This window comes from Hemibagrus wyckioides, linkage group LG15 (assembly GCF_019097595.1).
Source record: "Hemibagrus wyckioides isolate EC202008001 linkage group LG15, SWU_Hwy_1.0, whole genome shotgun sequence".
NCBI classification, from domain to species: Eukaryota; Metazoa; Chordata; class Actinopteri; order Siluriformes; family Bagridae; genus Hemibagrus; species Hemibagrus wyckioides.
The window spans coordinates 18,252,259-18,313,819 of NC_080724.1; the positions used below are offsets into that span (position 1 = coordinate 18,252,259).

A 61,561-nucleotide genomic window follows, 5' to 3' on the forward strand; every position below is an offset into this window, starting at 1 on the left:
GTTACTTTTTTAGGGAGTAACACAATATTGTAACACATTACTTTTAAAAGTAACTTTCCCCAACACTGGCTATGACTGTGAAAAGTTTTCTGTTTGAACCCCACAAATATTTTGATTCTTGTTACAGCTGTGCTGATAGGTAGTGTGACGATGGCGCATGCTCCATTGCAGGATGTGTCCAGAAAACTGCTCATTGCACCTCCAAACCGGCCTAACAAAGGTGGCAGCGGACATCTGTTTCCCACCCTCAGACTGATGGACTCATGGAACGGTTGTAATGAAGCGCCGGAGGCAGCAGGAGTAGAATCCATTCGCGGATTTATTTGAAGATACACACAGGCAGAAATCGTGGTCAAAAAACAAAGCGTGAGTCAAAGCCGGGAAAACACTACAACGAGGAAAACAAAACCAAAAGCACAAAACAAACTCACAGCTCACATTGATGCCCAGTTGGGAACAGAAAGCCCACCAGACATGTGATGTGAACTGGGAGCCCCTGTCCAATACAATGTCCTCCGGGAGTCCGTAGTGACAGAACACCTGGTGGAAGAGCGTGGTAGCCATTTCCATAGCTGTGGGTAATCCTTGAGCGGCACCAACTTTCAAGCTTTCGAGAACTGGTTGATGACCACTAGGATCGTGGTAAACCCCTCCGAAGCTGGGAGATCTGTCAAGAAGTCTACTGTGATGTGTGACCAGGGACAGCACAGGATCGGCAGTAGTTCGAGCAGGCCCTCAGGAAGCTGATGGCTGGTGCGTGACTGGGTGCAGACGGCACATGACCTCACGTAGTCCATCACATCGTGGCTGAGAGAGGGCCACCAGAAACAGTGCTGGGTTAGTTCATTAGTGCACTGAATACCCGGATGGCCATTACCAGGCATTTCGTGAACCCACTGCAGTACTCTGGGATGAAGCATGGCGGGAACATAAAGCTTGGTCGCAGGGCATGCTGCTGGTGGGGCGTCCTCCACATGAGCTCTCCTTATTTCCTCCATCAGATTCCACTGTATGGGGGCCAGGATGACAGAGGATGGCAGGATGGGGTCAGACAGAGGCTGTGGAGTCTTGGCTTCCATCTGGCGGGACAGTGCGTCAGCTTTACCGTTCTTGGAGCCTGGACGATAGGTCATAAAGAAGTTAAAACACGTGAAAAAGAGGGCCCAGTGGGCCTGACAGGGGTTGAGACATTTGGCTCCACACAGATATTTGAGGTTGTGATGGTCAGTGAGAACCAGAAAGGGGTGTCGTGCTCCCTCCAGCCAGTGACGCCATTCCTCTAGAGCGGCTTTAATTGAGAGGAGTTCATGGTTGCCTACGTCATAGTTTGTCTCTGCTGGGGTTAGCTTTCTGAAGAAGTACACATATGGATGAAGTTTCCCTGAATCCTGCTGGCATTGAGACAGGACCGTCCCAATACCTGAGATGGAGGCGCCGACTTCCACGATGAAAGCATCGTTTAGATCGGGGTGACGTAGGATGGGGGCTGTGGTGAGGCTAGTGCTTCTTCAATGTAATCATCCATAGCTTGACTTTCTGGCAGAGATAGAGGGTAAACATGGCTTTTTGGCAGCATGGCGTTGGCTCTATGGTGCAGTCCCATGGGTGATGAGGTGGAAGATGTGAGGCCTTTTCTTTACTGAACACCTCGTTTAGGTCCTTGTATTCCTTGGGCAGCTTAACAGTATGGTGGGATTCGGGGCTTTCAACGGACGTGGTGAGACATGGGCAAGGCACGGTGAGGGAGAAACAGTGTTGCTGACAGTGAAGAGACAGTCAGTTCCCCCTCTCTCCATGAAATGCATGGTGCATGTTGTTGAAGCCGGGGCAGACCCAAAACGATGGGACTGGCAGTCGAGGAAATGAAGAAAAATGTGGTCCTCTCATGATGAAACAGTCCAATTTGGAGATCGAGGGGTTGAGTCTGCCGGTAGAGATATCCTCTCCAATAGGTTGCTTATTGATGGCCGTCACTCGTAGAAGGGGTATGCATGGTGATGTGGGGAGGCGTAATTCCTCTATGAGTGTAAGGACTCACCGGATGCGACGGGGTCTGAATCCATAAGCGGATATTTATTTAGAAAACAGTAAGCAGAAATTGTAGTCGGGAATATAGGCAGAGAAGTCAAAAACCGGAAAAGCAAACACAGTACGATCAAAACCAGGACTGAAACCAAGAATCAAAGAGAAACGAGAAAACAGGCAAGGGTCATACACATCAAGGCAAAATAGCATATAGGAACAAGGCTTGGCACGAGACACTATGAAACGATGCTTTGCAATGGGCCAGAGGGAGAGAACTGCTTAAAAGAGCTGAAAACCGGAAACAGCATGAGCACCGTCAATATTCGGGCGAGGGCTCCCTCTGGCGGTTAGGACCTGTGTGAGCTGTGACAACAAGTCCGCTGTTGATAATGTTGACGGCCGCTCCCAAGTCTAGTAGTGCTGAGACAGGAAAGGCATGATTAGCATAGTGCAGTATAGCCGATAATGCTACCTTAGAAGGCAGTTTAGCTTCCCCCACCTGAGACGTGGCAGATTGACACTTGGTGACCTGGTTGACCGCAGTAGTAGCACAGACGTAGATCAGTCCGGCATTGGCGTTCTCTTTCCGACACGCGAGCGCCCTAGTTGCATGGGCTCGGGTGCGTCTTCAGGGGTAATGAAGTGCCGGAGGAAGCAGGAGTAGAATCCATTCGCGGATTTATTTGAAGATACACACAGGCAGAAATCGTGGTCAAAAAACAAAACGCAAGTCAAAGCAAGGAAAACACTACAACAAGGAAAATAAAACCGAAAGCGCAAAACGAAACCGGAAATCAGAACAGCAAGCAGGGTCATACACGTAAATCAGTATCAGAGGCTAGGCAGGATCAGAAACAGGTAAACAGGCAATAATAATACACTTAATGAGGCAAGGCAAATCAGAACGCTTAGCATGTCATGTGGGGATGATACTTCGCGTCAAACAATGCAAGCGTGGGGTATATACAGTATGTCTGTGATGAAACAGGTAGCGTGTCACATGACTAATTAGTATTTCGGGGAAGGCTCGCGTTCGTGCTGGGATGTGACAGCAGTTCAATCAGACCCTCAAGAGATGCTGGGTGGGGTGGTAGACGAGGAAGGGTTGAACTGGGACCTCCCCCTTCCTTGTCATCTTCACTGTCCAAGAAACTCCCCAAGCTTCTGTCGGCTTAACCTTGTTCAAGCTCCTCTTCGGACGTTGACTTCGAGGCCCAAGCAGCTTGAGAGGGACAACACTCTCCCTTCCGTTCGGTCACCAAGTACATCCAGGAAATGCAGGCCACCTGCACCTGCCCTGCAGCTCTGGCAACCTGCCCTGCCACTTCACCAGGCCTGGGAGGCCTCTGCTGACTAATAAAGATTGCAGTGTTCTATCTTCTCCCTGCCTTAGTGCTGTACTATGTTCACCCACTGTGAGAAGTACAGTAGTTGTCTGTCTACCCGCCCACACCACCAATCTGATACCACTGTGCTGGGACCTTGAGCTAGGCCCTTAACATTCAACTGCTGAAATATATAAATGAGATGTATGTAAGCTGTATATATATAATTCCCCCCCGCCCCTCAACATGAGCACATTAAGAAAATACAGATAGAACAGCATCACTAATCACATTAGACAAAGTGTTAGACAGGGTGTTGAATTTCTTCTTCACCCTACATTGGCCCAGGCTAGCTCATTAAATTCCCAATCAAATCTTAAAAGAATAAACAGCCAAACTCACAAAGACTGGATTCAGATGAGATCAAACAAGACAGCAAACAAACCAGCTGGTACCAGGGGTACAAGTGGCATTATCACCCAACAAACACCTCCTTTGATTTCTATTATTTGCCTCAGGTGTGTCCTCTCTATTACTTTCAACCAAAAAATGACCCCATTGATTCCTTAGTGGTTTTAGGCTTTTTCCATTGCCTATGCTCTGACTTAAATGAACTTCCTTTTTTTTTTGCAGTCCATCTTGGGTAACTTCTTTAAAATCCCTCACTTTTTGCATTTAGTCTGAGAGTCTAATAGCTTTTGTTCAATGATTTTTCTACTTATTTTATATAAATTCTTGTTTTCTAAAATTTCCTACAGTGTTGAGAAAGTGTCATGGAAACACCATGTGGAGGCCCAAAGAAGGAAATTGCTAAAAACAAACAAACAAACTCAGAAATAAATCGAAAAGAGAAAGTAAGTAGAACACTTCTCAGTGTGATAAATAAACAAGAACCTTTATCATCCTGTTTCTGATCTTTGGTCAGATCTTATCTTATATTAACCATTCATTTATTATTATTATTATTATTATTATTATTATTATTATTATTATTATTTATTAATTATAAAATTACCATGTTTAATTTGTTGCCAGATGTGAATAGAGATTAACTAACTAATGTTTTGATTTGAAAGCTACTTGCCTTTCAACATTTTCATACCAAATATGAAAAAGAAAAACTTCAGTAGCATGACACATTAAATGCATTAAATGTTCAAAGATTTCTACCCAAATGTTTATAAACTTCTCTCTGGAGAGACTTGTGCAACTCCATTAAAATACAATTAAAATTCTAAGATTCTTAAATTGATCAGCGGAACCATTACAAACATAAATATTAAATTAATGTTATTAATATGGTAGGATCAGTAGACAGATAAGTACTGATAGAAAGTATACATTTTAGATAAGAAAGTATACAGATATTAGTGAACAGACTCAGAAAGGGTATAAAACCACCACAAATACAAATCACATTTAATAATATAGAGGAAGTGCAGTGTTCTGCAGAGGGTGTTGAGTAAGTATACACTTACGACACCAATACACACATCTTGTTAAAAGCAGAAATACCCAGTGACATCCAGACATGTGGGAAACAACAGCTAACAGAAGTCCACTAAAACATTTCTCCATGTGCTGGAAAGAGCAAAAGAAAAGTAGAATTGAAGTGAAGCTTCAATAGACATTAGTACAATTTCCTTTTGAAAGAAAGAAAGCATATCATGAGCTGATATAATACGTACTGACACCACAAAGAATTCTGTTCTACAGGGAAGATTCATGCTGTATAAAAACCTAGCAGGATTTGTGACAGTGTTAATCAGGAGGCTGGAGCCACAGGATGCTGGAACATACATAATGGGAATAGGGAGTCGGATGAGTACTGATGTGAATCCTGACAGTTATTAATGGTGAGGAAATGTTTAACCTCATTGTTTTAAAAAACAAATTGGAAAATCATCACCTCAGTATTTTATACTTAACAAATTGTTTTTATGTTATCAATGTAACCTTTAAAATGTTATGTAATGTAAAAAAAAAAAAATGCTGTACACATCATCTATATGTGAATAAAATTTTAGTGACATGGTGAAATGTGTAACTGTCCCCATAGCTGGTGAAGATGAGTGAGGGTTTTTATGGTGTAAATATCAGTATTATAAGTGTATTTGCATTTGGAGTGAAATTTGATTGCAAATTAAAATAATTTAAAAATTTTTGAATCATTGTTTAGTTCAGTAATCAAGGATCATGTGAACAGTTCTGCAGCCAAATTATTACTTTTTACTTTTACTTATTAATGCTTCATCATATGACAGTGTTGTATCAATTACTCTGTAAAACAGCAGAATGGATTTCATCATTTCCTTGCCACAGCCACCTCAGTCGCCTCAGGCTTGCTTACTTGGGATAACATCTAGGATTGTTTGTCTGTTTGTATGCTTGTTGTTATGTTGTTGCGTATGTAAAGCTGCTTTGAGACAATGTTCTTTGTTAAAAGTGCTATACAAATAAAATTGAATTGAAAAAAATTGAACCATACAGACTTTATTGTTTAAGGATAGATTCAGCTGCATAATCAGCATGTTTTACAAACAAATAAATGAATAAATAAATAAATAAATTGCCAGTAGAAGGAGCTCTAAGATTAACTTGGGTACAGTATTTCATGTATACACAAGTTTTCTAACTAGTACATCTATTAGTTATATTACAGAAGCTACACTGTCAACTTGCATAGTGAATAATAATAATAATAATAATACACTTAATAATAATAATAATAATAATGTCTCTGTAAGTTCAACTCTACTGGAGTGAGTGACACTAGTAAAAAAGAATCATTTCAGAAAGTGAGAGATGCCAAGCAATAAACAGAATGAATAAATGAACAGAACTGAAAATTAAAGATAAGCTTCAATGCCATATGCTGTAGATGGTCTACTTGACATCTTCATCACACAGCTATCTGTGAATAGCTAAGGATTATAGGTGTAGACTGGACCCAAAACAGCTTGTTTATATGTTCCATTTGTGATTTTAGTAATAAATACATGGAAGATCACTTCGACTGTAATACAGTTTTACAGACATTGATCATAATAAATGACTCACTGCAGTGTCCTAGAATAGGATTTAGAGAACAAAATACTTTTTATTAGACAATATCAGAGGTGGACAGTAAAGAAGTACATTTACTTGAGTACTGTACTTAAGTACACTTTTTGAGTATCTGTACTTTACTTGAGTATTATTTTTTCTGGATACTTTTTACTTTAACTTCACTACATTTGAAAGACAAATACTCTACTTTTTACTCCACTACATTTCTGTCAATGTCATTGAGTAGAAAGTAGTTACATTTATCATAGGATGATTTTTTTTTTCACTCTTGTAGCGTCTCGTGTTGTAAAGTTCAGTGGTTTTCCATCATTTTTTGAACTCAATTGCTGACAAAATGGACGAATATATGCTTTGTATATTATACACCACCAACGCATTGGTAATGATGTTAGTTAACACACAAAAACGTATGCTGTGTCCAAATCCTCATACTATGTGTCCTAAATGGTATTCAAAAATAGAATTAGTATGCCCCAAATCGTAGTATACTGAAAAGAGTATTCCAAAAATTCCTGGATGGTCTACTACTTCTGTTAGAAATTCAAAGTGCAGAACAATGTACACACTAATGGGTAATATTGCCCACAACACATTGCACACAGGAGGAAGGATCCTGGACAATGGTGTAAATGCATATTAAAACATTGTCAATGAATTGTGGAAATATATATAACTCTTTGTTAAAGCAGTGTTGCTGTTGGCTGGTTGTACAGCTACAGTTGTGTAGCTGGGTTTTATTTTTTTTTCTGACCAGTCTTCATTTACAGACCATTTGATTGAAATGTGCATGAGTGGATACACATAGATGTGTACAGGTACATCTCAAAATTTAGAATATAATGAAAAAGGTCAATATTTTTTGTCACTCAGTTCAGAAAGTGAAACCCATATATTATATAGATTCATTACACATAGAGTGAAATATTTCAAGCATTTATTTCTTGAAATTGTGATGATTATGGCTTACAGATAAGGAAAACCCAAAATTCTGTCTCTCAGAGAATTAGAAGTTCAATATTGGAAAGTCATGGTGTCGCACCCTAATCAGCTAATTACCTCAAAACACCTGCAAAGGTTTCCTGAGCTTTTAAATAGTCTCTCAGTCTGGGTCAGTAGGCTACACAATCATGGGGAAGACTGCTGACTCGACAGTTATCCAGAAGACAGTCAATGACACCCTCCACAAGGAGGGTAAGCCACAAAAGGTAATTGCTAAAGAAGCTGGTTGTTCACAGAGTGCTGTATCCAAGCATATTCATAGAAAGTTGAGTGGAAGGAAAAAGTGTGGTAGGAGAAGGTGCACCAGCAAAAGGGATAACCGCAGCCTTGAGAGGATTGTCAGGCAAAATCCATTCAAGAATTTGGGGGAGCTTAAGACGAATCCTAGACATGGCCTACAAATGTCGCATTCCTCGTGTCAAGCCACTCCTGAACCAGAGACAACATCAGAAGCATCTTACCTGGGCTGTGGAGAAAAAGAACTGGACTGTTGCTCAGTGGTCCAAACTCCTCTTTTCAGATGAAAGTAAGTTTTGCATTTCATTTGGAAATCAAGGTCCCAGAGTCTGGAGTAAGAGGGGAGAGGCACAGAATCCATGTTGCTTGAAGTCCAGTGATGAAGTGATGAAGTGTCCACAGTCAGTGATGATTTGGGCTGCCATGTTATCTGCTGGTGTTGGTCCACTGTTTTTTCTGAAGTCCACAGTCAACGCAGCCATCTACCAGGAAATCTTAGAGCACTTCATGCTTCCTTCTGCTGACAAGCTTTATGGAGATGCTGAGTTCATTTTCCAGCAGGACTTGGCACCTGCCCACACTGCTAAAGGTGTTTAATGTGTTTAATAAGCTGGTTCAATGACCATGGTGTTACTGTGCTTGATTGGCCAGCAAATTCGCCTGACCTGAACCGCATAGAGAGTTTATAGGGTATTGTCAAGAGGAAGATGAGAGACACCAGACCCAACAATGCAGATGACCTGAAGGCCGCTATCAAAGCAACCTGGGCTTCCATTACACCTGAGCAGTGCCACAGGCTGATTGCCTCCATGCCATGCCGCATTCATGCAAAAGGAGGCCCAACCAAGTGTTGAGTGCATAGAAACGAACATACTTTTCAGAAGTCTGACATTTCTCTTTGAAATATCCTTTTTTTATTGATCTTATGTAATATTCTAATTTTCTGAGACAGAATTTTGGGTTTTCCTTATCTGTAAGCCATAATCATCACAATTTCAAGAAATAAAGGCTTGAAATATTTCACTATGTGTGAGGAATCTATAGAATATATGGGTTTCACTTTCTGAACTGAGTGACAAAATATTGACCTTTTTCATGATATTCTAATTCTTGAGATGTACCTGTACTTTTTTGTTGGGGGTGGTAGGAGTGTTAAATAAAAAAATGAAAATGATTATACCTGTCTTTTTTGTCAACTCAGTTGTTTAATTTCTATAGGTTTTGTAACATTCTAAAAGCTCTTAATTCCACAGAAAGTATTGCATACAACAATGCAATAATAAAACAATGCGTTGACATTTACTTTTGATACTTAAGTACTTTTAAAAACAAGTACTTCTGTACTTTTACTTAAGTAAAAATCTGTCTTTACAACTTTTACTTGTAATGGAGTAATGTTTGACCAGTAGTATTTGTACTTTCACTCAAGTAAGGAAGTTGTGTACTTCGTCCACCTCTGGACAATATAGAGGCTATAAATGAGCTACTAGCTCGTAAAAACTAAAATGCAGCTGAATTCGGCATTTCCTGAGCAGCAGGTCAAGCACAGCTATATTTCCAAACATCACAGCAGCCACGTCATCAAAGCTGCTAAAGACATCAGTGTCTTACTGCTAACCACCAACATCAGTGAGAGGAAGTGAGGGAGTCTGGTGCAAGTACAAATGGTCTCTTAATGTCAGCAAGACTAAAGTGACTGGTGACTTCAGAAAAATCAGAGTATTTCTTAACAATCTAACTGTTGGAATAATCTGGTAGATTACCAGAATGGAATCATGACCATAGGCTGAAGTTCAGCAGTAAAAACAGAGAGCAACTTCAGTATCCTGGTTCTGCACATCATATGCAACAGCAAATGCTTCCTGAACATTATTGATGAAGCCACATCAGCACCTATACTTCCTAATGAATGGAGAGGATTGACCTGTACACACCCATCCTCAACTGTTTCTCCAGACATGTTATTATTACTTTTTCATTAATACAAATCATTACTTTTCGGCAGCTAACATAAAATACATACTGTACAGGTGATTTTACGCATATGTGTCAAATAACATCATTTTGCTGAGTAACTGAGCTTGGTCTGTTTCATTGTTGCCAGATGTTATGGTGTGAAACAAGATTAACCAGGGTCAGGTTTTATTTGTTTATTTCTGTTTGAAAGCTACTGGTCCTCTAGTGAAAAAGATTATTATTTGCCACATTAAATCCATTAAAAAAATAAACCACCATTACAAATCACTTTCAGTAATATAGAGGAAGTGAGCAGTGTGCTCCAGAGGGTGTTGTGACAGTATACATTTAAAACACCTACACACAATATCCTGTCTAAAGAGGAAATTACTAATGATATGCAGCCATTTGGGCAGTAACAGCTAAGAGAAGTCCACTAAAACATTTCCCTGTGCGCTGGAAAGAGCAAAAGAAGAGTAGAATTGAAGTGAAGTTTCATTCCATGATGAAGAGCCTCCTCATCTTCACCCTCTCACTAATATCAGGTCAGCTGCTTGTTTCTTTCAAACAAATACATAAAGTTACATAAAATTGTTTTGTATTATGTTTGTATTAAGGTTATTATGTTATGTTATAGACATTAGTAAGATTTCCTTTTGACTGACAGGTCCAGTGGGCTGTGTTGTGACTGGATACACAGGAGGAAGCATCATTATAATCTCTGATCTAAAATGGGATTTCAGATATATTAGATATATTTGTAAGAAAGAAAGAACATCATGCACTGATATAATACGTACTGACACCACAAAGAATTCTGTTCAAGAGGGAAGATTCATGCTGTATGAAAATACAAGAGGATTTGTGACAGTTTTAATCAGGGGTCTGGAGCCACAGGATGCTGGAACATACAGAATGGGAGTAGGAAGTTGGTTGAGTACTGATGTGACACTGACAGCTACTAATGGTGAAGGAATGTTTAACCTCATTCTATTAATAAAACTAAAACATTTTGTCCTTCCAAAACAAAGATAAGTTATCATTAAGACATTCCACAGCTTTTGAGCTTTGTTTTCTCGTTTCTATAATTGACAGATTCTTGTTGTCCTGGGCCAAAAACAATGCATGCTTTTCCTGGACAGAATATCAGCATCATCTCTAACTATCCTGTGGTATACGACAGACACTACAAGTATATCATGAAACTTGACAATGGCAGTGTTTTAAATGACATTGTAGATACTCACACCCAATCCCAGAACAACAGATTCTCCATTTCTGATGACAGAAATGCTAAAGTTCTCGGTCTGAGCATCAGTAATGTGACAGAAGCTGATGATGGAGTTTATTTATGTGGAGTCTTCAACAGAATGAACTCAGTACAGTATTTTTCCTTCTTCACAGAGATTCAGCTGCATGTTAGAGGTGAAACTTTTACTCATGTTGTTTTAAATATGTGTGAATATTTACAATAACATATGTAGTTAACACTAAATATGACTGATTTACAGGACAGTATTAAATTCATGTCTAAAGATTTAAGATTTACTGTGTAATTGTTTCTTTCATTTTTCACACAACAGCCAAATCATGGACAGAAATCTCATCTGATAGAAAGAATTTCAGTAAGATCTCACTCATTATTCATACTGTAACACTCACACTTTTATTCTGGGAGTTCTGTGAGATTTACTGTGTAATTGTCTCTTTGTGTTTCACACGACAGCCGAAGCACCGATAGAAATCTCATCTGAGAGTGCATATTTCAGTATGAACTTATTTTTTATTCATATTACTTCATACAACACTCACACTTTCATTCTCTGTTCATGTTCAATGTATACATTCAGAGGATCAGTGTATTACATTCAGATTATCAATCTGTTCCTGTCTGAATAGCAGTGTTTTAAGCCTCCACAAGAGGAACTGGAACATGATTAAAGCTGGAATGTTTTAGTCTGATTTATTTTTGGTATCATGATAATGCAAGCTTTAACGTTTTTCTAACATGACATCATCACATCAGGAAAGTGATCAGGGAGTGACTAGCAACATACTGTACACACATACACACTACAAAATACATGTTTATGCTCATGTATGAAGTGTTTGTTCTGTTCCTCTTCTGTATTGTCTCTGTTTCTGTCTCCAGGTCACTCTAATATCATCATCATCATCATTATCATCAGTGTGTGTGTCTGTGTGACTCTGCTGCTGACTGGAGGATTTACACTGCTGATGATCTACAAACTGAGACAGAAAGGAACACAAGGTACACACACACACACACACACACACACAAACAAACTTACACACTTACACAATTTATCATGCGTAACATTTTTATCATTGCTGTCAACTGGAAGAAATTGAGACTTTTCTATAATTACAGGTTCAAGACCTTCATCCCAAGACAATGGACATGTGAGTATTTATGTTTAATTGTGTTAGACCTATATGTTTGTGTCACTTTTTATTTAGGCTGTTGGGGCTGCAGTCCCAATAAATCTCTATGCTATAAACCCTATAATATCACACTTTTACCTACATCTAGCTGCCTGTCTATTTACTGTCAAGCATTTACTTGTGTGCTTGTGAGAGAATGTTGTTCTTCATCACATATAAATTGCTAGAAATAATTTGCAGGTAAACAGCTGTTGTATGAGACGGGGTTGGCAATCTTCCTCAAATAAGTGGCTCTACTAATGGATAAAAACAGGACTGTGCAGAGCCATACAATAGAGAATATGCTGAAAACTGTACAAATGCTAATGTTGTGTGTCTGAGATTGAGGTATATTCTACCATCCTGCTACAATAAACACTAACAGTAATGTATTCCTTATTTTAGGCTTCTTCTGTTTATGAGAATGACCTGCCTAATTTACCACCATATGAAAACTTGAACATGAAAATGAGATCCAATCATCAGAATCTGGATTCATCTACAAACCAGTCAGATTCAACATACCAGACACTGGACCCACTCACCAACCAATCAGATTCAGGCTACATGTCTCTGAGTAACACCACCGACCAATCACATTCACACTACCAGTGCCTGAATCCAAGAACTCAGGTGAACTCAGTTTACCAGACCCTTCAGTCTTAATGCTTTACTTTTATATTCTTTTTATTATGGTGTAAGGTTATTAATTGACATGTAGTTGTTGGCAAATTGCTATGATATAGGTTTGAGCATGTTGTTAATGGGAAGTCATCACCTCAGGGTGGTAATAGTTACACCCTATAATTCATTATTTTTCAATAACAGCACCCTTCATTGTTTTTTATTTTATACTTAACAAACTGTTTTTATGTTATCAGTGTAACCTGTAAAATGTTATGTAATGCAAAAAAAAAAAAAAAAAATGCTGTACGCATCATCTATATGTGAATAAAATTTTAGTGACATACATTTTAGCTCAGTAATCAAGGTTCATGTGAACAGTTCTACATCCAAATCATTGCTTTTAATGCTTCATCATATGACAGTGTTCTTGTATCAATTAATCTATAAAACAGCAGAAGGAATTTCATACAGACTTAATTGTTTAAGGATAGATGTAGCTGCATGTTTTACAAAATAAAATAAAACAAATAAATGAACGAATAAATGAATAAATAAATAAACTGGCAGTAGAAGGAGCTCTAAGATTAACTTGGGTACAGTATTTCATGTATACCCAATTTTTTTTTACTAGCACATCTATTAGTTATATTACACAAACTACACTGTCAACTTATATAGTGAATAATAATAATAATAATAATAATAATAATAATAATAATAATAATAATAATAATAATAATAATAATAATAATGTCTCTGTAAGTTCAACTTTACTGGAGTCAGTGACACTAGAAAAACCAATCATTTCAGAAAGTTAGAGATGCCAAGCAATAAACAGAATGAATAAATGAGCACACTGTTTTAATTACAATATTCTTAAATTATTATGGATATAATTGGATAATTGGAGTAGTCAGAGACAGCGAACCGTACATATACATTATTTCTATATTTGCTGCGTCTCATTTCAGATGCTGCGTCCTCCGGAGATTGCAGTTTGCTGCATATGTCATCAAGAATGTCTTTTTTGAGAAAAGTAACCGTAATAAATTGACTATTCAAATTCAAATTCAAATTCAAATTCAAATTCAAATTCAAATTCAAATTCAAATTTTATTTGTCACATACGAAATCATACATAGTACGACATGTAGTGAAATGCTTTTTACTGTCTTACATAAAAGAGGAAAGAATAGAAAGAAAAAGTGTAACAGATATAAAAGTGTAAAAATATAAAAATATATATACGTATATATATATATATATATATATATATATATATATATATATATATATATATATATATAGTACAATATAGTATATGTATAGTATATGTGAAAAATAAAACAATATAAAATAAATATATGTGTAGACTCTATATGTACAGAAGATACAGTGTATGAATATGAATATATGTAGATAAAAGGTCTGCTAAAGTCAACATTGAAATGGTGATGCAAAAGAGTGTAGTATGTACAGTGTGCATATGTAAGATAAATATATAAATATATTGTAGAAGTGTATATAAGGCATAATATAATGTCTAATTTTACAGGGAGCAAAGTGACAAAATATAATGTCCAGTTTTACAGGGAGCAAAGTGACAGTGCAAAGTGACAAAATATAATGTCCAGTTTTACAGGGAGCACAGTGACAGTGCAAAGTGACAAAATATAATGTCCAGTTTTACAGGGAGCAAAGTGACAGTGCAAAGTGACAAAATATAATGTCCAGTTTTACAGGGAGCAAAGTGACAGTGCAAAGTGACAAAATATAATGTCCAGTTTTACAGGGAGCAAAGTGACAGTGCAAAGTGACAAAATATAATGTCCAGTTTTACAGGGAGCAAAGTGACAGTGCAAAGTGACAAAATATAATGTCCAGTTTTACAGGGAGCAAAGTGACAGTGCAAAGTGACAAAATATAATGTCCAGTTTTACAGGGAGCAAAGTGACAGTGCAGTGCACACACAAAGATGTACAGAGAAGATGTACAGTGAGTGTTATTGTGTGTACAGAGTAGTGCAATATAGCATGTGCAACAATCAGCTGAGGTAGAATGTTATGTTATGTTGTGTGGGGGACTATTCCTTGTGAGGTGTGAAATATTGTAGCCTAATTTCTTTTTTACTTTGCTATTTAATGGTTGATTAGTATCTATTGCCATGGTGTCCAGGGGTGATTCTAGAATTTTCATTTAAGGGGGGCTCAGCCCCCAATGAGGGTATAATAGTAAAAAATAAATAAATAAAATAAAATCAAGGTTTGACTAACAGGGTAGGATGGTAAACTTATTGCAGCATTCCACTGTATTGCATAGATGTGCATAACATTTGAGTACTGAAGAAGCCAAATACAAGTCTTCCTGATCACGCACACACACACACACACACACACTTGTCCTCTGATCCTCGCTCTGCAACACTGCGGTCTGCCGCTGTTTTTATATAAAATTTAAAGGGGACTGAGGCGATCATGAATTTGTGTACAGTTTATGGAGAATCGCAGAATTTTATGAGGGCTGAGTAGAAAATGGCCTAGCGATGCCCATGGTGGTGTCATAATGATGGTATAGAGGTGGATTAATTCAGGAAGGACACCAGTGAAAGCCTAGGTGTGAAATGCCCGGCCTGCCACTGGCTAAACGCATCCAAAGTGGCAATCATCTTGGAAGGGAGTTTGGTGATGGAGGAACTGACCAACCTGCCTCAAGCCTTCTGTGTCCTTTTTGGGCTAATTTATGCCTTGCACCTGGACTACCCTAAGTGTATGAAAAACAGTTTTGACTTTATTCAACAGGTAATGCTCAAGCTAGGGAAAAGTGAGCTGGCACCAAAAATTCAGTCTTTGATTTGAAAATCAGCTTGCACTGTAAAAGGTAATGGTTATGTTGCTATTATGTTACTATTACCACATTGCTTGTTTGTAATGTTTCCATTTTAAAATGTTCACTGTTGTTCATTGTTTGCAGTGTATTTTTATTGTATTGGCACCAAAAAAAAAAAAAAAATATTATTGTTATTTGTTTTTTCAGATTTTTCTGCTTTGAATTAAAATCTTTACTTAAGAAAAAGAGTAGAGTAATTGAACAAAGTAATTGATATTACAAATAATTTCAAGTTAAATCAGCATGGAATTTAGTGTATTGAACTTAAATATTCCAAGCGTAGTAACTGAAAAAGTAATTAATATAACAAAAGATTTTATGTTAAATAAATATATATATTTTTAAGTACATAGAACTTAAGAAAGATGTTGGAAGAGCTGGGAATTTTAAGTTAAATTTACTCAAGTTTTTGAGTACACATTACTTAGGCAACTGGTTTTCTAAGAAATGTTTAAGTAAATTCAACTCATCCGGGTTTACAGTGTAGAACTGAAAATTAAAGATAAGCTGCAATGCCATATGCTGTAGATGGTCCACTTGACATCTTCATCACACAGCTATCTGTGAATAGCTAAGGATTAATGAGGAACAGCTTGTTTATATGTTCCATTTGTTTATATGTTCCATTTGTGCCTTTAGTAATAAATACATGGAAGAAGATCACTTCGACTGTAATACAGTTTTACAGACTTTGATCATAATAAATGACTCACTGCAGTGTCCTAGAATAGGATTTAGAGAACAAAATGCTTTTTATTAGACAATATAGAGGCAATTTGTATAAATGAGCTACTAGCTCGTAAAAACTGAAATACATCTGAATCCGGCATTTCCTGAGCAGCAGGTCAAGCACAACTATATTTCCAAACGTCACAGCAGCCACGTCATCAAAGTTGCTAAAGACATCAGTGTCTTACTGCTAACCACCAACATCAGTGAGAGGAAGTGAGGGAGTCTGGTGCAAGTACAAATGGTCTCTTAATGTCAGCAAGACTAAAGTGACTGGTGACTTCAGAAAAATCAGAGTATTTCATAACAATCTAACTGTTGGAATAATCTTGTAGATTACCAGAATGGAATCATGACCATAGGCTGAAGTTCAGCAGTAAAAACAGAGAGCAACTTCAGTATCTTGGTTCTGCACATCATATGCAACAGCAAATGCTTCCTGAACATTATTGATGAAGCCACATCAGCACCTATACTTCCTAATGAATGGAGAGGATTGACCTGTACACACCCATCCTCAACTGTTTCTCCAGACATGTTATTATTACTTTTTCATTAATACAAATCATTACTTTTTGGCAGCTAACATAAAATACATACTGTACAGGTGATTTTACGCATATGTGTCAAATAACATCATTTTGCTGAGTAACTGAGCTTGGTCTGTTTCATTGTTGCCAGATGTTATGGTGTGAAACAAGATTAACCAGGGTCAGGTTTTATTTGTTTATTTCTGTTTGAAAGCTACTGGTCCTCTAGTGAAAAAGATTATTATTTGCCACATTAAATCCATTAAAAAAATAAACCACCATTACAAATCACTTTCAGTAATATAGAGGAAGTGAGCAGTGTGCTCCAGAGGGTGTTGTGACAGTATACATTTAAAACACCTACACACAATATCCTGTCTAAAGAGGAAATTACTAATGATATGCAGCCATTTGGGCAGTAACAGCTAAGAGAAGTCCACTAAAACATTTCCCTGTGCGCTGGAAAGAGCAAAAGAAGAGTAGAATTGAAGTGAAGTTTCATTCCATGATGAAGAGCCTCCTCATCTTCACCCTCTCACTAATATCAGGTCAGCTGCTTGTTTCTTTCAAACAAATACATAAAGTTACATAAAATTGTTTTGTATTATGTTTGTATTAAGGTTATTATGTTATGTTATAGACATTAGTAAGATTTCCTTTTGACTGACAGGTCCAGTGGGCTGTGTTGTGACTGGATACACAGGAGGAAGCATCATTATAATCTCTGATCTAAAATGGGATTTCAGATATATTAGATATATTTGTAAGAAAGAAAGAACATCATGCACTGATATAATACGTACTGACACCACAAAGAATTCTGTTCAAGAGGGAAGATTCATGCTGTATGAAAATACAGGAGGATTTGTGACAGTTTTAATCAGGGGTCTGGAGCCACAGGATGCTGGAACATACAGAATGGGAGTAGGAAGTTGGTTGAGTACTGATGTGACACTGACAGCTACTAATGGTGAAGGAATGTTTAACCTCATTCTATTAATAAAACTAAAACATTTTGTCCTTCCAAAACAAAGATAAGTTATCATTAAGACATTCCACAGCTTTTGAGCTTTGTTTTCTCGTTTCTATAATTGACAGATTCTTGTTGTCCTGGGCCAAAAACAATGCATGCTTTTCCTGGACAGAATATCAGCATCATCTCTAACTATCCTGCGGTATATGACAGACACTACAAGTATATCATGAAACTTGACAATGGCAGTGTTTTAAATGACATTGTAGATACTCACACCCAATCCCAGAACAACAGATTCTCCATTTCTGATGACAGAAATGCTAAAGTTCTCGGTCTGAGCATCAGTAATGTGACAGAAGCTGATGATGGAGTTTATTTATGTGGAGTCTTCAACAGAATGAACTCAGTAGAGTATTTTTCCTTCTTCACAGAGATTCAGCTGCATGTTAGAGGTGAAACTTTTACTCATGTTGTTTTAAATATGTGTGAATATTTACAATAACATATGTAGTTAACACTAAATATGACTGATTTACAGGACAGTATTAAATTCATGTCTAAAGATTTAAGATTTACTGTGTAATTGTTTCTTTCATTTTTCACACAACAGCCAAATCATGGACAGAAATCTCATCTGATAGAAAGAATTTCAGTAAGATCTCACTCATTATTCATACTGTAACACTCACACTTTTATTCTGGGAGTTCTGTGAGATTTACTGTGTAATTGTCTCTTTGTGTTTCACACGACAGCCGAAGCACCGATAGAAATCTCATCTGAGAGTGCATATTTCAGTATGAACTTATTTTTTATTCATATTACTTCATACAACACTCACACTTTCATTCTCTGTTCATGTTCAATGTATACATTCAGAGGATCAGTGTATTACATTCAGATTATCAATCTGTTCCTGTCAGAATATGTTTTAAGCCTCCACAAGAGGAACTGGAACATGATTAAAGCTGGAATGTTTTAGTCTGATTTATTTTTGGTATCATGATAATGCAAGCTTTAACATTTTTCTAACATGACATCATCACATCAGGAAAGTGATCAGGGAGTGACTAGCAACATACTGTACACACATACACACTACAAAATACATGTTTATGCTCATGTATGAAGTGTTTGTTCTGTTCCTCTTCTGTATTGTCTCTGTTTCTGTCTCCAGGTCACTCTAATATCATCATCATCATTATCATCAGTGTGTGTGTCTGTGTGACTCTGCTGCTGACTGGAGGATTTACACTGCTGATGATCTACAAACTGAGACAGAAAGGAACACAAGGTACACACACACACACACACACACACACACACAAACAAACTTACACACTTACACAATTTATCATGCGTAACATTTTTATCATTGCTGTCAACTGGAAGAAATTGAGACTTTTCTATAATTACAGGTTCAAGACCTTCATCCCAAGACAATGGACATGTGAGTATTTATGTTTAATTGTGTTAGACCTATATGTTTGTGTCACTTTTTATTTAGGCTGTTGGGGCTACAGTCCCAATAAATCTCTATGCTATAAACCCTATAATATCACACTTTTACCTACATCTAGCTGCCTGTCTATTTACTGTCAAGCATTTACTTGTGTGCTTGTGAGAGAATGTTGTTCTTCATCACATATAAATTGCTAGAAATAATTTGCAGGTAAACAGCTGTTGTATGAGACGGGGTTGGCAATCTTCCTCAAATAAGTGGCTCTACTAATGGATAAAAACAGGACTGTGCAGAGCCATACAATAGAGAATATGCTGAAAACTGTACAAATGCTAATGTTGTGTGTCTGAGATTGAGGTATATTCTACCATCCTGCTACAATAAACACTAACAGTAATGTATTCCTTATTTTAGGCTTCTTCTGTTTATGAGAATGACCTGCCTAATTTACCACCATATGAAAACTTGAACATGAAAATGAGATCCAATCATCAGAATCTGGATTCATCTACAAACCAGTCAGATTCAACATACCAGACACTGGACCCACTCACCAACCAATCAGATTCAGGCTACATGTCTCTGAGTAACACCACCGACCAATCACATTCACACTACCAGTGCCTGAATCCAAGAACTCAGGTGAACTCAGTTTACCAGACCCTTCAGTCTTAATGCTTTACTTTTATATTCTTTTTATTATGGTGTAAGGTTATTAATTGACATGTAGTTGTTGGCAAATTGCTATGATATAGGTTTGAGCATGTTGTTAATGGGAAGTCATCACCTCAGGGTGGTAATAGTTACACCCTATAATTCATTATTTTTCAATAACAGCACCCTTCATTGTTTTTTATTTTATACTTAACAAACTGTTTTTATGTTATCAGTGTAACCTGTAAAATGTTATGTAATGCAAAAAAAAAAAAAAAAAATGCTGTACGCATCATCTATATGTGAATAAAATTTTAGTGACATACATTTTAGCTCAGTAATCAAGGTTCATGTGAACAGTTCTACATCCAAATCATTGCTTTTAATGCTTCATCATATGACAGTGTTCTTGTATCAATTAATCTATAAAACAGCAGAAGGAATTTCATACAGACTTAATTGTTTAAGGATAGATGTAGCTGCATGTTTTACAAAATAAAATAAAACAAATAAATGAATGAATAAATGAATAAATAAATAAACTGGCAGTAGAAGGAGCTCTAAGATTAACTTGGGTACAGTATTTCATGTATACCCAATTTTTTTTTACTAGCACATCTATTAGTTATATTACACAAACTACACTGTCAACTTATATAGTGAATAATAATAATAATAATAATAATAATAATAATAATAATAATAATAATAATAATAATAATAATAATGTCTCTGTAAGTTCAACTTTACTGGAGTCAGTGACACTAGAAAAACCAATCATTTCAGAAAGTTAGAGATGCCAAGCAATAAACAGAATGAATAAATGAGCACACTGTTTTAATTACAATATTCTTAAATTATTATGGATATAATTGGATAATTGGAGTAGTCAGAGACAGCGAACCGTACATATACATTATTTCTATATTTGCTGCGTCTCATTTCAGATGCTGCGTCCTCCGGAGATTGCAGTTTGCTGCATATGTCATCAAGAATGTCTTTTTTGAGAAAAGTAACCGTAATAAATTGACTATTCAAATTCAAATTCAAATTCAAATTCAAATTCAAATTCAAATTCAAATTTTATTTGTCACATACGAAATCATACATAGTACGACATGTAGTGAAATGCTTTTTACTGTCTTACATAAAAGAGGAAAGAATAGAAAGAAAAAGTGTAACAGATATAAAAGTGTAAAAATATAAAAATATATATACGTATATATATATATATATATATATATATATATATATATATATAGTACAATATAGTATATGTATAGTATATGTGAAAAATAAAACAATATAAAATAAATATATGTGTAGACTCTATATGTACAGAAGATACAGTGTATGAATATGAATATATGTAGATAAAAGGTCTGCTAAAGTCAACATTGAAATGGTGATGCAAAAGAGTGTAGTATGTACAGTGTGCATATGTAAGATAAATATATAAATATATTGTAGAAGTGTATATAAGGCATAATATAATGTCTAATTTTACAGGGAGCAAAGTGACAAAATATAATGTCCAGTTTTACAGGGAGCAAAGTGACAGTGCAAAGTGACAAAATATAATGTCCAGTTTTACAGGGAGCACAGTGACAGTGCAAAGTGACAAAATATAATGTCCAGTTTTACAGGGAGCAAAGTGACAGTGCAAAGTGACAAAATATAATGTCCAGTTTTACAGGGAGCAAAGTGACAGTGCAAAGTGACAAAATATAATGTCCAGTTTTACAGGGAGCAAAGTGACAGTGCAAAGTGACAAAATATAATGTCCAGTTTTACAGGGAGCAAAGTGACAGTGCAAAGTGACAAAATATAATGTCCAGTTTTACAGGGAGCAAAGTGACAGTGCAGTGCACACACAAAGATGTACAGAGAAGATGTACAGTGAGTGTTATTGTGTGTACAGAGTAGTGCAATATAGCATGTGCAACAATCAGCTGAGGTAGAATGTTATGTTATGTTGTGTGGGGGACTATTCCTTGTGAGGTGTGAAATATTGTAGCCTAATTTCTTTTTTACTTTGCTATTTAATGGTTGATTAGTATCTATTGCCATGGTGTCCAGGGGTGATTCTAGAATTTTCATTTAAGGGGGGCTCAGCCCCCAATGAGGGTATAATAGTAAAAAATAAATAAATAAAATAAAATCAAGGTTTGACTAACAGGGTAGGATGGTAAACTTATTGCAGCATTCCACTGTATTGCATAGATGTGCATAACATTTGAGTACTGAAGAAGCCAAATACAAGTCTTCCTGATCACGCACACACACACACACACACACACTTGTCCTCTGATCCTCGCTCTGCAACACCGCGGTCTGCCGCTGTTTTTATATAAAATTTAAAGGGGACTGAGGCGATCATGAATTTGTGTACAGTTTATGGAGAATCGCAGAATTTTATGAGGGCTGAGTAGAAAATGGCCTAGCGATGCCCATGGTGGTGTCATAATGATGGTATAGAGGTGGATTAATTCAGGAAGGACACCAGTGAAAGCCTAGGTGTGAAATGCCCGGCCTGCCACTGGCTAAACGCATCCAAAGTGGCAATCATCTTGGAAGGGAGTTTGGTGATGGAGGAACTGACCAACCTGCCTCAAGCCTTCTGTGTCCTTTTTGGGCTAATTTATGCCTTGCACCTGGACTACCCTAAGTGTATGAAAAACAGTTTTGACTTTATTCAACAGGTAATGCTCAAGCTAGGGAAAAGTGAGCTGGCACCAAAAATTCAGTCTTTGATTTGAAAATCAGCTTGCACTGTAAAAGGTAATGGTTATGTTGCTATTATGTTACTATTACCACATTGCTTGTTTGTAATGTTTCCATTTTAAAATGTTCACTGTTGTTCATTGTTTGCAGTGTATTTTTATTGTATTGGCACCAAAAAAAAAAAAAAATTATTATTGTTATTTGTTTTTTCAGATTTTTCTGCTTTGAATTAAAATCTTTACTTAAGAAAAAGAGTAGAGTAATTGAACAAAGTAATTGATATTACAAATAATTTCAAGTTAAATCAGCATGGAATTTAGTGTATTGAACTTAAATATTCCAAGCGTAGTAACTGAAAAAGTAATTAATATAACAAAAGATTTTATGTTAAATAAATATATATATTTTTAAGTACATAGAACTTAAGAAAGATGTTGGAAGAGCTGGGAATTTTAAGTTAAATTTACTCAAGTTTTTGAGTACACATTACTTAGGCAACTGGTTTTCTAAGAAATGTTTAAGTAAATTCAACTCATCCGGGTTTACAGTGTAGAACTGAAAATTAAAGATAAGCTGCAATGCCATATGCTGTAGATGGTCCACTTGACATCTTCATCACACAGCTATCTGTGAATAGCTAAGGATTAATGAGGAACAGCTTGTTTATATGTTCCATTTGTTTATATGTTCCATTTGTGCCTTTAGTAATAAATACATGGAAGAAGATCACTTCGACTGTAATACAGTTTTACAGACTTTGATCATAATAAATGACTCACTGCAGTGTCCTAGAATAGGATTTAGAGAACAAAATGCTTTTTATTAGACAATATAGAGGCAATTTGTATAAATGAGCTACTAGCTCGTAAAAACTGAAATACATCTGAATCCGGCATTTCCTGAGCAGCAGGTCAAGCACAACTATATTTCCAAACGTCACAGCAGCCACGTCATCAAAGTTGCTAAAGACATCAGTGTCTTACTGCTAACCACCAACATCAGTGAGAGGAAGTGAGGGAGTCTGGTGCAAGTACAAATGGTCTCTTAATGTCAGCAAGACTAAAGTGACTGGTGACTTCAGAAAAATCAGAGTATTTCTTAACAATCTAACTGTTGGAATAATCTGGTAGATTACCAGAATGGAATCATGACCATAGGCTGAAGTTCAGCAGTAAAAACAGAGAGCAACTTCAGTATCCTGGTTCTGCACATCATATGCAACAGCAAATGCTTCCTGAACATTATTGATGAAGCCACATCAGCACCTATACTTCCTAATGAATGGAGAGGATTGACCTGTACACACCCATCCTCAACTGTTTCTCCAGACATGTTATTATTACTTTTTCATTAATACAAATCATTACTTTTCGGCAGCTAACATAAAATACATACTGTACAGGTGATTTTACGCATATGTGTCAAATAACATCATTTTGCTGAGTAACTGAGCTTGGTCTGTTTCATTGTTGCCAGATGTTATGGTGTGAAACAAGATTAACCAGGGTCAGGTTTTATTTGTTTATTTCTGTTTGAAAGCTACTGGTCCTCTAGTGAAAAAGATTATTATTTGCCACATTAAATCCATTAAAAAAATAAACCACCATTACAAATCACTTTCAGTAATATAGAGGAAGTGAGCAGTGTGCTCCAGAGGGTGTTGTGACAGTATACATTTAAAACACCTACACACAATATCCTGTCTAAAGAGGAAATTACTAATGATATGCAGCCATTTGGGCAGTAACAGCTAAGAGAAGTCCACTAAAACATTTCCCTGTGCGCTGGAAAGAGCAAAAGAAGAGTAGAATTGAAGTGAAGTTTCATTCCATGATGAAGAGCCTCCTCATCTTCACCCTCTCACTAATATCAGGTCAGCTGCTTGTTTCTTTCAAACAAATACATAAAGTTACATAAAATTGTTTTGTATTATGTTTGTATTAAGGTTATTATGTTATGTTATAGACATTAGTAAGATTTCCTTTTGACTGACAGGTCCAGTGGGCTGTGTTGTGACTGGATACACAGGAGGAAGCATCATTATAATCTCTGATCTAAAATGGGATTTCAGATATATTAGATATATTTGTAAGAAAGAAAGAACATCATGCACTGATATAATACGTACTGACACCACAAAGAATTCTGTTCAAGAGGGAAGATTCATGCTGTATGAAAATACAAGAGGATTTGTGACAGTTTTAATCAGGGGTCTGGAGCCACAGGATGCTGGAACATACAGAATGGGAGTAGGAAGTTGGTTGAGTACTGATGTGACACTGACAGCTACTAATGGTGAGGGAATGTTTAACCTCATTCTATTAATAAAACTAAAACATTTTGTCCTTCCAAAACAAAGATAAGTTATCATTAAGACATTCCACAGCTTTTGAGCTTTGTTTTCTCGTTTCTATAATTGACAGATTCTTGTTGTCCTGGGCCAAAAACAATGCATGCTTTTCCTGGACAGAATATCAGCATCATCTCTAACTATCCTGTGGTATACGACAGACACTACAAGTATATCATGAAACTTGACAATGGCAGTGTTTTAAATGACATTGTAGATACTCACACCCAATCCCAGAACAACAGATTCTCCATTTCTGATGACAGAAATGCTAAAGTTCTCGGTCTGAGCATCAGTAATGTGACAGAAGCTGATGATGGAGTTTATTTATGTGGAGTCTTCAACAGAATGAACTCAGTAGAGTATTTTTCCTTCTTCACAGAGATTCAGCTGCATGTTAGAGGTGAAACTTTTACTCACGTTGTTTTAAATATGTGTGAATATTTACACTAACAGATCTCACTAACACTAAATATGATTGATTTACAGGACAGTATTAAATTCATGTCTAAAGTTTTAAGATTTACTGTGTAATTGTTTCTTTCATTTTTCACACAACAGCCAAATCATGGACAGAAATCTCATCTGATAGAACGAATTTCAGTAAGATCTCACTCATTATTCATACTGTAACACTCATATTGTTTTAAATATGTATGAATATTTACACTAACAGATCTCACTAACACTAAATATGATTGATATACGGGACAGGATTAAATTCATGTCTTAAAATCTGGGATTTTTTTTAATGTTTTATACAACAACCACCACCTACATGTCGACAGAAGTATCAGCACATGTCAAGGGATCAGTGTGTTACACTCATGGGATCAGTTTGTTACTGTCAGGGGATCAGTTTGTTACTGTCAGGGGATCAGTGTGTTACTGTCAGGGGATCAGTGTGTTACACTCATGGGATCAGTGTGTTACTATCATGGGATCAGTTTGTTACTGTCAGGGGATCAGTTTGTTACTGTCAGGGGATCAGTGTGTTACTGTCAGGGGATCAGTGTGTTACACTCATGGGATCAGTGTGTTACTATCATGGGATCAGTTTGTTACTGTCAGGGGATCAGTTTGTTACTGTCAGGGGATCAGTGTGTTACTGTCAGGGGATCAGTGTGTTACACTCATGGGATCAGTGTGTTACTATCATGGGATCAGTTTGTTACTGTCAGGGGATCAGTTTGTTACTGTCAGGGGATCAGTGTGTTACTGTCAGGGGATCAGTGTGTTACTGTCAGGGGATCAGTGTGTTACACTCATGGGATCAGTGTGTTACTATCATGGGATCAGTTTGTTACTGTCAGGGGATCAGTTTGTTACTGTCAGGGGATCAGTGTGTTACTGTCAGGGGATCAGTGTGTTACACTCATGGGATCAGTGTGTTACTATCATGGGATCAGTTTGTTACTGTCAGGGGATCAGTTTGTTACTGTCAGGGGATCAGTGTGTTACTGTCAGGGGATCAGTGTGTTACACTCATGGGATCAGTGTGTTACTATCATGGGATCAGTTTGTTACTGTCAGGGGATCAGTTTGTTACTGTCAGGGGATCAGTGTGTTACTGTCAGGGGATCAGTGTGTTACACTCATGGGATCAGTGTGTTACTATCATGGGATCAGTTTGTTACTGTCAGGGGATCAGTTTGTTACTGTCAGGGGATCAGTGTGTTACTGTCAGGGGATCAGTGTGTTACTGTCAGGGGATCAGTGTGTTACACTCATGGGATCAGTGTGTTACTATCATGGGATCAGTTTGTTACTGTCAGGGGATCAGTGTGTTACTGTCAGGGGATCAGTGTGTTACTGTCAGGGGATCAGTTTGTTACTGTCAGGGGATCAGTGTGTTACACTCATGGGATCAGTGTGTTACTATCATGGGATCAGTTTGTTACTGTCAGGGGATCAGTGTGTTACTCTCAGGGGATCAGTGTGTTACTGTCAGGGGATCAGTGTGTTACTGTCAGGGGATCAGTGTGTTACACTCATGGGATCAGTGTGTTACTATCATGGGATCAGTTTGTTACTGTCAGGGGATCAGTGTGTTACTGTCAGGGGATCAGTGTGTTACACTCATGGGATCAGTGTGTTACTATCATGGGATCAGTTTGTTACTGTCAGGGGATCAGTGTGTTACTGTCAGGGGATCAGTGTGTTACACTCATGGGATCAGTGTGTTACTATCATGGGATCAGTTTGTTACTGTCAGGGGATCAGTGTGTTACTGTCAGGGGATCAGTGTGTTACACTCATGGGATCAGTGTGTTACTATCATGGGATCAGTGTGTTACACTCATGGGATCAGTGTGTTACTATCATGGGATCAGTTTGTTACTGTCAGGGGATCAGTGTGTTACTGTCAGGGGATCAGTGTGTTACTGTCAGGGGATCAGTTTGTTACTGTCAGGGGATCAGTTTGTTACTCTCAGGGGATCAGTGTGTTACTATCATGGGATCAGTTTGTTACTGTCAGGGGATCAGTGTGTTACTGTCAGGGGATCAGTGTGTTACTGTCAGGGGATCAGTGTGTTACACTCATGGGATCAGTGTGTTACTGTCAGGGGATCAGTGTGTTACTGTCAGGGGATCAGTGTGTTACTGTCAGGGGATCAGTGTGTTACTGTCAGGGGATCAGTGTATTACTGTCAGGGGATCAGTGTGTTACTGTCAGAGGATCAGTGTGTTACTGTCAGGGGATCAGTGTGTTACTGTCAGGGGATCAGTGTGTTACTATCAGGGGATCAGTGTGTTACTGTCAGGGGATCAGTTTGTTACTGTCAGGGGATCAGTGTGTTACTATCAGGGGATCAGTGTGTTACTGTCAAGGGATCAGTGTGTTACTATCAGGGGATCAGTGTGTGTACCTGTCAGGGGATCAGTGTGTTACTGTCAGGGGATCAGTTTGTTACTGTCAAGGGATAAGGTTGTTACTGTCATGGGATCAGGTTGTTACTGTCAAGGGATCAGTGTGTTACTGTCATGGGATCAGGTTGTTACTGTCAGGGGATCAGTGTGTTACTGTCATGGGATCAGGTTGTTACTGTCAGGGGATCAGTGTGTTACTGTCATGGGATCAGGTTGTTACTGTCAGGGGATCAGTGTGTTACTGTCATGGGATCAGGTTGTTACTGTCAGGGGATCAGTGTGTTACTGTCATGGGATCAGGTTGTTACTGTCAGGGGATCAGTGTGTTACTGTCAGGGGATCAGTGTGTTACTGTCAGGGGATCAGTTTGTTACTGTCAGGGGATCAGTGTGTTACTGTCAGGGGATCAGTGTGTTACTGTCAGGGGATCAGTTTGTTACTGTCAGGGGATCAGTGTGTTACACTCATGGGATCAGTGTGTTACTATCATGGGATCAGTTTGTTACTGTCAGGGGATCAGTGTGTTACTGTCAGGGGATCAGTGTGTTACACTCATGGGATCAGTGTGTTACTATCATGGGATCAGTTTGTTACTGTCAGGGGATCAGTGTGTTACTGTCAGGGGATCAGTTTGTTACTGTCAGGGGATCAGTGTGTTACTGTCAGGGGATCAGTGTGTTACACTCATGGGATCAGTGTGTTACTATCATGGGATCAGTTTGTTACTGTCAGGGGATCAGTGTGTTACTGTCAGGGGATCAGTGTGTTACATTCATGGGATCAGTGTGTTACTATCATGGGATCAGTTTGTTACTGTCAGGGGATCAGTGTGTTACTGTCAGGGGATCAGTGTGTTACTGTCAGGGGATCAGTGTGTTACTGTCAGGGGATCAGTGTATTACTGTCAGGGGATCAGTGTGTTACTGTCAGAGGATCAGTGTGTTACTGTCAGGGGATCAGTGTGTTACTGTCAGGGGATCAGTGTGTTACTATCAGGGGATCAGTGTGTTACTGTCAGGGGATCAGTTTGTTACTGTCAGGGGATCAGTGTGTTACTATCAGGGGATCAGTGTGTTACTGTCAAGGGATCAGTGTGTTACTATCAGGGGATCAGTGTGTGTACCTGTCAGGGGATCAGTGTGTTACTGTCAGGGGATCAGTTTGTTACTGTCAAGGGATAAGGTTGTTACTGTCATGGGATCAGGTTGTTACTGTCAAGGGATCAGGTTGTTACTGTCAGGGGATCAGTGTGTTACTGTCATGGGATCAGGTTGTTACTGTCAGGGGATCAGTGTGTTACTGTCATGGGATCAGGTTGTTACTGTCAGGGGATCAGTGTGTTACTGTCATGGGATCAGGTTGTTACTGTCAGGGGATCAGTGTGTTACTGTCAGGGGATCAGTGTGTTACTGTCAGGGGATCAGTTTGTTACTGTCAGGGGATCAGTGTGTTACTGTCAGGGGATCAGTGTGTTACTGTCAGGGGATCAGCTTGTTACTGTCAGGGGATCAGTGTGTTACTATCATGGGATCAGTTTGTTACTGTCAGGGGATCAGTGTGTTACTCTCAGGGGATCAGTGTGTTACTGTCAGGGGATCAGTGTGTTACTGTCAGGGGATCAGTGTGTTACACTCATGGGATCAGTGTGTTACTATCATGGGATCAGTTTGTTACTGTCAGGGGATCAGTGTGTTACTGTCAGGGGATCAGTGTGTTACACTCATGGGATCAGTGTGTTACTATCATGGGATCAGTTTGTTACTGTCAGGGGATCAGTGTGTTACTGTCAGGGGATCAGTGTGTTACTGTCAGGGGATCAGTGTGTTACTGTCAGGGGATCAGTGTGTTACACTCATGGGATCAGTGTGTTACTATCATGGGATCAGTTTGTTACTGTCAGGGGATCAGTGTGTTACTGTCAGGGGATCAGTGTGTTACACTCATGGGATCAGTGTGTTACTATCATGGGATCAGTTTGTTACTGTCAGGGGATCAGTGTGTTACTGTCAGGGGATCAGTTTGTTACTGTCAGGGGATCAGTGTGTTACACTCATGGGATCAGTGTGTTACTATCATGGGATCAGTTTGTTACTGTCAGGGGATCAGTGTGTTACTGTCAGGGGATCAGTGTGTTACTGTCAGGGGATCAGTTTGTTACTGTCAGGGGATCAGTTTGTTACTCTCAGGGGATCAGTGTGTTACTATCATGGGATCAGTTTGTTACTGTCAGGGGATCAGTGTGTTACTGTCAGGGGATCAGTGTGTTACTGTCAGGGGATCAGTGTGTTACACTCATGGGATCAGTGTGTTACTGTCAGGGGATCAGTGTGTTACTGTCAGGGGATCAGTGTGTTACTGTCAGGGGATCAGTTTGTTACTGTCAGGGGATCAGTTTGTTACTCTCAGGGGATCAGTGTGTTACTATCATGGGATCAGTTTGTTACTGTCAGGGGATCAGTGTGTTACTGTCAGGGGATCAGTGTGTTACTGTCAGGGGATCAGTGTGTTACACTCATGGGATCAGTGTGTTACTGTCAGGGGATCAGTGTGTTACTGTCAGGGGATCAGTGTGTTACTGTCAGGGGATCAGTGTGTTACTGTCAGGGGATCAGTGTATTACTGTCAGGGGATCAGTGTGTTACTGTCAGAGGATCAGTGTGTTACTGTCAGGGGATCAGTGTGTTACTGTCAGGGGATCAGTGTGTTACTGTCAGGGGATCAGTGTGTTACTATCAGGGGATCAGTGTGTTACTGTCAGGGGATCAGTTTGTTACTGTCAGGGGATCAGTGTGTTACTATCAGGGGATCAGTGTGTTACTGTCAAGGGATCAGTGTGTTACTATCAGGGGATCAGTGTGTGTACCTGTCAGGGGATCAGTGTGTTACTGTCAGGGGATCAGTGTGTTACTATCAGGGGATCAGTGTGTTACTGTCATGGGATCAGGTTGTTACTGTCAGGGGATCAGTGTGTTACTGTCATGGGATCAGGTTGTTACTGTCAGGGGATCAGTGTGTTACTGTCATGGGATCAGGTTGTTACTGTCAGGGGATCAGTGTGTTACTGTCATGGGATCAGGTTGTTACTGTCAGGGGATCAGTGTGTTACTGTCAGGGGATCAGTGTGTTACTGTCAGGGGATCAGTGTGTTACTGTCAGGGGATCAGTGTGTTACTGTCAGGGGATCAGTGTGTTACTGTCAGGGGATCAGTTTGTTACTGTCAAGGGATAAGGTTGTTACTGTCATGGGATCAGGTTGTTACTATCAGGGGATCAGTGTGTTACTGTCAGGGGATCAGTGTGTTACTGTCATGGGATCAGGTTGTTACTGTCAGGGGATCAGTGCGTTACTCTCAGGGGATCAGTGTGTTACTATCAGGGGAGCAGTTTTGTTAGTGCTTCACACTTATAAGTAGTCCACTATTAGAAACAGAAGGTTCTATTTTCCTTCTTCTACAACGTGACGTCATTAAAGATTTCAAATCAGCTCTTCTGTACACACATATCCACTATAACATACATGATTGTAGTTATGATTAAAGATTATGGTAATGTACATGTTTGGTTTGTTCCTGTTCTTTATTGTCTCTGTTTCTGTATCTAGAATCTTCCAGTACCATGATCATCATCATCATTGTGTGTGTCTGTGTGGCTCTGCTGCTGATTGGCGGATTTACACTGATGGCCTACAAAATGAGACACATGAGAACACAAGGTAGAGTTTCTTGTATTGAACACACACAATTGATATCATGCCTCAGTATTTAAGATGAAGATTTTAGAATTGTTAGTGTCAGCTGGATGAAACTGAGCCTTTTCTTTTGTGTATAATTATAGATTCAGCACCTTCATCCAAAGACAATGAACAGGTCAGTTTATATGTCTGAATGTGTTATGTGTGTATCAAGCTAAATAAATATTATCAAGCTAAATAGAAATATTTAAAAACAATGTGTGGTATTAATGGAATTATGGTTAGTTCAGAAAAATATTAATATCCTACAATAACTCATAACTTGTAAGTATGTGTAAATTTACATACAAGGAAACGCAAATATGAATCTCTAATAATCGGCTTCAATAGTATAATTTATATATTTGGATGAATTACCAAACATTATGTGAGCTGTTTCATATTTATGACAAAAAGCAGTGCAAAACAATTATACATTTTCATTCTTGTCAACTCTCAGGTTCACCCTGGTCAATGCATTTACGAGGAGATTGATCAGACCACACATGTTTCTGCAACAGACACCGAACTTTATATGGATGTTACATCACACAGTCCTGATACACAGATCTCCTCCACGGTACCACCACCACAAGAACAAAATCTCACTTACACCACTGTGAGTTTCCAGAAGAATCCAGATGATGCTGCAATCACCTTCAGAAAGGAGGAATCTACAACTGAGTACGCCACTGTCCAGCACACCTCAACAGTGGAATAATTAACGAATCAATGATTATGCTTTCACCAAAATGTGCTTTCAACAAAATATTAATTATACAATGTCTTAGATTTATGAAATTTATATAATTTTTTGTAACTAATACCTTTTTTTTGTCTGTTTGTTAGTGTTGTCAAATAACAAATAAATGCCACCTGCTATGACATTAAATGTGTTATTTGCTTTTGTAAGCACCAGTGTGGCAATTTAGTTTTAACCTAAAATTAATTATTTGTCCCATATACATTACTGTACAGTGAAAACCTTTCTTTGCATATCCCATCCCTGGAGGGTTGGGGGACAGAGCACAGGGTCAGCCATGATGCAGCACCCCTGGAACATGAAGGTTGGTTGGGGGCCTTGCTCAAGGGTCCAACAGTGGCAGCTTGGTGGTGCTGGGGCTTAAATCCTGATCTTCTGGTCATATTCTGACCCAAAATTGCCCCTAGTTGTGAAAGAGAGTGAGTGTGTGGACTTGCATTTGCATCCCTCCACAAAGAGAGGTACTAACTTCCACCTCTTCATTTAGTAGGGATCAGAAGCTTGAATTGTATCAGAAACATATACTCGATTTATTACTCACATTATACCCATATACCTGATTCTCTACGCACGTTGTTCTCTATTATAGTGTTCTGTGTAATGGAATCACTGATTCATCACAAAAATCCCCAGCTTTTTTTACATTACTCTAGTTAGCATACATACTGTATGTAGTAGGTGGTGAAAACAAACGACTTATTTTTATTGCTTGATTGAATGAAATTGATGTCATAGAGAAATAGTCACTGTCAGTAAAGGTGACTCATCTGCATAGTGTCTATCTGCACAAAAAACAAAACACACAAAGCCCACTTTAAAAAAAATGTCCCCTGATTCAAGACAAGTTGAAAATCATACACAGTTAAAATGAATAAACATCACACACAATTACTGAATTTTACCACTTATTCAACTGAAGAAAATAAAATGGCAGTGTCATTTCTTTTGGTACTTTCAACACATACTTCCAGTCTTCACAACACTGTGTGGTATTTAACAATTTCCTGTTGGTCAAACTAAAGTACATTGTTGCACAAAGGGGAAAAAATTGCTTTACAACTGGTGGTGTGTATTCTGTTTTTAAATGAAAAAGAAAACAGATAAAAGCATATATATATATATATATATATATATATATATATATATATATATATAAAACCAAATAAATAAATAAATAAATAAATAAGCCAGCAACCAAAGACAAAAACAAGTAATACTACTACTACTAATAATAAAAATAATCATGCTGATCTGAATCACTGATGAATACAGCATTGTGAAAGAGGAAATGACAATCAGACCACAAAGAAAAAGTGAGGATTAAAGAGTAGAAGTGAAGTTCCTTGTCAATCTCTACCTGATTTCAGGTCAGGTATTCTCCTTTAGTAACTGCATATGAAGTTAATTATCCTGGATTATGAGAATATTGAAATCTCAGTGAGGTTACTGACATGATGAGATTTTCTTTTGACTGACAGGTCCAGTAGACTGCTCCGGTGTGTTTGGTTACAAAGGAGGAAGTGTTATTATGTTATCTTGCAGTTACAGTTAAAGTTGTACTCAAGTTAAAGATTCAAGTTGTATTCAAACATAAAAAACCTCTCCTTATTATTGATCACAAAGCTAAAGCCACACAATGCTGGAATATACAGATTTATACAGAGGATCTTATAATGTTACTTTCTTTGCCTAACCACTCACACAAAATAAAAACATTATTTAAATATATCTGGTAAACACGTCAGGATGCCCTTTTGGGTGTGGGGGGTGGGGTGGGGTTAATGCACATCTATAAAGGTTAGAAACTCTAATTCATTAATTTTTGTTTATTTGTTTATTTCTCGGATGTATATATACTGTATACACACTACCAGTCAAAAGTTTGGACACACCTTCTAATTCCATGGTCTTTCCTGATGTTTATTTCTTTCTACATTGTAAAACAATCCTGAAGGCGGCCGAAATACACAATAATCTCGTTTGAACAGTTGATATTGAGATATGTCTGCTACTGATGCTCTGTAAAGCCTTCATAACGGCTCTAATCTGAGGTGCTGTTAATTGGTGATTTCTGAGGCTGGTAACTCTAAATGAACTTCTCCTCTGCAGCAGAGGTAAGTTTTGGTCTTGCTTTCCTGGGATGGTCTTCATGTGAGCCAGTTTCATCATGGTGCTTGATGGGTTTTGCAAATGCACTTGACAATATTGTTCTTGCAAGAACTATTCCCGGACACCTGACCTCCGTGTCTTAAAATAACAACTGACTGTTTTTTGTTGTCATTACATATGGATTACTTAAGACCATGTGTGTTATTTCATAGTTTTGAAATCTCCAGTACTGTTCTAGAATGTAGAAAATAAATCCCTAAACAAAAAACATTGCATTAAATGGTGTGTCCAAACATATACACTATATTGCCAAAAGTATTCGCTCACCTGCCTTGACTCACATATGAACTTAAGTGACATCCCATTCCTAATCCATAGGGTTCAATATGACGTCGGTCCACCCTTTGCAGCTATAACAGCTTCAACTCTTCTGGGAAGGCTGTCCACAAGGTTTAGGAGTGTGTTTATGGGAATTTTTGACCATCCTTCCTGAAGCGCATTTGTGAGGTCACACACTGATGTTGGACGAGAAGGCCTGGTTCTCAGTCTCCGCTCTAATTCATCCCAAAGGTGTTCTATTGGGTTGAGGTCAGGACTCTGTGCAGGCCAGTCAAGTTCCTCCACACCAGACTCTGTCATCCATGTCTTTATGGACCTTGCTTTGGTCACTGGTGTACAGTCATGTTGGAAGAGGAAGGGGCCAGCTCCAAACTGTTCCCACAAAGTTGGGAGCATGGAATTGTCCAAAATGTCTTGGTATGCTGAAGCATTCAGAGTTCCTTTCACTGGAACTAAGGGGCCAAGCCCAGCTCCTGAAAAACAACCCCACACCATAATCCCCCCTCCACCAAACTTTACACTTGGCACAATGCAGTCAGACAAGTACCGTTCTCCTGGCAACCGCCAAACCCAGACTCGTCCATCAGATTGCCAGATGGAGAAGCGCGATTCGTCACTCCAGAGAACGCGTCTCCACTGCTCTAGAGTCCAGTGGCGGCGTCCTTTACACCACTGCATCCGACGCTTTGCATTGCACTTGGTGATGTACGGCTTGGATGCAGCTGCTCGGCCATGGAAACCCATTCCATGAAGCTCTCTGCGCACTGTTCTTCAGCTAATCTGAAGGCCACATGAAGTTTGGAGGTCTGTAGCGATTGACCCTGCAGAAAGTTGGCGACCTCTTCGCACTATGCGCCTCAGCATCCGCTGACCCCGCTCCGTCAGTTTACGTGGCCTACCACTTCGTGGCTGAGTTGCTGTCGTTCCCAAACACTTCCATGTTCTTATAATACAGCTGACAGTTGACTGTGGAATATTTAGGAGCGAGGAAATTTCACGACTGGATTTGTTGCACAGGGGGCATCCTATCACAGTTCCACGCTGGAATTCACTGAGCTCCTGAGAGTGACCCATTCTTTCACAAATGTTTGTAAAAACAGTCTGCATGCCTAGGTGCTTGATTTTATACACCTGTGGCCATGGAAGTGATTGGAACACCTGATTCTGATTATTTGGATGGGTGAGCGAATACTTTTGGCAATATAGTGTATATACAGTGAGGGAAAAAATTATTCGAGCCCCTGCTGATTTTGTACGTTTGCCCACTGACAAAGAAATGATCAGTCTGTAATTTTAATAGTAGGTGTATTTGAACAGTGAGAGCCAGAATAAAAACAAAAAAATCCAGAAAAATACATTTCAGAAAAGTTATACATTGATTTGTATTTTATTGAGTGAAATAAGTATTTGATCCCTTTGCAAAATATGACTGAGTACTTGGTGGCAAACCCTTGTTGGCAATCACAGACGTCAGACATTTCTTGTAGTTGGCCACCAGGTTTGCACACATCTGACATCTCAAGGAATTTGGGCCTCCTCTTTGCAGATCCTCTCCAAGTCACAAGGTTTTGTGGCTGACCCTTTTGTAGCTCCCTCCACAGATTTTCTATGGGATTAAGGTCTGGAGACCTCATCTTTGTCAGTGGGCAAACGTACAAAATCAGCTGGGGATCAAATAATTTTTTCCCTCACTGTATATATATATATATATATATATATACACGAGCTCTTCTGTGCCTGTTGGTGTCAGTCATTGTTTGGTGTTTGATGTTGTGTGTTTGTATGTTTACCTCTCCGTTCTACATGATTTTGGTTTGTCTTTTTAGTTTGTGTGATGTTCTGTTTGTCTCGTCTTTCCCCTGTGAATAAAGCAGCACTCAATTGATCCTGCATGTGGGTCTGAGTTCCATGGCATGTGGATGCATGCTGTTCCCATGGAGATCCGGGTTCGAGCCCTGTGTGGTGCGGGGGACCTGGACGTTACACTGTTACACAACTAGGTATGAATGTTCATGCATCCTTCCTTGAGATGGACTGGTGTCCCATTCAACTTGTATCCATGCTTCACTTCCAGTGTTTCCAGGATATCCACCCTGACCAGGATAAAGTGATCACTGGAGATTTTATCATGATATAATTTCATATTCAAATATAAAGTTAATTTATAGATTAATTGTACAGTAGTTGTTCTTATGTTATAATTATAAATAAAAAATAAATTGAATAATAACTATTATTCTGTTTATGTACATAAGGGATTAAATATAGTTTTTTCTTTCTATATTTTGATACTTTAAGCTGTGTTGTATTAAATTCATCTTTGGAGTGTGACTTGTTTTAAAAAAAGAAATTTGCTTACAGTTCATTAAGACTCAGCACACATTTCACTTGTTTGGTGAGACAATTTGGCCACATTTTATTCCAAAATCTATTTCTAATAAAGAGAATTCTTTTTCAATCATCAATAACCAAGGAGATGTCTAGCAAGAACAAACAGTAGTTAACAGTGTTTAGTAGCAATTAACAGCATTTAGCAACAGTTAGTAGCTTCTATCAGTGTTTAGCAACAATTAGTAGCTATTAACAATGTTTAGCAGCAGTTTAGCAGCAGCAGCATTATATCTTGTATTTTGTGTAAAACATCCATAATAATTAGCCATGTAATATTTATTTGATTTGTGTTTTTAACACTAAAATTACTAATAGCAGGACTGTTCATTATTTTTTCTTTAGTTTTATTATCATACTTATGAGTTTAAGTTTTTTTAAGTATTTTTATTGTATTTGTATTAAGGCTTTTCTGTTTAAAACAGTAGGTTATCGTGTTATTAAGCCTAATAAATGTTGATTTTGCATTTGAAGATTTTGCCACCGAGAGGTTGATTTTTTTGGAGAAATGCGGCTACGCTTTCATCAACTTCAGCATCGAGTCAACGGTAATACAATCCATAGAGAACACAAGAGAACGCTGTTTCTTACATTTCTGCATTTTAATACAAGTTGATTGTCAGAAAACACCAGAGAGGAACAGACAATGGAGGGTTTAAACCTCGGAAGGGGTATGTTTATTAAATGGAAAATGCGGGTGGAAAAAGGAGGGTGGAGAATACTCAGCTTTAGAGAGAGAGCTAGAAGCTGGAGCTGGAGGGAGATGAAGACACCGTGCATGGAGGTGAGAAGAATCGGGGAGAGCAGCGAGCAAGGAGGAGGTAGCAGTCCAGACAATACGGCAAAATAGTGGTAGCACTGTGGCTAATGCTGACAGCCGTAAACATGACTTAGAGTCAGTGTCTATCCGAGACCAGACAGGGATGAAGTGAAGAGAGTGCTCTTAAATAGGTGAGTGGAGGTAATTAACTGAAGAGATGCAGGTGATCTAAATCAATACTCGGGAGAGTGAGGGCGCTGGTGAGGGGTCGGGTCCGGCGTGTCTGTGACACTGATAGCCTAGGGTCATATTATTTTACCTCTTTATTACATGGATATGGTCAGGTTAAAGTTTGTGCCTTATTTGAATTGTATTTTTACAGACATTTTAGGAGTTACGTATTTTCTGAGAATGAATATATCAGTGTTTTATGGTTTAAATTCCCTCTAGGCTTTTTCCATGTGAGATTAAGTAAAGTAACTACTAAGACATTGTTTCATAACAACCAGCATTTGGTACTGAAATAAATACCTGTTATTTCTTTCCATTCCCTGAGCTGAGCGATCAAGAGAAATGTTCAATTTTGAACTCCTTATGGAACGGCCCATGCATATCATATGGTCTCAGAAGGATCCATCTCTGCAGAACAGTGGCAGGAGAAACCTGATTGTCAAAAACCTGGACAAATCCACTGACACCATGGCCCTTTTTGACGCCTTCCCCAAGTTTGTAAAGGTCCTGTCATGCAAGGTTAGGACTTAATCTTACTAATCTTACTGATTAATTATGAATTAGATTAGTTCTGTTTGACAAATTCTGTGTTGTTAGTAATGAAAAGGGGTCAAAAGGATATGGCTATGTCCAGTTTGAGTCTAAGGAAGCAGGGGACAGGACCGACGACAGGGTCATGGGTGGCCAAGCCTTATTGATGCACATGTGGAGTGAAGGCTGGCCTGTGTGTTCCGATCCAACAGACGAGCTACTGTTGCTCAAATTGCTAAAGAAGTTAATGCTGGTTCTGATAGAAAGGTGTCAGAATACACAGTGCATCACAGTTTGTTGTGTATGGGGCTGCATGGCTGCAGACCAGTTAGGACGTCCATGCTGAACCCTGTGCACTGTGGAAAGTGCCAACAATGAGCACGTGAGTATCAGAACTGGACCATGGAGCAATTGAAGAAGGTGGCCTGGTCTGATGAATCACGTTTTCTTTTACATCATGTGGATGGCCAGGCGCTTGTGCTTCACTTACGTGGGAACACATGGCACCAGGATGCACTGGAAGAAGGCAAGCCAGCGGAGACAGTGTCATGCTTTGGGCAATGTTCTGCTGGGAAACCTTGGGTCCTGCCATCCATGTGGAGGTTACTTTGACACATAACACTTACCTAAGCAATGTTGCAGACCATGTACACCTTTTCATGGAAATGGTATTCCCTGAGGGCTGTGGCCTCTTTTAGCAGGATAATGCGCTGTGCCAAAAAGCAGAAATTATTCAGGAATGGTTTGGTGAGCACAACAATGACTTTGAGCTGTTGACTTTGCCTCCAAATTCCCCAGATTTCAATCCAATTGAGCATCTGTGGGATGTGCTGTACAAACAAGTCCGATCCATGGAGGCCCCACCTCGCAAATTACAGGACTTAAAGGATCTGCTGCTAACATCTTGGTGTCAAATACCACAGCACATCTGCAGGGATCTAGTGGAGTCAGGGCTATTTTGGCAGCAAAATAGGGACCAACATAATATAAGGCAGGTGGTCATAATGTTATGCCTGGTCAGTGTATATTCAAACCCTACACCCAGTGTTCCTCGTATATGCCCCAGTTCCACCACAGAATGAATAAATGAATTCATGCAAATAATAAAGAATTTCTCAAACATTTTCATTATACGTAAAAAATAAAACACACCCATTTTAAACAGGATTCAGAGTGGATTCATACATTCCTTATCACACAGGAGGAAATGATAAAAATAGAATAAAGAGAATTCAAATATATATATATATATATATTTATAGTGGCCTGACAACACGTATTGTGCAAAAATACAGTAGCAGGGGTAGTGCAAATAGAAATAAACAAAAACACAAACATAAGCATAGCAGCGGAATGAAATATTAACAGGGTTGTGTTAATGTCCTGTAATCAGCTGAAGGACAAATTCGAATTGGACAGTAGCAGCTTTTGGGGATACTTCCAGGTTCATCATTTTATTCATTCTAGTAATGTCAAACCTCCTGGGGATAGGCCAGTATACTGTGATATAGATGATTTTCTGTTGAAAATTACCAACACGCAACATGTTATTTCAAAAGCATACTTTTTGTTTCATTCAATGGATCATGGTGGTATAGATCATATTTGGCGCATTTGGGAGAAAGATTTCAATTCTGAGTATATCGATATTGACTGGGTAGATACAGTCAAGTCTACTAGACACATATTCATTTGCAATAGATTGGTTGAAATGCAATGCAAATTACTGTTCAGATTATACATTTCCCCATGAATTTTGAATAAGATAAATAGCAATCTCTTTCCACTATGTAACGAATGTCAGCGTGAAATCGGTACATATATGCATTGCTTCTGGCTTTGTCCAGTAATTACAAAGTTTTGTAATGGGGTGGCCCGGAAAGTGGGGGAGATCTTTTTTCTTACTTGGTTTACCTGCAAAGAATGTTGGTTTAACATATAACCGGTTCCTACTTTGCAATAAGCTCCTGCTACTTGCTAGGAAATGCATTCTTATTGAGTGGTGTCACCCTAGGCCTCCACCGCTCACCCTTTGGTATAGAGAGATCTTTAGAATTTTGCCTTTGGATTGAATAACTGCAGTGCTCAGGGGAGACAGTACCTCTTTTGAAGAGTTATGGGGGCCTGTCTTGGAGCATCTTCCAACCAGTGTACAAGAGATTAGATAAGGGAAGATTTTGAAGTTTCTTAAAAATCTCAAACATTACAAATATCATTACACTTAACACTTAGTTTTACATCACAATAAACAAAAAACTTCTAAATGGGTTGTTTGAGAAAATTAAATAAATTGAAATTAATTCAAACTTACTATTAACCACCACTTTTCTTCAGATGCTCACACAGAGGGCCTACAAAAATAACAACATTTTAATAACACTGGTCCCCGTAGAATTATCCACAAAACTGTCTCAATATTAGGCTGGTATTAATCATTTTCCATTACTTCTATTGTTACTTCTTTAAGAAACAATGACGTGCTTTTTCTCACCACACGAGACGTATCCCAACAGAAATCACTGTCAATCAGCAAAATACACCGCCATCAAAATAAGAAAAATACAGAGAGGGAGTGTTTAACTCACTGCAGTTACATATTTCTTAATATTTTGTTATTTCTCACACTTTAATGGCCTCAATCCTCCACTGCATGAGCACCATTCAAACCATGTAATGAAGCGTACTGCTCACCGGTAGAAATTCACTACACTTCCTGCCAGTAACACAGTCACAATTCTTAATATTTCAGCAATGAATGAGAAGGACACTAATACACACTTAATGTGCAGTACCCTTAAACTACAGTTCAGATAACCAGTCTCATGAAAGACATGTCACCATTTCATCCTGGTTGCAAATAAATAAGATGCCTTTGCCAAGACCATATCACCCACAGAATTATGCAAAAATACTGTCTAATGTGACAATGTTAAAATTAATTAATCATTACATATCATTATGAAGGCCATTGGTGGCTCAGTGGCAGGTTTCCCACCTACCATGCGGAAGGCCCATGTTCGATTCCAAGCCAATGCCCAAACTCCAGCCACTGGATGCAGTGCTGGTCCCAAGCCTGGATAAAAAATGGGAGGGTTGCGTCAGGAAGGGCATCCGGCGTAAAACCTGTGCCAAGTTGTTGTGCGGACCAGTTGGGCCGCTGTGGCGACCCCTGACCCTCAGGGAGCAGCTGAAAGATCAACAACATTAAATATCATTATGACTGTCATAAAATACCATTATTTTAAATGAAACAAATTTTTTAGTACCCTAAAAGTTTTAAGTGTATCTTGTGAATTTTGGGCTACTGAGCTTGAGATTGTTCCATCATATAGTGATTTTCTGCAAAAAGTCTGTTTTGCCAGTCTAAAACCTAGTGGGGCTGGAGAGAGTTGTTTTAGAAGGCAATCGATGTTTCAGTTTTGGGTTAAAGCCAAGTGAATGATTTTACCAGTCTAAAACCTTCCCTTTTTTCCCATATTTTGTGTTGGCAGTATGTTCAGTTCTGCTGCTATCAACAGGAGTTATTACATTAATAAAGATTACTGTTCCAGAAGAAGCCATGCAAGCCCGTCCACTACGTCCATCATGTTTGACCGATGGGCTTGTATGTTGTGGATCATAAGTAGATACTCGCTTTCTCCACATTTTGGCCTTTCCATCATTTTGATAGAGGTTAAACTTGGATTCAGAACTTTTGTGGCTTATCTATGTGTTTCTTTGCGAATTGCATCTTGTGGTATGGCCTCTATATTTCTGCTCATTAACTCACTGTCGCTGTCTACTGAGGTTGTGAAGGTTAAATTGAGCTCTAATGCTACCTCTATGATTTATACGAAGCGCATGTTAATGGACTTGTTCAATTCTTCAGAGTTCATCTTGGCCAAGCTCAGATTTTAACAGATAATAAAAAGTGTCTCCAAAAAAGTTGTATAACGTGGGGCATTTGCAAAAAATTTGAAAATAATTAATATAGCATTTGTTCAATTCCAACATTATCTGTATCTTACAGTACATTATCTATATATTATATATTATTAGGCATTGCTGCTTCTCAGGAGTTTTTTGTTTGAGCTCACGGTTCTGTGTGTGTTTATTCGTTGCATGTTTTCACACTGTTGATGTCAGCATGCAGTCACTTTGACACATTTCATTTGTTCAGAAACAGCATTTCCTGTTGATGCCGCATTAACCTTTGCTGTTAGTCTTTATCTCATCATATAAAATGCATTTCTGCGTACTTAGGTCAAATCTGTCTATATATATATATATATGAGAAAGGAAGAGTGACAGAGATTAAGTGTGAAAGTATATATATATATATATATATATGTATATACCTGAGGCACAGTTGTATTGATTCATGCCTGATGTCATCATTATTAACAAAAAAGGTTAACAAATGTTGATTTTTGCCATTATTAAATTGATATATGAGATTTTTATTGCCAGTTGAAACTGAAGAGCTGTTTTTTGACAACGTTAGTCTTTATCTCATCATATAAAATGCATTTCTGTGTACTTAGGTCAAATCTGTCTAAACAATTAATAATTCAAGAAAACACATTTAACCTTTTCAATATCTATGTCCAAAACACAGTTACGTAGCCATCTGAAACTTTTGTTACTTTCCCCCCAAATTATAATGTGATGACTGAGATTTAAATCTAAAATCTTCTCATTCACACTCATTTAACTATATGGATTTTATTGCCAAGTTGACATCAGCTGGATTAATAAAGTAATCAAAGGAAATGCAACTTGCTAAATTGTTTAAAAACCTTTCAAACGTGTATTATATTTACAGTTCATCCATCCATCTATCCATTTTCTTTACCCGCTTTATTCCTACTTATATATGTATATATATATATATATATATATATATATATATATATATATATATATATATATATATATATATATATATATATATATATACCTGAGGCACAATTGTATTGATTCATGCCTGATGTCATCATTATTGACAAAAAAGGTTAACAAATGTTGATTTTTGCCATTATTAACTTGATATATGAGATTTTTATTGCCTGTTGAATCTGAAGAGCTGTTTTTTGACAACGTGGAATTGTTAAATGTACTATACAAATAAAATCAAACTGAACTGTGAATGTTCTGTGTGGAGTTTGCATGTTCTCCCTGTGCCTGCATGGGTTTACTTTGGGTACTCTGGTTTCCTCCTACAGTCCAAAAACATGTACATTAGGTTAATTTGTAATTCTAAATTGCCCATAGGAGTGAGTGTGAGTGTGTGTGGTTGTCTGTCTATATGTGTGGCCCTGTGATGGACTGGAGACCTGTCCAGGGTGTACACCTGCCTTTTGCCCATTGTGTGCTGGGATAGGCTCCAGCAGATCCCCGTGACCCTAATTAGGAATAAAGCGGGTAAAGAAAATGGATAGATGGATGGATGAACTGTGAATGTGAAGATAAATGTAATGCCTAGATATTAGTAATGCTGGTTTGTAGTTGTTTCAATGATAAGATATTTATAATGAAGATATTTAAATAATCTTTATTTTAATAAAGATAATAAATCCCTATCAACTGTCTATTTATTTGCCATAAACCTCAGTGTAAGACATTGGGGCACTCTTTGAGCTAATAATCCTAACATCCTAATCTTAATAATCCTCATAACATCAGCAGCCAGGGATTTCCAGGGTTTAGTCCGAAACCAACTTTGGATTTAAGCATACAGATGTTTGGAGCAATAAAAACATACAAATACAAATATGTCTTAGTGTTACAGCCGTTTTCCTGTTAGTTCTGATAGCTGATTAAACCTGAATACATTTCTAGTCCCAGTCTCTCTGGAGATGCTAAATGAAAAATGATATTCAAACATTATTCTACAAAATCAGATTCTTAAAATCAAAATGCCACATTGTCTGGCATTCAATCAATTATTCAATAAATACTCTGAAATTTTTTTATTCACCCATAAAAATAAATAAATAAATAAATAAATAAATAAATAAATAAATAAATAAATAAATAATACAAAAGTCTGACTCTAACACACATTTCTTATTGCTGTGGACTCTGAAGTTCATACTGTGACACATTAATCCCCTGACTGCAAAACACTGAACCTCTGACTGCAGCCTACTTGTCAGTATTGCAAAAGGCAAATAACTACACAAAAAACACACAAAAAGCCCAATTAAAATGTTTTCTTCGATACAAGACTATACCATACACAAATAAAATGAATAAAAAATGCATGCATTTCTTGAATTGTACTATTCATTCAACTAGAGAAACTAACTGGGGGTGTCAATGATTTTGTTTCATTTAGCAAATGTTCCCTGCCTTACTAAGAAATTATAGTGTCACCTCAATGTCAGAACATTTAAAGAACATGAAAGAACATTAGATGGGTTTAATGTGTTTCTTTTCTGCAGCACAAGTGTTACATTTTTTCTACTGAAAAAAAGCATTCTGAGAACAGAGGAAATGACAGAACAAAAGAAACAGAAAGACATCAGATCACAAAGCAGATGTGAGGATCAGTAGAACTTTCCTCAGTGAGATAGACAGAGCAAATTTCAACAAAAGTGTAGGAGTGGAAGTGAAGTGAAGCTGAATTTCATTCCAGAATGAAGATGAAGATCCTCCTCATCATCATCCTATACCTGATCTCAGGTCAGATATTCTTCTTTAGTAACTGCATGTGAAGCTATTTATCCTGGATTATGAGAATATTGAAAGCTTGGTGAGGTTACGGATACAAATGCAATTTTCTTTTGATTGACAGGTCCAGTAGACTGCACTGATGTGAATGGTTACTCAGGAGGAAGCGTCATTATCATCTCTGATATACAGTGGTACAAACACAACAGAAAATATATTTGCAAAGTGAATGAAAAAGACTGCACTGATATAATACGTGCTGGCACCAAACGCTCTGAAGTTCAAGTTGGAAGATTTGAGTTGTACTCAAACACAGAAAACCACTTCATAGTATTGATCAGAAAGCTGAAGCCACAAGATGCTGGAACGTATAGATTTGGAGTAGGGGATCAGAGCAACTCCACTGTGACCCTAAAAGTTCATAATAGTGAGTAGAAATTTTAGGTTTTTTTCTAATACCTCTGTATCTACTCACACACATTTAAAACTTTCATATGGTATATAGAGCTAGTACTTTTCTAACTGTGCATTAAAGGTATTACACGTCTATAAAGCTTAGTAAGTCAATTTTATATTTGTGTGTTTAATTGACAGATACATCTTCAGGGGTGCCAAAAATAATGAGTGCTTATCTTGGGCAGAATATCACCATCACCTGTAACTATCCAGTGGAGTATGAAAAAAACACCAAATATGTCATAACAATCGATGATGACACTAAGACTGAACGAATTCTTGATACTAAAATAAAATATCAAAACGGCAGATTCTCCATTTCTGATGACAGAAGTGCTAAAGTTCTCACTGTGAACATCAGCGACGTGAGAGAAACTGATGAGTTATTTTATTTATTTGGCGTGTGGAATGGAGGGGGGTCAGTCAAATATTACTCCTACTTTAGAGAGATGTGGCTACATGTTACAGGTGAGCATTGTAGTTTTGCCATTTTGAAAAGAAATGTTTAGACAAATCATTCTCAATTGAACTAAACCTGAGAGTACAGACAGCATTAAAGACTTGTCTCAGTAGTGGCCTTTTTGCAATCTTATATATTAAACTGAACACAAACATTTACCCAACAACAACAGGCACCTACCTGATGTCCTCAGCAGCACCGAGTGCAGCTCCATCTGCAGTGTGTTTCAGTAAGAACTCTTTACTCTTCATGAACTCACTTTTTCATTGTGTGCTTTTATTTGTTTGTTTTTTTTTTGTCTTCTTGCGGCTGCTCCTGTTAGAGGTTGTATTCGTGTTTGTCAGAAGAGTTTGGTACTCAGATGTTGTAGGTTCTCTTGTCCTTGTGTACAACATGACAGCAACACACACACACACACACATTATATTGTAATATATGTGTTTATGGTCATGTATAAAGTTGATGTGTTTGGTCTGATCCTGCTCTGTATTGTCTCTATTTCTGTCTCCAGGTTCCTCTGTTATCATCATCAATGTCTGTGTTTGTGCGGCACTGCTGCTGATTGGAGGATGTGGACTAATGATGATCTACAAACTGAAACAGAAGAGAAAACAAGTTTATGACAAAAAAAGAAAATTTTGTGACAAACATTCACACTCACACACACATACACACACACACACACAAGTGAGTGAGTTGTAAGTTGTGAGTATGTCAGTGTGTAAGCATGACTGTGTAAATCTGAGTGTGAGTATGAGTGTGCTCTGCAAGTAACAAGTGCATTGCTTGATGTAAGAATATGATATTTTGATGATAATTCTATAATGTGATATATTGAAACAGTTTATTGTGAATAGAATTTTGGGAATTTCCTTATTCATATAAAAACACATGACAATATTAAACTGAAGACTGAATTCATTACTGTGAGAGGATGCAAGTGACAATTATCTTTTTTTTCTGCTTTCAGCTTCCTCCTGATTTTAACAATCATTCCGCTTCTGTGTATGAAAACATTGGAACGAGTGCACTATTAAACTGCAGCAGCAAATTAATCAGTCAGAACTTCCTTCCTGAGCTGTTGAACTCTGTTCTTAATATTATGAGCTGCATCTTAGAGGCTCAACTCTCAACTCTGTAGTGAGTCTCTCTTCACTTCTTTATAGGACTGTGATCTAAAAAAGCATGTTGATCACAAATCCATACTAGTTCATTGACAAGGTTCTGGAGGATCGCTAGCCATCCTGTGTGTGTGTGCGCATGTGTAGATGTTGTTGTTCTTGTTATTTGTTCTTGCCTTTGTTTTCTTAAATATAAAGTTGACTATTATAGTTCTTCTTTACTTCTTTTTTATGTAATAATTTTTAATTAACCATTTATCTATCTTTTGGCATGATGTTTAATTCTGAGCTTTATTCTGCACTGTTATTAGAAGTTTACTTATGAACCTCTGTCATGAGTCTAGCTGATAATAGGAAAGACATTTAGTGATGTCATCTTGTACGACACATCGAATGTCTTATTTTGGTTATGCTGTCGATGCTTAAGAGATCTACATGTTAATGAAATTCTCCTTTGCTATATTTACAAATCATTATCAATAAAAACACACTTCCAAACTGTGCTTTAAATGATGTATTCATTTTTTATCAGCTCTCTAAGTCAAGATTATGCCTTCTTACATTATTTCTAATTAACAGAGAACACACACACACACACACACACTTTTGGTTGAAATTGGAATCTGGTATTTCCTAATTCCTAATTCCTAACAAGCTCATTAAGTTCTCTTTTGTTTTTAATCAACTCTTCTTTTTTTAACACTAAAGAAAGTATTCTAATCAGCTGTGCTGTAAACCCTCTTGGTAATTTCTGGTTGATGTAAAGTTGGAGAAAAAACAAAGCCAAAACCATAGTTCACAGAAAAAGATTGAACAAACAAACTGCATAAACAGAGCTAGTTAAATGCTCAAACAGGAAACCATGCATAGGTGAGAAAAAGGTCAACTGATAAGTGACAAGTAACAAACACAAAAAGTGCACAATAAAGACCTCTAGTGGCCAGAACAACAGAACAATCGATAAGATTCAAGATTCAAGAATAATCCTGACACAGTGGGCATTTAGTGTTTTCACACCCCATTAAATTGTTCCATATTTTTTCAGTGTAAAAATAAAAAATGTAGAAAAATCAAGGTGTGTTAAATATTTATGCAAGGCACTGTGTCAAAATACACATCTGTACAAAAAAAACAGTGTTATGTCTGAATTTCTGTATGTTCAGCAAAAACCATTTATCCAATTAAAAGGTAGGTGAGGCTATTATTTATGTCTATATGGATATACTGATGAAATTAATTAAATTAAAAGTCATTACATTTACAATTAATGTCACTTGGATTGATGTTTACTGATCCAGCGAAATCCTAATATTTGCCTACTTAATACTTTCTGTGAAAGCCTTTTTGCCATTCTGAATTAATACACTGGCTAAAATGAGTAATTATGTCAGCCTCACAGCTGAGAATGCATACTGTATCAGAGCAAAAGCCATGGGGTCAAGGAAACTGCCCGCAGAGCTCAGAGACAGGATTATTGCAAGGCATATACCACCGATTATCGTAGCCCTCCACCTATCTGAGCTTTACAGCAGAGTGGCCAGACGGAAGGCTTTCCTCAGTGCAAAACACATTAAAGACTTTTGGAGTTTGCAAAAAACACCTGAAGGACTCTCAGACTGTGAGGAACAAGATTCTCTGGTCTGATGAAAGCAAGATTAAACTGTCTGGCCTCAATTCTAAACATTCTAAACATTAAAGTCCAAATTTCCTTCCGGGTCACTGCTCGTGCAGTCGACTGTTTGTAAAACATCTTTATTTATTAGTTATTTCTTCTTTTTATAAGTTATTCTTAATTTTGACTAAGACAGTACATGTTCGTTTTGTTTTCTATCCTTTGGCACTACTTAGCACGAAGCAGCAACTATTTTTCAGTCACATACTCCGAGAGTCGTAGCTGCCCTTTGTTTACTCCTCGTGATTCCATGACCATTCATTCCAAACGCTGGTTATCTAGGCTCTGGAATATACTCGTTATGGATACCTGTGGACTTATTTGGACATTAATATGCCTGCAGTGGCTTCTTCTTTGGGAGTTAGCGTCTGTTGTTGCAAACAAGCTTCCCACGGACAACATATGGATCAGCTACACTAGAGATTTTCTGATGCAGCTCAGACTTCAGTTACCTCATGGCGTGAACACGGACAGTTTTCCTAAGGAAATACTCCGTAGGGTCTTCTCCAACCAACACAACTCCACTGGCAACAAACATAAGGTAACCAGAAGGGGAAAGAAGAAGGGTGGTGTCAGAGCCAGACTGAAACGGGAAACAAATAAACAACGGGTGCTCCCGTCCATCATCATGGCTAATATTCACTCTCGCCGACATAAAACAGATGAGCTGCAAGCCTATGTTAACCACATGCATGAATACAGAACTGGCTTTGTTCTTGCTTTTACGGAAATGTGGTTAAATAAGAACGATGACGATAGTACGCTCCACATTGATGGCTTTAACCCTCCACTACGTGTTGACTGGAACAGTGAACTCACCGGAAAACAACATGGCGGTGGTGTGTGTCTATATGTAAAGGAGATCCTGAATAAAAAGAAAAGGATTTACTTCACTGGCTCTCAACAGGAAAAAAAGGAGGTCAACAGAGAGGTAAAGCGAGCAATTAAAAATGCCAAGCTGAAATATAAGAACAAAGTGGAGCTGAAATTTACCAACGGGAACCTCCGCTCAACTTGGCAGGGCCTAAAAACCATGGCCTCTGTGAACACTGCTGTCACCAACCCCAGAACCATCCGGGTGGAGGGTAGCAGCCACACATCCCTCCCTGCACCCTCAACTCCTTTTATACCAGATTCGAGTAAGATAACAGCACCCAGCTTGAGGAGATAACGTCCAAACTCAACTCGGATAATTCACCTGCGTTCAATTTCACCACCCAGGACATGGTGAGAGCTCTGAGGAGGATCAGAGAGAACAGCTCACCTGGACCAGACAACAGTGGACGCATCCTGAAGCACTGTGCACAGGAGCTAGGGGGTGTGTTCTGTGTTCTGTGTCCTGTTTCAGAGCTCCATGGACAGTAGCACAGTTCCTCAGCTGTGGACACACTCCACAGTAATCCCTATCCCCAAGAAAAACACAACCAAAGCTCTGAATGACCTACGACCTGTGGCTTTCACCTCCTTAACAATGAAAGCTATGGAACGGAGAATCAAACATCACATTATCAGAACAACAAACCCACTGATGGACTCACTTCAGTTTGCATATCGGGCAGGCAGAGGCATGGATGATGCAAAAACATTCATCATAGACACTGTACACAAACATCTGAAACACTCTGACTCTTCTGCCAGACTCCTGTTTGCTGATTTCTCCTCAGAATTCAACACCCTGCAGCCCCACATACTGGCTATCAAACTCTCCTCCCGCTTTTATATGGACAACTGGCTAATTCTGTGGATACTGGACTTTCTAACCAACAGGTCACAGAGAGTTCTGGTCAACAACATCTTCTCTGGCCTCCAGTACACCTCAACTGGTTCCCCACAAGGCTGTGTGCTTTCACTGCTGCTCTTCATTCTGTACACAGATGACTGCAGATCTACTCCGCCCAACTGTCACCTGCTATAATACGCTGATGATACAGTTATACTGTCTCTGCTGTTGGGCCCTTCACAGCACCATGGACCAGTTCTGCAGGAGTTTGTGGAGTGGTGTGATGGCTCTCACCTGGAACTGAACATCAGTAAAACTAAAGAGATGGTGGTGACCTTTTCCAGGAAGCAGAGGAATCTAGCTGCTGCTCTCACTACCACTATCCATGGAAAACCAGTGGAGCTGGTCGAGGAATACAGATATCTGGGAACCATTTTTGACCACCTGCTGCCTTTCTCCTCCAACACTGAGGAGATTCTCAAGAAGTGTCACCAACGGCAGTACCTCCTTAGAAAACTCAGCTCAAGCAGCAACATTTTGCTGACTTTTTACTACTCCTTCATAGAGAGCATCATCACGTTCTCCATAACCTGTTGGTTCTATTCCACCAGCCTACAGAACAGGAACTGGTTACAGAGCACTGTCTCAGTGTGCTCCAAGATCATCAGCCAGCCTGTCAGATCACTCTCGTACATCCACGACCAGCAGGCACTCAGGCTAGCAGGCAAGATCGTCGATGACCCCTCACATGTTCTTCATCCTGCATTCTCACAGATGCACTGTGTGTGTGTGTGTGTGACTGAGACGTCCTGTGCAGTCTTTTTTATTAATAAACTTCCCTACTTTTACTATGACTTTAGTCAAGTCTCCAACTTATTTAAATTTGTTTAACTGATTTCCACCACAATTCTTTGGCACCCCAGATGGGACCCCACGGTTGAGCAGGCGCTTCGAAGGAGCTACTTAATCCGACGCTCTTGTATTGGCTATTTGAAGCTGAGGAACTTGGGGAAAAAATCCACATGCTGTTCGACGCCAGGGTCAACATCAGTTAAGAAGTAAGTTTCAATTTCTGCAGATTACATAGGAAAGACTTATCTTATACCTGGGATTTGTGTCTGGGACCGTCGTAAATTGGACAAGATAACAGGCACTGACTAAGGGTCAGGTGATAGTGGAATAGAGTACCACGACGTGGGGTGAAAGACCCCCATGAGCGGTCTAACAAAGCCTGTGGATATGTCCGCTGAAGGGGTGCCTTACAAGGCACACCTTAGAAATAGCTTCATGAACGGACAGAAAGACGACATTGCAAGAAAAGTTAACATAACATGGGACACTGGCAAACTCACACTGAATGAGCAGCATGCCGTCCATGCAGAAAAGCTCTTGAATCAAGATAAACAGAAGAAGCAGAGAAGGAATGAAGATGACACTCATAAAGCACAGAAAAGTACTGCCTAGTGATAGTAGACATGTTCTCAAAATGGATTGAAGCATTCCCAACGTCCAAAAAGGAAGCCAGTGCAGTTGCTAAAGCACTGTTGATGGAAATTATTCCTAGATGGGGCATCCCTGAGAGAATTGGCGGCAATAATGGGACTCCATTTGTTAATCATGCATTGCAACAAATTAGTGAGTATCTTAGAGTACCACCCAGCAAGTGGAGGTTCAGTGAAGCATGAAAATGGCACATTGAAAAACGAATTGGTTAAGTGCTATGAAGAGACAGGGCTGTCCTGTGTAAAAGCCCTGCCACCAATGCTAATGCACATGAGAACCCGGATAAGAGGGACAGCTAACCTAAGCCTGTTTGAGATACTGTTTGGCAGGCCGCCTAATACAGGAATTGGTCCTTCCCCGACTCCGAGGCGATTCATGGGCCAATGTGAAGATGAAATGCTTGATTATTGCTCAAACTTGTCCTCTGCTTTGTCTGTAGTCCATAAACAGGTGAAGGACACCCTACCAGAACCCAAACAGGAGGTGGCTAGGTCCGTTCCAGATCCTGCTAACAACTCAGACAACGGTTAAGGTGGCGGAAAGAGCAACCTGGATACACACCAGCCACTGCAAGCGAGTTCCAGTGCCAGAGATCAACTAAGATAGAATAGTGACAGTCACGCTGTCCCTGTCAGTGTCCTAAAACCTCGTAAAGGTGGGATGAGTGCTGATCGGGTATACTCGCACCTGAGCGTCAAGAAAGGTAATAGTTTGCCGTACAGGTAGATAGGACAAACAGTTAAAAATACAAAAAGCTAACTCACTGAATAAAATGAAGGTCCTCACTCTGCTGATAGGGATAAGCCTCAATGTCTGCCCAAGTGAATCACACCCACATGACAATGTCTTCTGGCAGGTCGCAAACTGGACAGCGAAGCACATGTTACGTGTGCCATGCCCTGCCCATGGCAGTCAATTCAAACACACTGCGACTGTCAACAGCATGGGAAAATACAACGCTCACAGCAGTGGCTCGAACATGTATTGCTCCAATGTGCTTGATCTCAAGCAATTTAGATGCGAATCTCACACGTGCCACCTATATCAAGCAATCAGGAATCAGGTGGTGCGAGAACAACACAGACAAGGACATGTGTACATGAGTGCTGAGGACAGCCTTATACGGCTATCAAAGAAACGTTGCAGAAATGAGAGGGTTCAAAGCCATTTTTCCACCGCACTTCAAGTTCCCTGCATGTTTCAAGGGCAAAGGGAATCAATTCCTGGGTGTAAGACATAATTCATCATGTGCCACTACCTACAATTCTTAAAGCAGTTATAACAGTTGCAGTGAGAAACCATGTTCAGCATTACATCCAGGAGAAAATGGCACACTTCCTTAAAGCGATGATTGGTACTGGGTGTGTGGGCAATGGGTATACACTTTTCTTCTCAAATATTGGAAAGGCATCTGTGCACCTGCGCAATTCAACGGATTCCTGATTTTGGTAACAAACAGTCCCACCGGTTTAAATCACCATTACTGTGCAAAAGAAATACAGATGACCGGTTTCCCCCGCCTGAGCACCAACTAGAGGTCACTCACTATCAACTAGCCACCTTTGTCAACACCACTAATGCAGCAGTTGAGGGCATTAAAAAGGAACTCACAGCACTGCGCCTAACAGCAGTGCAAAATAGAATGGCCCTGGACATTACTAGCAAAGGAGGGTGGTGTTTGTCAAATAGTGGGTGACACATGCTGCACTTTCATCCACAGCACTGGAAAAGATGCATGAAGTTGCTGACCAACTTAAAGACGATGAAAGGGGACTGTGGCATACTCTGTTTGGGCAATGGGCCCCATACCTCTCCCTAGTGGTACCAGTGGTAGCAGTGGTCATACTTCTGTGGCTATTTGGGCCCTGTTTGGTAAAATGCTTACAGAGATGAATGATCAAACAGGTCACCGGATACACCATGTTGCTGCAGACCGACGAGGAGGACGGGAAACACACCATCAGGTCAATAAGAACAACTAGCTCGCTACAGGGGAATGACGTCGAACACCCCGGCAACCACCTTTCCAAGATGAGGATCCGACTCCGGACTGGCCGCTAGACCTGTTGGACATAGATTATTCACCAACTCTGAATGTGGACACTGATGAAGAAGATGATATGTAAAACCTGAGTAAAACAATAATGATGATGCTATTTTCTTACTGAACTCTGCATACTCGTTAGGGAGTCTTTTCTCTACATAAACAGCGGTATAGTCTTTTCTGCAAAGATCTAACTACGTGACAGCATAACTGAAAACCTGGTGGGAAGGTTATGATTGATGTTTGTTAGATTATTACTTTATAAAAAGCTTAAAATTTTATTATGTTGTCCCTTAATGACAAAAGCAGGGATATGTAGGGGAAAATTTTAAACTTTCTGTGATAATGTATGTGCGAGGCTTGTGTGTACGTGCAGATTGTCATGTATATGTGTGCAAAAGACTTGAATTATGCTGACAGTTGTATTTCTTTTCATAATCGTTGAAGACAATATGTCCTCTTCTAAGGGGAACAAAGTTGGCAGGGTAAGGAACTAAGAAGAGACACCTGCCCAGCAACTACAGCTTGAACTTTTGAACTCATGCAACTTCTGTGAAGAGTGTATGCATAAAAGCAGCGTGAGAGAACAAGGAAGCACCTCTCTCTCGCAGATGCACTGTGTGTGTGTGTGTGTGTGTGTGTATGTGTGAGTGACTGAGATGTCCTGCGCAGTCTTTTTTATTAATAAACTTTTCTACTCTTACTATTTTAGTCAAGTCTTCAAATTATTTCAATTTTTTTAACTGATTTCCACCACACATCACAGTGGGTTCTGTGGGAAAAGGCTACAGAGTCCAGTTTGCCTCCTGTTCTCCTTCTTTCAGGGTGTACTCCCCACTGTCATTGGCACAAACCAAAACTTGTTCCTCCAGGAGGAACTTGTAGTTTACGTATATTATATTTACTTATACTATACTTAATATTTTTGGCCTTTGTTAAAAAAAAAACCCTGCACATATATAAACACCTACTTCCTCAATCTTTGCACAGAAGTCTCATGGATGATTCTTGAAGTTTTATTTTTATCTTCTCTATTTTTAAATTTCTATTCTTTAGCTCATGCTCTACTCTGCTCTGCAAGTATATTGCTTATTTATGCATGGTGCTGTGGTCTTCTGCAGTTGTGGTTAGCACTCTTTGTAGTTACATATCTGTTTGTCTCGTCCACATCCTCCATCAGACTGGTTTCTGCAGCCTAGCTTCTTGTAAAAATAGATGTGGTATTACATGTGGTAGCCCTGGGTGTTCTCTCTGTGCAAAGTACTGAGTCCTTATTATTTGACAATAACTTATCTGTTTTACTCTTCATAATAAACTACCTATTTTCCTACACTTCTCTTTAACAGTGATTATTTATTTTTATACATTTTAATGTGTCTTGTGGTTAATATGATTAATATTGCTTTAATGCCATAACTTGATATTTTTATGTTGCTATTATAATGTTTAAGCTTAAGTAAAATTTTCAGAAAAATCTCAACAACCAAAACCTGGTCATTCTGGTAACATGCTGACATTTTTTTTTATAAATTTGGGGACTTATGCTTATTATTCTATACCCCGCTTCTTCTTTTAAACATGTATATAACAGTTGGGTTTCTTCTGATTTTCACCTGTGCCACTTTGTCAATACTAAATTTAAAATGTGATGAGTTAGTGTTGTTTTATTCCTTCTGATGTTTCACAGCAGAGTACACTCAAAATCGAATGCTTTACGTATCTTAGACTCTCTAATTATTTTCATTGATTGAAGTAGAGTCAAGTATTGAAGTGAGAATCATAGTTTACCCTAGACAGATTTCTTTTGTTAGTGAGATCTTTTCCTTCTTGGTCCATAAGTGATGAGTTGCATCATACAGCACAAACATAATCAGGAGCCTAGTGGGAAAGGGCTACAAGTATAAAAAAAAAAAAAAAATATATATATATATATATATATATATATATATATATAAAATATATATAGGAAAAAAAAAAATATAAAAAATAATAGGAAAAAAAAAAGGTTAAAATATAACATTTGTGACAATGTCAAATTGTTAAACAGGCTTTACAAATTAAATTGAATTGTGAGTGTGAAGATAATTGTAATGCCCAGATATCATTAGTTATATTAAAATTGGAGAGCTTTGTAGTTGTTTTAATAATAAGATATCTGTAATAATCATGTTTAAATAATCTTTATTTTAATAGATATAATGGATCTCTATAAACTATCTATATGTTTGTTTTTAGCCATAAACCAGTGTAAGAAACTGGGGCACTCTTTGAGCTAATAATCCTAACAAATCTCATAAAATCAGCAGCCAACAATATAATGAGAAATAACAGACAAGTTGAAATGTACAACATGGCATCAGTAATTCAGTATAAAAATCATGGACATTTCCTTTGGGTTGATTGCTATTCACAAGTTTCTAAATCTTGTGGATTATATACACTTTCTAACAACACTGACATTTCTGTCTTTTGATTTTTTTCCAGGGTTTTCCCGGGTTTTAAGCACAGATACATATATTTGGAGCAATAAAAACATACAAATAAAAGTCATTCTTTGTGTTACTTCGCTTTTCCTGTTAGCTGCCTAAACCTGACTACATTTCTAGTTCCTATCTTTCTGGACATGAAATGAACATGAAATGTAAATTAAAATAGGTATTCTACCACAATTCTACAAAATCAGATTTAAGACACCAAAATGCACCTCTGTCTTGTTCCCTGTCTTACTATCAAGATATAGTATCACTGCATTGTCTATACAATTTTCAGCCATTGTGCTTATAAAGCTCTGGGTATTAACTTAAACTTAAATAAATCATTAAATAAATAAATCATTTTTTAAATTTATTAAGACTTTTATGTTTTTACCTATTTATTTTTTCTTGTGCACCTATTTATGTCAGTAACTGCTTAAACACAACCCCCAAAAAAGAAAAAAAAAATATTTTAAACAAAATGATTTAACAAAGCAAACATTATGTATTACAGAAATTACATGGGTTTTGTCACGTCCAGGACCCCCGCCCTGTGCAGGGCTCAAACCCCGACCTCCGTGGTGTGGCGTGCACGTGCCTGCATGCTGTGAAAGGAGACCCATACGCAGGATTCAGCGAAGCGCTGCTTTTATTACATAAAGACGAGACAGAGGGCAACTAACCACAGTACAGATAACAATCACTGACAAAGACATGAACACAAAAGACACACAAAGAAGCAGGCTTCCAAAGTTCACCTGCCAACGCCCTCTCTGGGCCTGGCAGGGAACTATCCAGCTGTTCCTGACAGGTTTCATGCATCTCTTTTCTGCAGCACAATTCTAAGTGTTACATTCTTTCTGCTGAAAACAACATTGTGAGAAAAGAGGAAATGACAGATCTAAAAAAGACAGAATGACATCAGATCACAAAGTAGAAGTGAGGATCAGTAGAACGTTTCTCAGTGAGATAGACAGAGCAAATTTCAACACAAGCTAAGGAGTGTAAGTGAAGTGAAGCTGAATTTCATTCCAGGATGAAGATCCTCCTCCTCATCATCCTCTACCTGATCTCAGGTCAGATATTCTTTTTTAGGAACTGCATATGAAGTTATTTATCCTGGATTATGAGAATAGTGAAACCTCAGTGAGGTTTCTGATCCGAGTGCGATTTTCTTTTGATTGACAGGTCCAGTAGACTGCACTGATGTGAATGGTTACTCAGGAGGAAGTGTCATTATCATCTCTGATATACAGTGGAACAAACATAACAGTAAATATATTTGCAAAGTGAATGAAAAAGACTGCAGTGATATAATACGTGCTGACACCAAACGCTCTAAAGTTCAAGATGGAAGATTCCTGTTGTATTCAAACACAGAAAACCAGCTCTTAGTATTGATCAGAAAGCTGAAGCCACAAGATGCTGGAACGTATAGATTTGGACTGGGGGATCAGAGCAACTCCACTGTGACCCTAAAAGTTCATAATAGTGAGTAAAAATTTTAGTTTTTTTTCCTAATACCTCTGTATCTACTCACACACATTTGAAGCTTTCATATGGTATGTAGAGCTAATACTTTTCTAACTGTGCATTAAAGGTATTACACGTCTATAAAGCTTAGAAAGTCTATTTTTTGTTTCTTTGTTAAATTGACAGATACATCTGGGGTGCCAAAAATAATGAGCGCTTATCTTGGGCAGAATATCACCATCACCTTTAACTATCCAGTGGAGTATAAGAAAAGCAGCAAATATGTCTAAAAAAGTGGATGATGACAATAAGATTGAAGGAATTCTTGATACTAAAATAAAATTTCAGTACAGCAGATTCTCCATTTCTAATGACAGAAGTGCTAAACTTCTTACTGTGAACATCAGCAATGTGAGAGAAATATTTTATTTATTTGGCGTGTGGAATGGAGAGGGGTCAGTCAGATATTACTCCTACTTTAGAGACATGTGGCTACATGTTACAGGTGAGCATTTTAGTTTTGCTATTTTGAAAAAAAATGATTAGACAAATAATTTTCACCAGAACTCAAACTGAGAGCTCAGAGAGCATTAGAGTCTTGTCTCATGTCTCATGGCCTTTATAAAAGCTAATTTGTATATGATTTTTATAATCTTATATTTAGAACTGAGCACAAACATTCATTCAACAACAACAGCCGCCTACCTGATGACCTCAGCAACACTGATAGAAACTCCATCTGCAGTGTGTTTCTGTAAGAACTCTTCACTCTTTAATCTCACTTTTTATACATAACTCATTCTTTCATTGTGTTTTTTGTCTTCTTTTGGCTGCTCCTGTTAGAGGTTGTATTAGTGTTTAATGCTACAGTCAGAAGAGTTTGGTAATCAGATGCTGTAGGTTCTCTTGTGCTTGTGTACAACATGACAGAAATATATCAGCAGTAGACCAGGAACTACCAGGCATGCGCACACACACACACATGCACACAGAGAGTGTGAGAGTGTGAGTGTGTAAATGTGAGAGCGTGTGTGAGTGTGTAAATGTGGGTGTGTGTGAGTGTGTAAATGTGAGAGTGTGTGAGTGTATAAATGTGAGTGTGTGTGAGTGTGTAAATGTGAGAGTGTGTGAGTATATAAATGTGAGAGTGTGTGTGTAAATGTGAGAGCGTGTGTGAGTGTGTAAATGTGGGTGTGTGAGTGTGTAAATGTGAGAGTGTGAGTGTATAAATGTGAGTGTGTGAGTGTGTAAATGTGAGAGTGTGAGTGTATAAATGTGAGTGTGTAAATTTGAGAGTGTGAGTGTATAAATGTGAGTGTGTGAGTGTGTAAATGTGAGAGAGTGTGTGAGTGTATAAATGTGAGTGTGTGTGTGTGTAAATGTGAGAGTGTGAGTGTATAAATGTGAGTGTGTGAGTGTGTAAATGTGAGAGAGTGTGTGAGTGTATAAATGTGAGTGTGTGTGAGTGTGTAAATTTGAGAGTGTGAGTGTATAAATGTGAGTGTGTGAGTGTGTAAATGTGAGAGAGTGTGTGAGTGTATAAATGTGAGTGTGTGTGAGTGTGTAAATGTGAGAGTGTGAGTGTATAAATGTGAGTGTGTGTGAGTGTGTAAATGTGAGTGTGTGTGAGTGTGTAAATGTGAGTGTGTGTGAGTGTGTAAATGTGTGTGTGAGTGTATAAATGTGAGTGTGTGTGAGTGTGTAAATGTGTGTGTGAGTGTGTAAATGTGAGTGTGTGTGAGTGTGTAAATGTGAGAGTGTGTGTATAAATGTGAGAGTGTGAGTGTATAAATGTGAGAGTGTGTGTATAAATGTGAGAGTGTGAGTGTATAAATGTGAGAGTGTGTGTATAAATGTGAGAGTGTGAGTGTATAAATGTGAGTGTGTGTGAGTGTGTAAATGTGTGTGTGAGTGTGTAAATGTGAGTGTGTGTGAGTGTGTAAATGTGAGTGTGTGTGAGTGTGTAAATGTGAGAGTGTGAGTGTATAAATGTGAGTTGTGAGTATGAGTGTGCTCTGCAAGTAACTGTGTAGCATTATTTTCTCAAGTGCATTGCTTGTTGTGGGAACATGATATAATTATATAATGTGATATATTGACACAGTTTATTGTGAATAGAACTGCAGGAATTTCCTATTTCCTATTAAAACACATGATAATGTTAAACTGAACACTGAATTCATTACTGTGAGAGGATGCAAGTGACATCTTCTATTGCTTTCAGCTTACTTCAGATGATAATGATTCTATGTACAAAAACATGACAATGAGTGTAGTTTAAAACTGCAGCAGTAGTGTTTTTCTGATTTTAGCTTACTCTTGATTATAACACTGATTCAGCTTTTGTGTGCAAAAATATTGAGCGCAATTTAAAACTGCACCGGTAAATAATCAGTCAGAGCTTCCTGCTTGAGCTGTTGATCTCTGTTCTTAATATTCTATATACACCTCATAGACAGCCAACTAGCTTACTCTGTACTGTGTCTCTCTTCACTTCTTTATAGGACTGTGAAACACACTAAGACACAAAATTTTGCCACGAATAAGGGTTTGTTACTAATAAGCTCATCCAGTTCTCTCTTGATTTTAGTCAGCGCTTCTTTTTAATAATAATAATAAAAAAAACATTCTAATCAGCTGTGCTATAAACACTCTTGGTAATTTCTGGTTGATGTAAAGTTGGAGTAAAACAAAGACCAAACCATGGTTTACAGAAAATGAATACGCAAACAACCTGCGAAAACTGAGACCTACTTAAATACAGGAAAACATGCACAGGTTAGAATAATGACAACTGATACTGTAAGTGACAGGAAACAAGAACAAAAAAAGTGCACAATGAAGGCCTCTAGTGGCCAGAACAACAGGGCAAACTATATTCTTATATAATATAATCTAACCCTTTCAAATTGTTCCATTTTTTTCTGTGTTAAAAATGAAAAATGTAGAAAAATTCAAGGTGGGTTAAATATTTATGCAGGGCACTTTATTAAAATACACATGTATACAAAGAAAATCAATGTTGTGTCTGAAACTGTACATTACATTATGTGTGTTCAGTAAGAACATTGAATGCAACTTTATTAAAAGGTAGATGAGGCCACTATTTATGTTTATATGGATATACTGATGAAATAATTAAATTAAAAGTTATAAAATTTAAAATAAATGTCACTTGGATTGACATGTTTACTAATCCAGTGAAATCCAAACATTTGTAAGTGCAGCTTAAGTGTACAATACTTTCTGGGGTCACTGTATTTCAGTGTT

At 38.2% G+C, this 61,561-nt stretch overlaps 4 protein-coding genes across 7 annotated transcripts; all 4 read left to right on the plus strand.

The window, feature by feature from the left end:
* The first annotated feature begins 9,998 nt into the window (after positions 1-9,998).
* LOC131365797 (uncharacterized) lies at positions 9,999-13,833 on the plus strand. Its single transcript, XM_058409661.1, has 9 exons — positions 9,999-10,156; positions 10,279-10,578; positions 10,707-11,036; positions 11,195-11,236; positions 11,338-11,379; positions 11,764-11,883; positions 12,004-12,035; positions 12,462-12,689; positions 13,655-13,833. The coding sequence occupies exons 1-9, from the start codon at positions 10,114-10,116 to the stop codon at positions 13,712-13,714; spliced, it is 1,197 nt and encodes a 398-aa protein (XP_058265644.1). The 5' UTR covers positions 9,999-10,113; the 3' UTR covers positions 13,715-13,833.
* Positions 13,834-17,218: 3,385 nt separating this feature from the next.
* Positions 17,219-21,080, plus strand: LOC131365798 (uncharacterized). Of its 4 annotated transcripts, none has more exons than XM_058409662.1 (9): positions 17,219-17,376; positions 17,499-17,798; positions 17,927-18,256; positions 18,415-18,456; positions 18,558-18,599; positions 18,980-19,096; positions 19,221-19,252; positions 19,679-19,906; positions 20,866-21,079. In XM_058409662.1, the coding sequence occupies exons 1-9, from the start codon at positions 17,334-17,336 to the stop codon at positions 20,923-20,925; spliced, it is 1,194 nt and encodes a 397-aa protein (XP_058265645.1). In that variant the 5' UTR covers positions 17,219-17,333; the 3' UTR covers positions 20,926-21,079. The 4 variants fall into 4 exon arrangements, with proteins under 4 accessions (XP_058265645.1, XP_058265646.1, XP_058265649.1 ...); XM_058409665.1 differs by lacking the exon at positions 17,219-17,376 and having other exon boundaries at positions 17,762-17,798; positions 17,927-18,003; positions 18,120-18,256; positions 20,866-21,080; XM_058409663.1 differs by lacking the exon at positions 20,866-21,079 and having other exon boundaries at positions 19,679-20,482.
* Positions 21,081-24,357: 3,277 nt separating this feature from the next.
* Positions 24,358-32,485, plus strand: LOC131365801 (uncharacterized). The gene is made up of 7 exons (XM_058409669.1): positions 24,358-24,515; positions 24,638-24,937; positions 25,066-25,395; positions 25,554-25,595; positions 31,465-31,575; positions 31,698-31,729; positions 32,054-32,485. Exons 1-7 carry the CDS (start codon positions 24,473-24,475, stop codon positions 32,312-32,314), a joined length of 1,119 nt encoding a protein of 372 aa, XP_058265652.1. The 5' UTR covers positions 24,358-24,472; the 3' UTR covers positions 32,315-32,485.
* Positions 32,486-45,186: 12,701 nt separating this feature from the next.
* LOC131365806 (polymeric immunoglobulin receptor-like) lies at positions 45,187-47,889 on the plus strand. The gene is made up of 5 exons (XM_058409672.1): positions 45,187-45,380; positions 45,493-45,795; positions 45,963-46,292; positions 46,457-46,513; positions 46,796-47,889. Exons 1-5 carry the CDS (start codon positions 45,335-45,337, stop codon positions 46,984-46,986), a joined length of 927 nt encoding a protein of 308 aa, XP_058265655.1. The 5' UTR covers positions 45,187-45,334; the 3' UTR covers positions 46,987-47,889.
* Positions 47,890-61,561: the final 13,672 nt, after the last annotated feature.

Bases quoted from the DNA above. Each gene is read 5' to 3' on its own strand.
- LOC131365797 (XM_058409661.1), top strand. From the start codon at position 10,114: ATGATGAAGAGCCTCCTCATCTTCACCCTCTCACTAATATCAG. The intron at 10,157-10,278 runs GTCAGCTGCTTG...TTTGACTGACAG, and splicing joins CACCCTCTCACTAATATCAG to GTCCAGTGGGCTGTGTTGTG. The intron at 10,579-10,706 runs GTGAAGGAATGT...TATAATTGACAG, and splicing joins GACACTGACAGCTACTAATG to ATTCTTGTTGTCCTGGGCCA.
- LOC131365798 (XM_058409662.1), top strand. From the start codon at position 17,334: ATGATGAAGAGCCTCCTCATCTTCACCCTCTCACTAATATCAG. The intron at 19,097-19,220 runs GTACACACACAC...CTATAATTACAG, and splicing joins GAGACAGAAAGGAACACAAG to GTTCAAGACCTTCATCCCAA. The intron at 19,253-19,678 runs GTGAGTATTTAT...TCCTTATTTTAG, and splicing joins CATCCCAAGACAATGGACAT to GCTTCTTCTGTTTATGAGAA.
- LOC131365801 (XM_058409669.1), top strand. From the start codon at position 24,473: ATGATGAAGAGCCTCCTCATCTTCACCCTCTCACTAATATCAG. The intron at 25,596-31,464 runs GTAAGATCTCAC...TTCTGTATCTAG, and splicing joins ATCTGATAGAACGAATTTCA to AATCTTCCAGTACCATGATC. The intron at 31,576-31,697 runs GTAGAGTTTCTT...GTATAATTATAG, and splicing joins GAGACACATGAGAACACAAG to ATTCAGCACCTTCATCCAAA.
- LOC131365806 (XM_058409672.1), top strand. From the start codon at position 45,335: ATGAAGATGAAGATCCTCCTCATCATCATCCTATACCTGATCTCAG. The intron at 45,381-45,492 runs GTCAGATATTCT...TTTGATTGACAG, and splicing joins CATCCTATACCTGATCTCAG to GTCCAGTAGACTGCACTGAT. The intron at 45,796-45,962 runs GTGAGTAGAAAT...TTTAATTGACAG, and splicing joins GACCCTAAAAGTTCATAATA to ATACATCTTCAGGGGTGCCA.